The following is a 51,637-nucleotide window of genomic DNA, read 5'->3' as shown; positions in this document are numbered from 1 at the left end:
TTCCAAGCACAGCAGCAGATTTACAACAGAACGGCTGAAAAAGAAAACAATCAAGGTGTTGCAATGACCAAGTCAAAGTCCAGACCTCAACCTGACTAAACCTTCATGAACTGAAGCAATGTTGTAAAGACGAGTGGATGAAAATGGTTTTACAGAGAAGTACTGATGCTCCTATATACTGCAATAACTCTCAACACTGAGTCCATCTCAAAGAGCTGTCTACAAATGATTGTATCTCCCAATTCCAGTGTTTTCACTAGTTACAGTGCACTTTTATAGTACGGTTGTATTTACTACAAGTGGTTGACATAGTAATGTGGTAATGAATACATCGCGTAAAATAATTCATCATGGCTATCGCCATCAGGTTGTTTTAAAAACAACACAACAATGGGAATAAATTACTTAAATCACTTTTATTTTTCCTAGAAAACCAAAAAAAAACCCCCCAAAACAAAGAAACCGAACACAACAACATAACACCGGTGAATCAGATACATAATGAGACTTGTGTGAAGTTGTGGTGTTCACCTCTTAGGCTTATATGAATCAGACACTAGAGAGGGCTCTATCTGTAACCCATGTGTGACAGCGTGTGTGTGTGCGTCTTTTAATGGTGTAACAGTGTTCTAATGAGGGGAAAGACTTAACTACATGAGACAAAGATTACAACACTTCAACCCTGAGCCTTATTCAACATAAATACTCTACATCAGAACAGAAACAAATATGAGCAGACAAACACTGGAGTGGCCAACATACTGTAGAAAAGAGGTCTGTACTGCGTCTTGGAATGCAGGAAGTTTCCAACCCGTTGACTTGTCGCAGAGGCTTTCAAGGATTAAACGATGCAAGGGCATTATTTTCTATTTGAGTCAGTGTCCACAAGAGCAGTGGTTGTTCCTGTTGCCGGAAATTCACACTGACAGCAGCCTGCGTCTTTCACATGTGTATAGTAAGTCTCGGTGACAGCTATTCATACTGAGAAATTCCAGCAAGGAAAGAAAAGTGTTAGATCCTCCGTTACCCTGTAATGGCTTCAAATCTCATGTCACTCTTGGGAGAACCACGGCGCTGATTTCCGTCATGATCTTTCTGGAACTTGGTCAGACGAGTGGGTAGTGGCAGGAGGGCAAAAAGAAAAAAGTGCTAGTTTCAATACTCCTTCCTTCTCGGGCGTGCACATACATCAAAGAGTCCTCTGGGACACAGTCTATCCATAATGCTGGACAGTTTCTCATACTGGGACGTGTGGATTTGTGACAACCGGGTTATGTCATATCCTCCTCTTCTGAGCAGTAATCCCGGCCCTGGATACGACACACGCGCAGAGTATTCAGGTATTAGCCAGATACAACTAGTTTTACAGTTATAACATTTTGTGTAAACCGACATGTATCGTGGTGGGGCAAATGTAAAATGCACAAGGGAAGTAGAAAAAACACCCAAAATCTCACAAACTGTATTTGTGAGATTTTGGGGAGACAATAACATGATGGACCAGCTGTGGAAATGACAGAACCCCTCACTTATATATGGGAAAATACCAAGGTGCCCACAGCTGGTGGCTCAGAGCTGTAGTGGTAAACACATTCACCTTACATGCAAAGATCGAGAAACACGTCCAGCCTTAGTGGTCGCAAGCTAATGCACTCCTAGGCCGGTCCCAGGGGCATCTGGTAACGTCTGTTCCAAATTAATATGCACATTCATCCAGTGTGGCAACCCCTTGAAATACAAGGGGGGCAGCAGAAAGCACCTCTGTTAGGATGAAATCTGATTTTAAAAAATAAATAAAATCTAATAAAGTGCTTTAAAGTCACACTTTTTTTCTTTTCACCATAAAACATCCAATTACTCTTTAGACATCAAGATGCTTTGACACTACGGTATTTTCAAAATAAAACCACGTAGTTTACATCTTAAGAGTCACTGCTTTTCAAAATAAAAGCTCCCAGTTAGTTATGGGTATTTACCAGCATGCTTTAAGGCAGGGATGTCCAACTCCAAGCCTCAAGGGCCAGTGTCCTGCAGGTTTTAGATGTGTCCTTGATCCAACACAGCTGATTTAAATGGCTAAATTACCTCCTGAACATGTCTTGAAGTTCTCCAGAGGCCTGGTGATGAACTAATCATGTGATTTAGGTGTGTTGACCCAGGGAGAGATCTAAAACCTGCAGGACACTGGTACTTGAAGCCTGGAGGTGGACACCTCTGCTTTAAGGTATAAAAAATGTGAAAGCCAATGCCTTTTAATTAGTTTTCTTGTTCTAGCTTTCTAGTGTTATGAGTATGAGCTGCTGTCTCCTCTCAGCTTTTTCAGCCAATTAAGTGTTTAGCAACAAGCAACAAAGTTTTGGAGTAACAACAATGCCACTGCAAATTCCCTAGAGTCTGACTCAGTCACCACAAAGTTATGCTTTCAGTCTGCAAAAAAATGACTAATGCACACAACTAATCGGTTCATTTGTGCATGTGTTGACAAGGAGGAATGCTAAATTATTTTGCAGCCCCACCGTGCAAAGATAACGCAGCATTTTGTTGAAATATTTGCAGCAAGGTCTCAGTCAAACATGAATGAAAGGAAATGACTTTTTTCAGCTTAAATGGAGTCAAGCAGCGGAAATTCAGGCACGCACTTAAAGAGGCCTCTTTACATTTTGGAAAATCTTACTGAAGCAGGCGTTTATGACGACTTTCAGCTACACATTAACAGTTATTTTGGTCTCTATGAGTTTTTCCAGCAGCAGGACAGTGGGATAATCTCAAAATAAACCACAGTTCTTTTGCAAAAGAGTGACGTAAATGTTCTCGTATAGGTTTTTAAAGTATTTTTGAGCTCTGTGGCACACAGTGGTATAATATTTCAGGATCTGGCAGCACAGCCAATATCCCTTTAAATAACCACAGTGGGAGAATAGAGTGGACGTGACAGATTGAGATTGTTTTGCAGTATCATTATCTCGTCTGCTGTGTCCTCACTTGCTACAGATTTGCAGCACCAATAGGATTAACTTCCATTATGTTATTTAACCTGTTTTTTTCCTTACAAAGACACAAAAACATAAATAGATCTCCAGTAAAGGTTTGTCATTCTTTACCTTTTCAATTTTTTCATCTAACATCCGGAAGAATTCTTGCTGACTTTCCGAGGAGTGGATGCTCCTGCGAGGAGGGAAGGAGACCAGGTTAGAGGCTGACAGCATGATAGCACAAACAAAACCATTAGTCAGTCACTTACAGAATTTTTCCATTTCCATTTGATCCTGTTTCATCTCCGTGCGGAGCTTTATCAAGGAGAGCACTTACTTCCTGCAGTATCAAACACACAGATAAATGATTGAGGACAGTGAACAACACCATCAAATGCTCACCTCTGCTCTTTTATAAAGAAGCCTGAAAAACACAGAAATGCAAAACTAAATCATTTTTGAATTATGGAGATCCCAATGTGCTAAAATGTAAAAATGACTGACTCAACAATGAAATTATTATGCACTTAAAAGCAATAGAAGGAAACTGAAAATAAATGTTTGCTTTTGTTTTTGTTTGCATTTTTATTAATTTTATGCTATTGCTTTCAGATTTGTAACTTTCCTTTACCTACTATGGTAGCCCTGAAAGGTCAAACGCATTGACACTTAAGAAAACACCAGCAAACAGAATAAAGCGCCACCAATAACTAAATAAATATATTTCAATCCCCCAAAACATACCAGAAGTGTTCACCACTTCCACAGCTGGTCCATCTGTTCCCAGAAATACTTCCATTTTTTGTGATTTTTATCACTTGTTTAGCTTTTGCTGCAGTTTTGCTATTTCCATTGTGTTTTGTGTGCTTTGGAAGCATTTTTCTATTTGCAGATGTTTTCTTAAGTTGCTGTGCGCTTGACCTATAAGGGCCACTGTATTATACCTATTTATATATGCAGTTTTTCCTCTGTTGGCTAGATACAGTATCTCAGTTCTTGTGATCATCTGAGTGGTTAGTGTTGTGGGAACAAAGGATGACTGTAAAACTGGGTGAAAGGTTAACAAAGTGACACGTAGCCTTGTCATTTACATTATGGAGCAAAAATGCATAAAGAAAAACAGAAATAAATGTATTTTAGGAAAGCGAAAGAAAATGAAAAGGGCTACATAACTCAGAAATAAATGCATTTAAAATCATAAAAAGAATGGGAGTAATAAGGAAGTTAACATAAAAAGATAAATAGGGAGATTACTACAAAGGCAGAAGTAAATTTAAATTAAAATATCAGCTCATTCAGTTTAATGTTGATTTTCATTTATTTATTTTGTATTAAGAAATTTTCATAATGTCCATATCGCCTGTCAAATAATGAAAAAATGTAACAAAAAACACTTTCTATCCAAAAGTATCACTTTTATATAATCGGTGCCAAGTATATATGGAAGCTCCTCTGTCCTCCTGCATTATTGGGTTACAGTAGTTCCTCATTAACATGCAAATCGATGCTGCACGGTGCTCTAAAGCCTCAGCTGAGTTCGTGTGATCCTGAGGTTCGCGTCACAACTTACCCCGAACAAACTGACTGTGTTTTTACAAGCCGCCATTAAATACTCCACTAAAGACAAAATAAAAAACACAGAGGACAAAAGAAAAACCACGCACCGTGCTTTCCTGGCCGTCCTCTCCCGCCTCTTCTCCGCTGATGTACTTGACTTTCTCCACTCCTTTCATCTTGTACTCATCTGTGACAGAGTGGGAGACAGAGGAGCACATCTCTGATTAATACGCAACAGCAGCAGCAGACAGCAGGCACGCAGAGGATGACCCACTCATGGCCGCTCCGATCACCACAATCCTCCGAGGTTAATAGTTCTCACAGTTCAGTACTTGGTAAAGTAATTATGTGGTTGAATTCTCACACTCTAGACTAAATCCTCTTTTAACAATGGCTGGCAAGCTGCAAACACACGAGCTGTTAGCCTGATTCTCCTCTCCATTTTCTGCCTCACACATGAGCAGTCCCCCTCTTCTCAACCTCTCCCACGCTGCACATTTGGAAAAGAAGAAATGAAAATATAGATATGGCACATAGACTGTTACTGTTCATCTATAGAAGCAATCACATTAATTCAGATGTAAGACGATAACCTGCGTGTTACAGGTTTCATACAGCTACCTGACTACAGGTTTGACTAACTTCTTTATTTAAATTTTTTAATTTAGACTGTTACAAAAACAGATGTGACATGTTTTGCACCTTTACTTATATATATATACCTTAATATAACCAATACACCTTTTATTAGGAAAAGCTGTACACCTGCTTCTTGATGTAATTACCCAATCAGCCGGATCGTGTGGCTGCAGTGTAATACATTAGCTCGTGCTGATGCAGATCACTTCACTTATTTCACAAACGCTGTATTTTTGTAAGTGCCAGATGGACTGGCTTGTATTTCTGAAACGGCTGATCTTCGAGGATTTTCAACACAAGTCTTTGTTTACCCAGCATGCTTTGGAAAATTAAAAACCCATCCAATGAGCAGCTGTCCTGCACTGCGCATCCTCCATGCGCTCCAGCTTTTAATCACTCTCCATTGATGAGAGTGATTAAAGGACAATGGCCAGACTGTGATTGAATGGCTACAGAATCTCAGATAACCAATATTTACTGTGAAAACTGCAGCAGGCACAGACACCATTACAGCTCTGTTTAATCTTGATTTCTGCTGAGTCTTCAGATTGGAGGGTCACAATTTGGTGTCAACAGCATGAATCAGTGGACCAGGCCTGCCTTGTGTAAAGGCTGCTGCTGGTGGGGTAATGAAGTGGAGAATGTTTTCTTGGCGTATTTTGAGCTCCTTAAAAACCCACTCAGCCATAGTTTGGATGCCACAGCCTATCCGGGTATTGTTGCTGGCCACGTTTGCAGTGCTATAACTGGGGGGGGGGGATTCAGCAGGAGCGATGTGATGTAATCATGTCTACATGGACGAGGAGCTCAGACGAGACCTCCTGTGGAACCCAGGTCAACAAAAACTGTTATTGAGGCGCATTTACATGCAAGTGATGTAGATGCCTCTGTGACTGATTTTAACTGTGGCGTTCCTCAGGGCTCGGTCCTTAGCCCACGTCTTTTTTTAAAGGAACGCGCTTCCTCTCAGCCTGATCGTTCACAGTGACAGAGTCATTAACTCTGATATGCAAATGACACACAGGTCTATGTCTTCCTGCTGTACAATAACCCATCAGACTTAAAAATCTATTCATCTGCATTAATTATATCATATACTAGTTGTCTATGTTCTTTTTAAAGCTAACAATGGCAGCTTTGATGTGAAAAAAATCTGCTACCTACACATGCATTTGTTTTCTTGCATTAATTATTACAAGGCTCTTTACAGTGCCATCATTTAACGCTCACTTCACTGACTCCAGATGAGGCAGAACGGTGTTGCTCAGATCGTAACAGGAAGCAAGAAATGGGAACACATCACTCTGGAGCTGGGCTGCCTTTTCAAAGTCATACTGACTTTAAAATTTTACTTATAACTTTTAAAGCTTTAAATGGCTTTGCTCCAAAGTACATCAGAAACATATTAACCACTTATGTGCCTGAGTGTTTACTTAGATCGGTGAATGCGGCTCTGCTGGTTATTCCAAGGCCTCAACTAATAAATAAAGAACAGAGGGCTGCTGCCAAGTGTGGAACAGTCTGCTGTCTGAGATGAGAATGGAAATGTCTTAATTTGCTTTAAAACCTCTTAAAATGTTTTAATTGAAAATGTTTAATAAATGTTGTTAGCCCCCTCTAGTATGTTCATATTAGCCTTGCCTTTTTATTTCATGTTTTTAACTAGTTCTCTGATTTTGTTTTAAACTTTTTATTTGAAGCACCTTGTGACATTGTTATATAAATGTGTTGTTGTTGTTGTTGTTGTTAAGTTATTGTTACATTATTATTGTACCAAACTGCTGTTTGTCAGTGCCACATACTAAAGTTCAGAACACATTACAATACAAACACAAGACTCCCAGTCAGGTAAACATCCTGAATCTCAGAAAATGTGGCAAAGCTTCCTCATGCTTGCTGTGTCAATAAAGGATAAACTTAAAGGTAGTTCATCTTTATTTCTTTTAAGCATTTCATTAAAAAAATTGTTACTATAATAACCCTTAATAGCATGTATTTTTCACATTTTACAGATCTGTTAGTAAAATGTTGTGGCACATTCGCTGACAGTCTTATTATTATTCCTAACAGACCTAAAGTCATCTTAGAAATTACAGTATTTTCAGAAAGTACCTGAACAGGTATGTGAGAAATATGAATGTAAAGGTAATTTTTGCATAGACAGACTCACCAGACAGGAGGTCTCCGTTGCTGTAGGCTTTATTTTGCTCCTCCTCACCGTTGGGCACGGCAGACACCTGCTTGGCCGAAGTGCAGCCCATCTCCTTCTTCTCCTCAGCTGCTCTTTACCTCAGCCCCGAGCATGACAGGCACACCTGGGGTAGCGGAGGACAGTTATGAGGAAGTGACGACCCATACTTAGATAAGGCGAAGGGATCACACAGGAGGGGGGAAACTGAAGATTTTGTCTCTGGGGATCACGATCAGTGCACAGGAAAGAAATGCAAACTAGCCTTAATGTCCCCGAACTCCAGCCATGAGAATCACTGTTTCCATAATCAATTAGTCATGAAGCGCCCCACCCTAGAATTAAAACACGCGGGCATCTTCAACTATTCTACCAGAGACAGTATAATGGATGGTTTCTCCTGGTTATGAATCACGCACACGTCGCTCTGGCAGCCACAGCGTGCGCACGGCGGTGCCAGCTGCACCGCAACAATAAGGCCATTCAGGGTGTTGGGATGCCACTGTGCCAAGCCGCCGGGTCATTTTTATTAGCGAATGGGGGCTTTCTGTGGCGCTCAGAGGATTAAAGCGACTGCGCACAAATGTTCCCATCCTCACCGTTACACCGGGCTATAGGAGCCACAGAAATATGGCTAACAGTCTGTTACACCTAATCACTTGATCGCACGCTAAGTGCTTTGCATTAGGCTCTGGAAAATACAAAGTGCTTCATCCCCTTATGTTATGAATGATCCTGCGGGGTCCAGCTGTAGGGGACTCAGCTGTTCCCGCACCCTAAACAAGCCTTCTTACGACTGGCTTTAATTTGCACATTTACACAGATAAAAATAAATAAATAAATAAATAAATACAATAAAAAAAATTAAAAAGCGACATCTCCTCGCGACACATTTAGTTGTAGACAAGCAAATAGAGAAGAACTGCTTTTAAAGCCGCAGAATAGCCACAATCTTCTCATCCAGGGGACTTATACAAATAGGGGGGGGGGACCTACGATTCCACGGCCAACAGGAAAACGACCTCAGACAGATAAAATAAAAATAAAGCAAAAAATGAGATTGTAAGTGCTGCGCTCTCGGAGCTAGGTTACCTCTCTGGTGTGTCCATGCTTCTCTGTTTTTTTTTTTTTTAGTTCAGGGAGACTTCAGTCTAGACGGAGAAGCCAGCCAGACCGCATCTGCATGTCTGAGCCCAGCACACACGGGCATCAGCAGTGGAGGTGCAGGCGCTCCGTCTGCCAGCTGTCTACTGCACGCGCTGCTGGAGCTCGTGACCCCATACCCGCTCAGAGTGACCCAACAGCGCCTGCTCGGCAGGGGATACACCGGCGACTCAAAACACGGCTCATGCGGGCTTGTTTTTCAGGGGAAATACACACAAAGAAACCCAGTTAGCGTCCCAGGAACCACAGCATACCTCTACGCGACTGAAAAATGACGACTCCGGGTAGGGCGGTCTTGTGAATGTTGCCGGTTGCCAGTCGGACCTATTTCGCGGGCGCACCGTAAGCTTCCGTCCAACTCATTTAGCGTTTATCCTGCGTTATCGAACAGGCAAAAAAGACGTACAAAGTTATAAAGTTGACTCTCTCCAGTTGACAGCAGATCCCCGACCTCAAACACCATGATTTTACTGACAATGGTTGCTCGTGTGGCAGACGGACTTCCGCTCGCTGCGTCTGTACAGGAGGATGAACAGGTATGAATGAAAGCTGAGCCCCTCGTATGGAGATACCTGCACATCAAACTGTTCTTTAAACAATAATAGTGTGCTTTTTTTTACACGCTTGGTGCTCTAGAAGATAATGTCGCGATTTTATTTCAGCTTTAGCTAAAGTTGTAATTATTGAGGAACACTGAGTGTATCGTATTTTATACAAACAACTGAAAGTTGAGTTGAACATAAGAGCAGTTTGTTCTGGTCCCAGTCGACAGAAAAATGTCTACAAAGTGCTAATGTCATGTCTTTTTAAATTTAACTGTGAAACCTGTTAGTTTAGATTTTAATGTGGTGGACTATTCTGTATGCAACTGTGGGGATCTGAACTTTAAAGTGATACTTTATTTAATAGCTGTATTTAAAAACCGAACATCAAATGCAGGAGGAAAAAAAGTGATTTAAGTAACTTTTAACGTGGCGTGGGAGTGCCAGACGGGGTGGTCTGAGGATTTTAAAAACCTGCTGATCTACTGAGATTTCTCCACACAACTATCTCTAGGTTTTAAAACAAGAAATTAAAAGAGAAACATAAAATATCCAGTGACTGTTAGAATGTCCAGACTGGTTCAAGCTGACGGTAAGGCAACAGTATAATTAATACAATCATGTTATGCAGAAGAGCGTCCCTGAACGTGCAACACGTCAAACTTTGAAGCAAAAAGGTTACAGCAGCAGAAGACCCCACTGGGTACCACTCCTGTCAGCCAAAAACAGCAAACCAAAGCAACAATATAAGATGGCATGGATTACGCAGTATAAAGTGCACAAATGCAAACTCTTTCTGTCTTTAGCGTGCTTTACTTAAGGAGAAAACGAAATCTCCACTCTATGGCAATAGACAACTTATGAACATTGGTGAAGCTGCAATACTGTGAACAAACATTCAGCAAGTTGTTGAATGTTTGGACGTGAGCACGTGTGAACATTGACTACAGCGACAGAACAGGACAATAACTAAATTCCTACATTTTCATGGATCCACATAAGTAATAGGGAGGAAAGGGACAAGGTCCAAACAGTAATTGAATATCCCTGAACTGTGAACCTGAATTGAGTCCCCTGATTACTGCAGAGAGCAGGCCGCATCACCAGTGGTTGTTAGGTTTAATTCTCTGTATCCAGCTACAGGCTTTTCTGTGGATGTGATTCTGTAATGAAACTACAGATCAATGAATGACCTTTTGAACATATTGTTTACACTGTGTGGGTAATATGCAATGACCAAACGACTAAAGTAATTAAATATGAATAAGAATGAGCTTAAGTCTGTCTTTGTCAGTCAGAAAGAGATCTCCAGCAGTACCAGAGCCAGGCCAAGCAGCTGTGCCGTAAACTGGACGCTCAGAGTCCAGAACGCTGCACCCTCGAGGCTGGGGACATGAACTTTCAGTAAGATCACTCAGCATAGAACATTTTGTAGATAATTTTGGTGAGCTTTAACTTGAATCACAAAGGTCATAAAATCATTAATGGTTTGGCCTCATTTTCAGCCTTTTAATATCCCAGGGTGTATGCTACCTGTCCCTCTGCGAGGCTTCTTTTCCCAGAAAGATGGCTTTTGCATACCTCGAAGACCTCAGCAATGAGTTTTATGACCAGTATGGAAGGAGAATACCCACAGTAACCAGGCCCTACTCTTTCATAGAGTTTGGTGAGACTGGTGTTAAAAATCCTTTAATACAGTACATTTGAAAAGTATTCACAGCTCTTTACTTGTTCCACATTTTTTCATGTTACAGCCTTATTCCAGAATAGATTAACTTTCTTTTTCACCCCAGAATTCTTTACACAATACCCCACAATGGCAAAGTGAAAAAAGTCTGCAACAGAAATTTAAAGCAGCGACAATCTGTAGCGATGGTATTGGCCAGGTGATGCTTAGACATGATGCTTGGCATTCAGGCCAAAGAGTTCAATGTTTGTTTCACCAAACCAGAGAATTATGTTTCTCAAGGTTTGAAAGTCCTTCAGGTGCATTTTGGCAAACTCCAGGTGGGCTGTCATGTGCCTTTTACTGAGTGGCTTCCCTCTGGTCACTCTACCAATCTGTCCTGATTTCTGGAGTGCTGCAGAAATGGTTGTCCTTCTGGAAGATTCCCCCCTCCCCACAGAGCAATGCTGGAGCTTTGTCTATCTGTTTTTCTGCACCCTTCACAAGATCTGTACCTCGACACAATCCTGTCTTGGAGGTCTACAGACAACTCCTTGGAGTTGGGCATGGCTTGGTTTGTGTTCTTGCATGCACTGTCAAGTGTGGGACCTTATATAGAAAGATGTGTGCTTTTCCAAATCATATCCAATGACCTGACTTTACCACAGGTGAACTCCAATCAAGGTGTACAAACATCTAACAGATGGTCAGTGGAAACAGGATGCGCCTGAGCTCAAAATTGGGAGTCATTGCAAAGCCTGCAAATATTTATGTGTGTTATTTTTAGATTGTTTTATTTGTTACAAATTTTCAGGACTTTCAATCTTTTTTCACTTTGCTATTATGTCATTTTGAGGTGAAAATGAATTTAATCTATTTTGGAATAAGGCTGTAATGTGACAAAATTTAGAATAAGGGAAGTGCTGTGAATACTTTCTGGATGCATCGCAAACAAATAAGTGACACTACTCACTTTCTACAAAAAGAAAGAAAATTTTTATAGTATCCTACATGTTGTTCCAGACACCTACATCCAGAAAGTTAAGAAGTCATATGTGGACAGCAGAGCTCGGAGGACCTTGAGCAGTGTTAACACAGAGCTGCAGGACATCCAGAGAATTATGGTTGGAAATATTGAGGAGGTCCTGCAGAGAGGAGAAGCTCTTTCTGGTAAGTACTAAAAAAGAACTGGATGATATTCAGAAAATAATGGTGGCAAATATTGATGAAGTCCTGCAGACACTCTCTCTGTGGTAAGTGTAGCCAGTGTTGGTAACACATGCCATCAAATGGGAGATTCTGATCAAAATTACCAATCAGAACAAAATTAATGTTTCCTTCATCCTATTTGTTTCTCAGCTATCTGCACAAAAGCCAGCAATCTCTCCAACATGGCAGAAAAGTACCACAAGGATGCCAAATATCTCAACACTCGCTCCACCTATGCTAAGTTTGCGGCTGTGGCAGTGTTGTTTGTCACGCTCATCTTCTACGTGCGTTTCTGGTGGCTCTGATGTACGTCCAGACAAGGATTTCGACACGAAGCTGGAGTTTCTCCTCGAAGAGCACTTAAACTCATGTTACAGTCTGTTATTACCAGGGTGCCTTGAAACAGTCTTAAAGACTGTTTCAGTCTTACGGACCTGTGTTGAATGTAGACGTTCTTTCTGTGATTTACTCAGTCGTGGGTTATACAATAGAAGCTGAGCTGTAAGTCTTTATTGGGATGTTTAATGGGCTTTTGTGTGATAGAAAGGCTTTTATATATAGTAAATGTGCATACTGGAAACATTAAAGGGGACCCATCAGGCTCATTTATGGTTTCATATTTATAGCTTCAGAGCAGTTTTGCGTGAGTCAAAGATCAAATGAAGCTTCTTGATCTTACGCTGGGCCTCAATTAAATTTCATGCAAGCTTCACCTTTTTTAGCTGACTTTTTTCTCATTGGCTGCTGCTCATTAGCAGGTGGGTCTGTGCTCACAGGCAGAGCTGTGTGCCCGAGGTGACCAGATTAGAGATCTGCACTGTTATATATACAAGAGAAAACAAGCATGACAAGCATGACCTTTAAGAGCAGAAAGAGTTCGTGTTTCTACACACTGATGTTGGAGATTCTGTTAGCGTGTTAGCACTGATGAGAATCCATGTAAGCATGTGCAGGGGTTAGAGTCTTAAAACTGTGATCAAATGTGAATGTTTGTTTACAAAGTTTACACAAGCGTGAGAAAGTGTTATTAAAAATGTTAAATATTTATCAAGAAATCAATCTGCTTGACTTTTCTTTATATGACACAATTTATGTGAAAATCTTCAAGGCTTCAGTGCTGACGTGAAGTGAATAACACTGATTATCTCTTCATCGTGGCAGCTGTTAGTGGGTGGGGATATATTAGGGAGCTAGTGAACATTTTGTCCTCAAAGCTGGAAAAATGAGCAGGTGTGAGGTGTTCTCGGTCTGCAGTGGTTAGTATCTATCAAAAGTGATCCAAGGAAGGACCGGTGGTGAACCAGCGACAGGGTTACTGATGCACTTGTGGTCCAATCCAACAGATATGCTACTGTAGCTCAAATTACCCAAAAAGTTCATGCTGGTCCTGATAGAACCGTGTCTGAATACAAGGAGCATCACTTACCAGGGAACACCTGGCAGCATGATGCACAATGGGAGGAAGGCAAGCTGGTGGAGGCAGTGTGATGCTTTGGGCAATGCTCTGCTGGGAAACCTGTCATTCATGTGGATGTCACTTTGACACGTACTACCTTCTTAAGTAGAAGACCATGTGCACCCTTCATGTAAACAGCATTCCTTGATGGCTATGGCCTCTTTCAGCAGGATGATGCGCCCTGCCACAAAGCAGGAATTTGAGAAGCACAACAGTGAGTTTGACGTGTTGATTTGGCCTCCAAATTACCCAGATATCAATCCAACTGTGTCAGCCAGTGTGGTTGTGTTGGTCACTCTCATACGAACAACACGCCCGTGGTGATACTACGATCAGTTCGGGCAGGTTGTTCCATCTTCTTCACTCCCAATTCTGGAGGTAGTCTGATAAAATCCAGCTGTGCTTTTGTGATTAATTGTTGTGGTTGATTGATTTCTCTCTCCTCTGTTTAATTTTAAACAAGTTTTTGACAGATTCATAAACTGTACTTTCTTATTTTTAGGTCAGGTCATCTAATAAATTTCTTCAGAACTGTAAAGACTTTAACTGCTATTTCAATTGATCACATACAAGTTTGCAACTTGGTTTAAACAATTAACAAATTTCTAAAGTATTTGTGCTTTCTTGTTTTTAGTACAGAGCGTCTAATAAATTTGTTAATCCCTCTTTAGACAAACCAAGCAGCTCGTGTTTACACAAACTCAGAGCAAACAAGAAAAACAGAAAAAGCGAGTCGGACCAGCGAGGCTGAGCTGCTTTTTATGATTACTTTTATGAAAATCACTGAGCTCTGACTGTAAATGAAGAAAGACAACAAAGACTCTGTTCATTTTTAAACTGTATATAAAAGATATACAGCCAGCCACTGTGGCATCACCCTCTGGTTTCCTGTTCTTTAATTAGACTAATAAGTTGTAAGTTTGTGCCAACATAATATTAAGGCCTCGTTAATCGGTTGTAGAGACGTTTAAATATCCTCTTTTTATTGCAGAAAATGTTTTTGATTAATATGCTTCATTAATTTGTTTGAATTTATAAATAGTCTCATCTACTGTTTATTTGCCTGCTGTGATAGCAACGTTGGTCTTTCACCTTCTGAGTCTGTATGTGTGCCAAAGTACTTAAAACGTCCTGATATACTTCCTGTTGCAGTAGCAGGATGTCATTAGTTATGAGTACTTTGGTATGTGTTTACAGTACTGTGCAAAACTCTCGAGACATTCCTCATTTGTATTTATTTTGCTTCCAAGGAACCAACTTTAAATTATATCTTTAGGCACTTTGTTACAGCTTCCTGTTGCAAAGAAATATAATGAATAAATGAATCAGTGAAAAATATCAAAGATTGTCAAGACTGACAAACATAAAATAGTATTTTTGCACCAACAAGGTGATTCCTAAAGAGCAATTAGTTAGAAACTTGGCCTCAGCATGGTGTACTGTGTGTTCTTAAGAAATGTGAGGAAACTGTAGATAGAGAGATAGAATTTAAACAATAAAAACTAACAATAATAACTGGTGCACAGTGTAACTTTTTTCTCTTCTCCGCTGCTGGGTGATGGACCACCATCGGTACAGGTGATAAACCAGTTGTATCACATACTTTGCACACTGCCTCTGACTGACAGCAGAGCTCACTGCAGGCAGACGAGCCATCCCTCGATTTCCATCGGACAGTCAATACGCTCTCCCGGCTGGATAATAAACTCCCCTAGCTGACGGCAGATCCTCAACTTAAAACACCATGATTTTGCTGACAATGATCACTCGTGTGGCAGATGGACTTCCACTCGCTGCGTCTGTACAGGAGGATGAACAGGTATGAATGAAGGCTGAGGACCCCAGTATGAAGATACCTGCACACCAAACTCCTCTTAGAAAAGGATTTGTTTCTTACACTTGGTGCTCTAGGGGATGATCCATGAGTTTATTGCAGCTTCAGCTCAAGTTGTAATTTATTGAGCAGCACTAGGTGTAAGATGTTTTACAAATGAGAAGCGACTGAAAGTTGAGCTGAATATAAGATTTTCTGGTCCCAGAAAATCCTGCAAAAGTACTAATGTGATGGAATATGTGCTAATAACATGATGCGAAACTTAGGAGTCTATCTCTGCCTGTAACTGTGGGGATCATTTTATTACAAGAAATAATCAGATGCAATATTAACAAGGCTGGTTCAGATCACACCGTTACCTCTTTATAAAGTACCCCATTATCAGGTTTAATTATGCAAATAATCCAGATAGAGAGACTACCAGACTGTGATTTTCCAGTGAATGAGAGCAAATATTTTTGTAAATATTTTGTAATTTCACACAAAAAGCTTTAAAAGGAAAAGCATGAAAAAGAAATGTATCTCAGTTTTCCTCCACACAGACATTTTGCAGGTTCCACGTGTGAACGACTCTCTGATGAGAATAATGTATACATGCTCTCATCAGATAGTGTATTATGTACATGTGTTCAACTGCTCATTAATGTAAATATCTAATCACCCAAACACATGACAGCAACTCAATGCACTCTATGCATTTAGACATGGTTAAGATGACAACCGAGCATCAGAATGAGGAAGGAAGGTGATTTAAGGGACTTTGAATGTTGAATGATTGTTGTTGTCAGACAGGCTGCTCTGAATATTGTAGGAACTGATTATTTGTTGGGATTTCCCCACACGGGAGAGGATTATAAAGAATGACCAGAGAAAGAGAAAAATAGCCAGTGAGCAGTATAATGATCAGACTGGCTCAAGCTGACAGGGAAGGCGACAGAAACTCAAATAACAGTTTTTCAAATTCATAGTATGAAATAAAGCATCTCTGAATGCACAAAACATCATATCTTGAAGCAGACAGGCTACAGGAGCAGAAGACCGCATTGGGTGCTGCTTCTGCCAGCTAAGAACAGGAAACTGAGGCTACAATTTACACAAAACTTTCCCAAAGTCATGCAACAGAAGATGAAAAATGTTGTCTGGTCTCATAAATCTTTGTTTCTGCAGCAACATTCAGATGGTAGGCTCAGAATTTAGCATAAAAAACATGCAGGCATAGATCTATCCTGCTTCGTGTCAGTGGTTTATTCTACTGGTGGTGGTGTAATGTTGAGAATATTGGCACAGCTGAGCATCGCCTATCCCCTACCCAACCCTGTGGCTTGTCATGTCTGTCATAATGTTGTGCTGTGGCCATTCATGTGCTTTTTTTTGTGCAGAGGAGTTTTTTTGTTTCCTGTTCTCGTGCTGTCCTACCATGGAAGCACAGCATGAGTGGAGGTCTCTTTTTTTCCTCTTGTACCCTCCCGTTGTTGTGTACATTTCAGTGTTCTTTTCTGTAACGCTACCGATCTCCGACTTGTAACCCCATGTGATGTCTGTGTTATGTGTGTAAGGTCGGGGAGGGGAGGGGGTCCCATTTTCACTGCACGGCAACCTGCTTGTGACAAATAAAGCTTGATTGATTCTGATTCGTTTAAACACCACCTGAGCATTGTTGCTAACTGCATCCACCCTTTTATTGGCACATTTACTGATGGCTGCTTCCAGCAGGATAACACACCATGTCCCCCAGCTCATTTCATATCAAACTGGTTTCTTGAACATGACATCAGATATTAATCCAATAGAGCAGCTTTGGAATGTGATACAACAGAAGAGTCACATAATGGTTGAGCAACCAACTGAGTTGCTGTCATGTCAACTTGGACCAAAATCTCTGAGGACAGTTTCCGGCACCTTCTGACGTTGCACCATAACGAATTAAAACAGTTTGAAAGGTAAAAGGATCCAACATGGTACTAGCAAGGTGTATAATAAAGTTTCTGAGTTTGTAGGCATTGCTTCTTGAATTTTATACTGTTTACACTGTGTGGGTACTTGGTGATGAATGCATAAATGACTAATCATTTTAACTTTAAGTGAGATAAGAATGAGCTCAAATCTGTTTTTATCTGCCTTTGTCAGTCAGAAAGGGACCTCCTGCTGTACCAGAGCCAGGCCAAGCAGCTGTGCCGTAAACTGGACGCTCAGAGTCCAGAACGTTGTACCCTTGATACCGGGGACAAGAACTTTCAGTAAGATCACACATTTTGTTGATAATTTTGGTGAGGTTTAACTTGAGTCAAATATAACTAATGGTTAGGCCTCGTTTCAGTTTTTTAATATCCCAGGGTGTGTGTTACATTATCCTCTGCGAGGCTTCTTTTCCCAAAACGATGGCTTTTGAATACCTCGAAGACCTCAGCAAAGAGTTTTATGTCCAGTATGGAAAAAAAGTACCCACAGTATCCAGGCCCTACTCTTTCATAGAGTTTGGTAAGACTGAAGTCCAACATCTTTTATCACACAGAGACATGGCGCTAATCCCTGTAAACAAATAAAATGAACATTTTTATAGCATCTTACATCTTGTTCCAGACACATATATCCAAAAAGTGAATAAGCCACCTGTGTCGATCAAACTCCGGAAGACCTTGGCAAGTACTAAAAAAGAGCTGGAAGATATTCAGAAAATAATGGCGGAAAATATTGCTGAAGTCATGCAGAGAGACCCTCTCTGTGGTAAGTGTAGCAGGCGTTGGTAACACATCCCATCAAATGGGAGGTGCTGATTCTATTCAGAATTATGTAGACAATTTGTTATTATTCCAATTTACAAATTACAATGTACATGTATTCAGAGATGTTCAGTTCATCCCAATGTTTCGATTTTATCCCCTCAGATATTGCCAAAAAAGTCAGCAACCTGAGCAGCTTTTCAAAAAGTTGTCGCAGCAACGCCAAAGATGTCAACACCTCCCCCGGCTATGCTAAGGCTGTAGCTGTGGCTGTGTTCATCACACTCATCATCTACATGCGTTTCTGGTGGCTCTGATAGACGCTGGGACAAGGACGTCTCCTCGACCGGCACCTAAACTAATCATACATTGTGTGCCATATACAGCCCACTTTGATGTGAAGTGAGCCGGACCAGTGATAAACATATAAAGTTACAGAATAGTTTCCTTTTTAGCCAACTTGCTTCACATTGGCTTTCCCTCATAAACAGGTTGGTGGAGCTTCTGGCAGCATTTCAGCACTGATGGAGAGTCCATGTAAGCATGTCCAGATGTTAGAGTCTTAAAACTGTGATGTTTGTAATTAAAGTTTAAACAAGTGTGAGAAAGTGTTATTAAAAATGTTGAATATTTACCAAGAAATCAATCTGTTTGAGCTTTATATATGACAGTTTATGTGAACATCATGAAGGTTGCAGGCCCTTTCTATATACACACAAAGAGGGTAAAATAAGTATTGAACACCTCACTAATTTTCTAAGTAAATATATTTCTAGCGGATCTATTGCTATGAAATTCTCACCATGTGTTGTTCAGTTTCCCCACACAGGAAGCATCTTGAAGCTGTAATCACCAACGAAGGCTTTTGTACAAAGCATTCAATTATTTTCAGTATGTACAACACTTTTCCCCCTCTATCATTCCCATTACTACACATAATTTATGACCATCTGTGGTTTGATGTTCTTGTGTGGATTGGACAGGTTTTTACTGACATATGGTGGGAATTTCATGTCAGTAGCACCTTTAGAAATGTATTTACTTAGAAAATTGGTGACATGTTCAACACTTATTTTACACACTGTTTATACAGTGGTGTGGAAAAGTCTTTTATCCCATTCCTGGTTTTCTTTTTTGTATGTTTGTCATACTGAAATGTTTCAGATTGTCAAACAAATTTAAGTGTTAGACAAAGATAACACAAGCAAACACAAAATGCAGTTTCTAAATGAAGGTGGGGGGATTACCCTAAGAGCACAGCGACAACTCATACAAGAGATTACAAAAGACCACAAGAGACAGAACGACATCCAAAGAACTGCAGGCCTCACTTGTCTGAGTTCATAACTCAAGCATAAGAAAGAGACTGAGCAAAAATGGCATCCATGGCACAGTTGCAAGACGAAAATGAAGAACAGGAAACCAAACGAAAAGAAGCATCATGCCAACATTAAAATATGGCAGTAGTTGTGTGATGGTCTGCAGATTTTTTGCTGCCTCAGGACTGGAAGACTTGTGATAAATGGAACCATGACTTCCTTCTACCAAAACATCCTGAAGAAATATATCCAGCCATGTGTCCGTGACCTCAAGCTGAAGCACACTTGGGTTCTACAAGAGGACAATGATCCAAAACACACCAGTAAGTCCGCCTCTGAAAAACAAAATGAAGACTTTGGAGTGGCCCAGTCAGAGTCCTGACCTGAATCCGATTTTAAGATCATGAGTGGATGACCTTAAAAAGGCAGTTCATGGTGGAAAACCCTCCAGTGTGTCTGAGTTAGAACAATTCTGCAAGGATAAGTGGGCCAAAATTCCCCCACAGCGACGTGAAAGACTCATTGCAGTTGTTGCTTCTATGGCTGAGCCAACCAGTTATTAGGTTTAGGGGGCAATCACTTTTCACACAGGGCCATGTAGGTTTGGATTTTTTTCCACTTCACACTAAGCATTTAGGAACTGCACTTTGTGCTTACTTGTGTTATCTTTGTCTGATATTTACATTTGTTTGATACGAACCCCCCCCCAGAATATCAGGAAGAGTACTGGTGATTCCCAAAATCATCTTTGATATGTTTGTTGTAACTTTTTATCCACCAGTATGCATAGGTGCATAAATATAACTAAACACATTTTCCAGTTCAATTTTACAAATAAAAATCAGAAAAAAATAGACGAGCACTTTATTTTGTGATAAAGATGTCAAATTACAGTTAATTACTTGCATTCCTGAACAAAAAATTCTGTTTTGAATGTTTGAGTGCATTTGCCTAATAAATAAAAATGTTTTGTTTGTCGTACTAAAAAGGTTTTTGTCAAATTTCTAAAATATTTGTAATTTGTTTTAGTACAAAGGGTCTAATAAATTTGTTAATCCCTGTATAGACAAACCAAGGAGCTCGTGTTTACACAAACACAGAACAAATAAGAAAAACAAAAAAGTGAGTCAGACCAGAGGCTAACCTGCTCTTTATGATCCCCAAATGAACAAAGACGACAAAGGCTTACTGCTGTATTAAAGACGTACGTGTGTGTGTGTGTGTGTGTGTATATATGTGACATGATCTGCTAGTTCGAAAAGCTTTTTTATTTTTTAAAATTCGAGCTACGCTTTTTTCGCCATTGCCATTTGCCCTTCACACAATAAAACTGAGGGATGTTGGACACCAACAAGGACCATGACTTACAAAATAAACACGCTGTATTAACTAAGGCTGAGAACTGGTGATTGAGTCCATGAACGCATCAGGGAATCATTTATTGAGGTTACAAAAAGAGGGCGCTAAGAGGCATTTTCCTATAAACTTCTATAAAACTGGCAAACACCATAGTCGCCCCCTGCTGGTCATTAGAATAAATGTAGGTTTAGGGTATGCCCATCTTTTTAAAAAAAAGTTTACAAAATCTTGTGGTAGTGGCGTTTCTGCAGCTTTAGTGACAACAATACAGACTCACCTCAACTTTTACAATCAGTTATACTTGGACACTCACTGACACACATTTTACAGCTGCCGTTCAAATACAAGAGCTTCTGTCAAAGTGTGACAATAGTAAAATTCCTCTTTGTTCTCCGGACTGCTCGAGTAAGTCCTGGGTTCTGGGGACGCAGGAGCACTTTTCACTTTTTCCCCAGTTTACATAATAAAAGGAACCCACACTGTAGTTTTTCCTCAGCAAAGTAAAAAAAGCAGAGATCTTCTTTCCATCGCTCAGTGTGATGAATGACTTTGGGAGAACAGATTTATGCCATCATATCAAAGTCGTCCCGCTGCAAAAGAAACACAGTGATGAGCTTCAAGGCATCAGAATTCGGATTCAGTCCTGAAAACTGTCGATTTAAGTAACAGATAATCATTCGTAACTGAAATATGTACATACAAACTCTGACAAATCACTCACCTCTTCATTGTAATTCATCACGTGCTGCTTGATCTTCGAGGAGTCCACCCACGTGACGAAATCTTCCAAATTTCTTACATTTAAAAAAGTTACAGTAATAGTGTCAGCATTTTCACATGTGCAGTATAGTGAAGCATCTGTGTCAAAGGCCCTCTGTGTTGGTAAAGATATTGTGAGAAGACTAAATACCCGGAGACCAACCTTGTGACTAGAAACGCTGGGTCTGTAACAATATCCGGGCCAACACGCACATCTGTGACTGAGTCAAGGACAACACTGAATCTGTTTTAATCCTTGAATGAAGACAAATCTGAAGTGTTAAGCATAACAATTTACAGTAACACAGCAGTCAAGGATACGCCCTTGTTCGATGAAAGTAATTGCCGTCTTCAGGTTCTGAGCCATACGAAGATTCAACATGATGCTGGGCAGCCGCCTCCTGCAGGAATCACACAGACAAAGTATACATAGAGGCTTGCATTTATACACAGCACTGTATAAAAGCCTCAAGCCACCTCTCATTTCTTTATATTTTGCTAGGAAGATGAGAAATACATGCAGAGATTTAATGAAACATGTCCAAACATGCATTGAAATACAGTATATAATAAACAGTCTGTACAATTCTAACAAACTTGAAACTCAAAATTTGACCACCTTCATGCTTCAACATAGCTTGCTTGTCATTTCTTTGTGTTCAGGAATATTTCTCCTTGCTTCTGGAAGAACATTCAAAGCTCTTCCTTGGATGTTCGCTGACGTTTGTTCTGTTCTCTATCAAGATGATCACACACTGAGATCCAGACTCTGGGGAGGCCAATCAACGACTGATACTGTTGCATAGTGTGTTCTTCTATCCAGGTATGGATAGAAGCCTTGAATGGCAAATGAAGCCATTGCCAATCACCTGTTTTCCAAGTGGTACTGCATGGTGGATCAAAATCTGATGGTAGTTTTCTGTGTTCATAATTAAATGAAATTTGACAAGATCCCCAACACCACTGGCTGAAATGTAGCCTCAAAGCCAGGAGTGACAAAAGAGCCTTTATGCTTGAACAGTTCATAAGTCAGTTTTAAGTGGCTTAGCAAAACAAAATGATCAGGCACAAGCACTGGACTAAGAATGAGTGAAAAAGCAGCCAATCTCCAATAACGAACTTTCAGAAAGCCTGTAGAACTTTGCACAAGACCACTTTAAAAATTACATGAAATTCTGGCGCCTCAGAAGCAAAATATAAAAAATGAGGAGCACCTCCAGACTTTTCCACAGTACAGTACACTTTATGAGTTTAAGATATACACATAAATGTACCTGCAGAATGAAGAAGCTGTGACTTTCTCTGTGAGGGACAAATTCTGTCTGGTGGGGATGAGACCAATGCTGTATCTGAGGTGAAGGAAGAAAAAGATTCTCTGTGTAATATCAACAAAGGTTTAGAAAACAATAAACAACACAGCAATCAAAATCTGCTCAAAACCACACAGGAAACAAGCGCAGAGTTAAAAGATGTCAGCTTGAATTAACATTAAGAGGATTTTATCCATATTAAATAACTGTAATATCCAAAACCTTACAGTTTTTCCAGTAATTGATGTGTGCTCTGTGCTCTGAAGCCATCTTTCTCATCCAGGTCTCTGATTTTTCTGGCCAGGTCTCTGACATTCCGACTAAGCTTGTTGTACCTGAGACACAGGAGGAAAAAATGGTGTCTGTGTGATTTGTAAATATCAGCTGAAATATGGTATAAAAATGTGTTTATACGTCTATACAGTGTAAATAACCGATGCTAAAAGCTAGCTAGCGGCCACAGACTCACTTGGTGTAGTCCTCCCTTTTCTCGATGTGATACTTCCGCAACACCTTGACCTCGTGCAGGTTGTTGTCTACCTCCCAGTTGATGAAGTCGACCTTCTTCAACAACTTCTGTTCGTGATACTTTAATTTACGAACCATTTTCACAGCGTTTCACGCCACTTCTGGAGAAACAGGAAGCACGTGCTGTTATTTTTCTTCTTCGTCATCGAGAACTGAAGGTGGTGGCCCGCAACAGCGCCCCCACCCCGCAACCTAACAAAACACGGTAGCACAGATGATAAATCTGTGCTACCGTGTTTTATTGTAACAGAAACCTCGTGGTTTTTTAAAATAATAATTTTTAATACTAATGTAATCGTAATCGTTTGCTTACTCACAAATATCAAATGTGATTGGAAAGTCACTCTAGGTTGTTATTATTAGAGTTATAGATAAATACAGACCATTTACCATTTATTTACCATTTGTAGAAATAACAGTAATTAAAGAATAAATGTACTTATGTAGCAAATCTGTTTTAAAGCAAGTTCCTTCGATGTATGAATTTTTAAATTACTGATAATATCTGAATTCTTTTTTTTTTACAGCCCAGTAAATGTTAACAGATAGCTCTTGAATCAGAGGGGAATTGAAGTGCTTTAAATAACTATTCCAGCGAAATATGGTGTAAAGCTGTGCATGTGAATATCGTTTTAGTGATTAGCCTTTGTTAGGGGTATTTATTACATTTTATTATGTATATTTAAAAAATATGTTACATATGTTGAGGACAAAAGAGGGGCCTTTGGTGTGAAACTGTTCCCCCTTCGGTGTATTCTTGTTTACTTTGTCATATTTCGGCAGGTGTCACCAAACTTCTAAACTGAGTCCTTCTCAGCTACACGTGGGTTCATTCATTGAGTGTAGCCTCCAGAGGAGGAGGCACCGCGTCTGCTATATGCGTAAAAATCAAAAGCGTGCCGTGAATTACAGCTGAGACAGCTATGCTGACTGTTAGTTTAGCGCCATGAGAGTCAATCTTTAGTAAAGAGAAAGCGAGGACAGGACCATCAAGAGTGCGGGCGCCCACATCCTGTCATCTACACCCTAAGCTTAGCTCCAGACCCACAGGTAAGTTTCACCGAGATAAGAATTTGCTGTTTAAAAAAGCCTGTTAAACATCCGATTGTCTGCGGAGACATCTTTTGTGGCTAACTTTAACAGTGAACACCTTCTGCTTCCTTTTTAAATCTGCGAAGATGCCTTCAGAGACACCGTGTTTCACTATCAGCAACATTTGGGGGAACCATAACCAGCACATACGTCTTTAATTAAACAACGGGGCATTCACTCACTCTAACTTTCACACCTTCCCTTCACATGTGGGTTTGCCCTTCAACAGGTCCGCATCCTTACCAGTGTGATGTTTGCTCAGCTTAACTACCGCCAAACAAATACGTCAAAGTTTTCTGGTGATGGAGGTCAGCTCTGCTCCACGTCACTATATGTAATATTACTCCTTTTCTCAAGATATCAGCAGAGCAAAGCTCCACTTTAGACTTCATTTCTTCACACTGACTTGGAAGTTCTGCCAGTGCTGTGCTACCCTGTCCTGTTGTAGTGAATTCTCTGAAAATCTAAAAGCCCCCAAATGTGGCACAACGTCTCCAAACACTGTCCCTTTGAGTCCGGGTTTATGCGCTTGAGCGGGAGTAGTGCGTTGGCAGTTTCGGATTTCCCGTGAGCGTGCGGAGAGCGTTTGTTGTCTATCAGCTTCAGAATCAAATACGCGGAATAACCGGTTTGTGGGTCACTCTTCCTGGTGCTGTTGTCGGCCTGCCCGTCAGTCCCTGAAGTGGGAGCGAGTGCTGAAAGGAATTAAAAGTGTCCACCGTCTGTGCTTTTTCGTGTTTTATTTTTTATGATTCTTGCTTCTCCCGTTTCCGGTGAACTCCGCTGTCGCTCCTTTCCGGCCCACTCATCAACCAATCAGCACTCAGACAGGCAAGCAGACGCAAAGATCATTCGCATCCAGAACTGTGCGTTTGAGATATTCGCCCCCAAACGAAAAAGCGCACGCACGTCTTAAACTGATAATGTGTCTTGAAAAAGTTAAAAAGTGTAAACAGCTCAGTTTGTAACTTGATCTCAATGCTGAGCTGAACCTGACTGTTGAGTGACAGCTTGATACTCAGTGATACTCAATGAGATGCTCTCTATGGCAGAGAAGAGCTGTTTATAAACTCATTTCAAGGAGCTGGCAAAAGATTTCCTGTTCTCTAGTGTGAATCTGCGTGGGTTGTTGATAAGTCTGTGACAAATTAATGTTGATGTCTCATTATTCTGTTGCAGATAACTTTAAATATCAATTTTTTTTTACTGTAGGAAATGTGTTTCATTAATGAATTTGTATTTCTAAATAGTCTCATCTACTGTATATTTACCAGCTGTGATAGCAGTGTTGGTCTTTTCACATTCCCAATCTGCATGTGTGCTAAAGCACTTAAAACTTCCTGGTGTACTTCCTGTTACAGTAGCTGTCACCAGGGTATCATGAGTCACGGGTACTCTGACATGTGTTTACAGTACTGTACAAAAGTCTTGAGTCACTGCCCATTTCTATAATTTTTTTCTATATATTTGCAGAGTTCATTCTAACTTTTAAAGGGGCCTTGAACAGCAGACCTCCAGGCTTTCTAAGGTCTTTCAACATCCATCTTTTTATTTTCAGAGAAACTGGTTTGTTAAGTCATTTTACACTGACCTATGCATGATTCAAGCATAAAGAGGCACCTAAGTTTAAGGATGAACCAGTGTTGTATCTACACAAAACAGATAACGTAGAAAAGAACCAACTTTAAATTGTATCTTTAGGCATCCCCTTTTAAGAAAAGTCCACATTTTTAATTGAATCAGTGAAAAACACCACAAATAGCAGAGTTTGACAGAAATAAAATAATATTTTTGTACCAATAAGGTGATTCCCAAAGAACTATAAGCTGAAAACATGGGATATCTCAACATCGTGTACAGTGTGTTCTTAGAAAAATGTGAGACGATCAAACAAGTGGAGGACAAGGGAAAAAGCATCTGCCCTGAAAAACTATCTACTGCAGATCATCAGTATCTGAGATTCATGTCCTTAAGAACTAGGAAAATCCAGCAAAGACCTCAAACAGGACCTGCAAGATGCATCTGGCCCTTCAGCTGATCCTACTGTTCACTGAAGCCTCATCAGTAACATTTAAATATTTGATTTAAATGATCATCAAGGAGGAGAAGGTCTGAAGACACTGTAAGGCTCTGTTGGGAGTAAAGCTAGTTAGAAGTGTACATGCTCTCTTTTTGCCTTATATGTTGTATGTTCAGTTTGCATCTTTCAATAAATAGTTGGCCCTAGTTCCCATTTTCTATATAAAACACAAAAAATTAAGTGTGACTCGAGAATTTTGCACAGTACTGTAAGTATGTCTGTGGGCAGAATTTCCAACTCCTCCAAACTGCAAAGCAAAATGCAATCAGAAAGATTTACAGGTGTGTAGTATTGGTCAGAATAAAAGTGACGTCTGAAGGTTGGTAGGGTCTGAGTCACTCTTTGCCTCAGTCTCCAATTCTTTATCATTCCTTATGTATTTGTATTCATGTATTTATTGCCCTCCATATGAGATGTAGATACAACGTTACAAAGATAAACATGGTCCAGATCCATCGTAGGGGTAGCGCAGAGAGACAGGTAACAATTTAAGCTGATATTCATGAAGCACCTAGAAAACATGCAAATTTAATTCAAAGAGGCTTGAGCCAACCAGCTGTTTCACAACCAGAACCTTCCTGCTGCTGCGAGGCGACAGCGCTAACCACTGCACCACCAGCCAGCAGATCAATATTATTTGCACGTAGCAAAATGCCGGAAAGGTGAACTGTTCATGGTAATTACATTATAGTTTTGTCTAAGTCATTCAAATATTCGAATTAAAATTAATATGACTTAGTGGAGAATAGTTTTCTTTATCTAGGTAAAAGTTTGCCTTTAAATTGGTTTGCATATAGAAATATAACCTTTCTTTACATCTTTTAAACCTTGAGCTGTAACAGTGAGACATTTTTAAGGTTGTAATACTAATGATGTTACTAATTTGAACGTGACACGATCACATACTGTATACTGTCCATTTTCTTTTCATTCATATGTAGGTTAAGCGTGAGCATATTTACATCTGTAATATTCGGGCTGCAGTGGTTAGCATCGTCACCGCACAGCAACATGGTCCTGGGTTTGAATGCACCAGCTAGCTGGTGCTCTTTTGTGTAGAGTTTGCACACTCTCCCATGTCTGGGTGGGTTCTCTCCAGGTACTTCCTCCCACACTCTGACGACATGCATGTTAGCTTTAGTGATTCTAAAGTGGCCATAGATGTCATCGGGAGTGTGAAGAGGACCATCACTTAAGAAAATGGATGGATGGACGTGAATAAGCAAGAACACAGATGACACTACCTAAAAAAAAAAGTTTGAAATATAGTTGGAGAGAGTTGGCAGAGTGTGTTGGGTGTAGACACTGCAGGCTGTAAGGAGGGCACTCACGCACACACTGACACACACAGAAACAGAGAGGGACTGTGCAGCCGTGCCCCTCTGCTAAGCAGAGCTCCTACATAAAGAGGTCACTGTGCTGAAAACATAGCACCTCCTTCTCTGCCACCACTTCAAGGCGTTCATCTTGGCTAGTTGTACATCCCTTTTTGAAAAAACTAAATAGAATTTTTAAACTAAATCCCTGTTCAAATACAACACATATAAATGCTTCACAGCATAACAGAGTCACAAGTTTGCTCTGACATTACTTTTGCTCGAGGTCCGTTTGTTTGAGATGATGTCATGAATCAGTAAGAACAAGAAGGAACTGCAAACTGTGCGTGAGTCAGATTCGGTGTGCGTAATTGTCTGAAGACAGTGGAGAAACAGAGGCCTCGCTGTTAACAGGGATTAACTAATAATCGTGCTGTGCAAACAGTCCACCTGAGCCGATCCCACACTTTCACCTTGTGAGAAAATGAGCAGTTCCTCCTACTACTTGAAGGTGAGCTGACTCTGTGAGTCTTGTGATGAAGGCAAGTGGACGATGCCTCAATTTGGAAATAAAAGATAAAAGAATGAGGACTGTTTCTCTTCAGACGCCCCAGATGCCAGAGTCAGGAGACGGGTTAGTAATTGTCTCATCACTGTCAGCTAAAGGTTCACACTTGTTTAATTCACTCATGTATAAAATCCTTCCTAATTTTAAATTATTTATTTAAATTTTAGGACTTTACAATTTGCTGTGCTTTTTCATCTTTAAGCCACAAACCTCTGACAAGTTTAGACGAGAAATGATTTGTATTTTTTTATAAATGACACCTGTGACAGCTGCCATCGAATGTTATTAGAATTCTGGTGCGAGTGTGGATAAGTAGTGCACAGCTATGTCATTAGCCAGGGTAGATGGAGGCTATGGTTTTCCAGCTGGTCGTGTAACAGTTTCAGCAATGGTTGACCGACACGTTCCTCTCCTGCACTAAATCTGCACTTGTCTTGCTGGAGGACAGATTTCCAATAACAAGACAAAGGAAAGGTGACAGCTGTTTCCGACATGTTCCCCATTACTTTTTATTGTTAGACTGTGTCTGTGAAGGACCAGTCACAGCCTGTTAATCCTCAGTCTCTTCCACTGTTGTCTCGTGCATTTCTGCAACTTCTTAAGTGTTCGAGGCAGAAGTCAATTTCTAGCTCAAGGACACTGCAGCAGCCTTGCTCAGCGTGTCAGGACGCTCTCTGTGAGTCCTTATGTTTGTGTGAACAAGCTGAATGAACCTTTCAGTTCACTCTTCTTTTTTTCATTTTCTTCCTGTCCACCCTAAAAGGCTCCTTCACTGTCTCTCTGCAGAGTCGAACATTCCTCCACAATGGCGCTTTCCTCCAGGCTAAAATACGTGTCTCTGGGGGTTCTGGTGCTGCAAACCACCCTGCTGGTTCTCACCATGCGCTACTCCCGTACCCTGAAGGAGAACGGTCCTCGCTACCTCGCCTCCTCTGCCGTAGTGTCAGCTGAAGTGCTCAAGATTTTTATGTGCACTCTCCTCATCTTCAGTGAGAACAGTGAGTAAGGAGGAAAATCAGTTTTGGATCCTACTTGGGTAGAAAATCCCCAGTCTAGTTAATAAACTTCATAGGTTGAAAAGTACCCCACATGATTTAGCAGGTTGCAGAACCACCTTTAACAGCACGAACTTGTAGCACTCGTTTTCTAAATTACTGACAGCGCTCTCTCTGTTTCTCTTAGATTTTAGCTTGACGGCAATGTACGAGCTGCTGAACAAGGAGATTCTGAACAAGCCCGTGGAGCTCGTGAAGCTGGCCGTTCCTGCAGGGATCTACACTCTGCAGAACAATCTGCTCTATGTTGCCCTGTCCAACCTGGATGCAGCCACCTATCAGGTTACATACAAATGAATGAATGTGCTTGTTCAAGCTCACTGAGTTTGTGTGCGTGAACTGGTTTCTTTATGGTTTCACATGGCTGGTTTGTATTGTGTACATTTCTGCATTCACAGTGTACAGTGGATATCCTGGTAAATATTTACATAAATCTATCTCACAGATGTCATCTGTTCTAATCTCATAAGGCTTGTTTGATTAATTTAAGTGGTACTAAAGCTATACCCTCTGCTATATTCTGTAAATATTAAAGAGGAAAATGCTAGTTATTGAGTTTTGGAACACTGGAAAAAATCATAAAACATATAAAATATGTTTGTTTAAATTAAAGCTTCACATCCCTCATTTCTAAAATGATATTTTTTATAAATAACATTTATAATTGGATGTGAACAAACTCTATAGTGATCTAAAAAAAAACAATAAACCAAAAAAACATACTTTGGAAAACAATTCAAACTGACTGAAACTGTTTTGTGAACTTGGAAAATTAATTTAAAAAATAATTTAAAAAAAATACAGACGACTAGCTGGTAAAAAGGCCATGTTCACTTTTCTTCTTTGTCACAAAGTAACCATTTTCAAATGAACACCAAGATTTATACGTTCATGACATCCAGTTCCAGTTTCTGTCCTTTTTCGCATATACGCAGTTCTTTACATAAATGAATAACGCAATAACATTTTTAAGTAGAATTGTGAGACTATTATTACCCAATTAATAATACTACCCATTTGTCCTTGAGCGCTAAAAAACCTGAAGAAGAAAGTGAATAAGAGGCACTTGGGAACATTTCAGATCATCCTTTTAACAGCAACTCAGTGACAAAAACCTTGCAAATGAAACTGTCCCAATAGGAATGAAGCACAACAAGTTCAATGTTTATTTCCGGAGTGCAAACATGTGTCTTCTTATCTATCACAGAGAGGATTCTTAGAAATGGCGTGTCTCTTCCATTTTTAAACAGATCTGTCCTGACCCCTGCACAGTGGGCTGCTGAATGAAAGGCATCAAAGTACAGATGAAGAATTAGAATACAGTAGATCTTCCAAAAGAACGAGAAGTAGCTGGAAAGAAGATTTCTGGATATGAATGCATTTTCTGTAACTGTGGCATTTCTATACTACCCATTATTGTGTGCTAAATAATAAATAAATAAAGTTTGTGTTTGTAACACTCTGAAAAATGCGATATGCTTTGAAGAGCACAATAAAAGATAGGAAAATATGACTGTAGCATGAAATATAATTGTGGACACAGTCAAAATGAAAAAGTAAGAGTGTAAATAACAAGAAAAATTAAATATGGCAGAGAAGAAATCGAAAGCAACAGGATGTTATTTAAGAAAAAGAAGGAGCATAGGTAGCAACTTGATCAACTCTACTGTAACTCAGACTGTAGCCAGTACTGTATCAATTTTTATGTGCTGTAGTGAGGATGGGAGTAATCCATCATTTACTTAAAGCATCACTTGTGTTTTTGTGTCTAACAGGTCACGTACCAGTTGAAGATCCTCACCACAGCTTTGTTCTCTGTCTCCATGCTCGGGAAAAAGTTAGGCAGCTACCAGTGGCTCTCCCTGCTCTTCCTCATGGCCGGGGTCACTCTGGTGCAGGTAACAGCGCTCGCCGTCACCACAATTATTACTAATGTTTCATTTCTACCTTTCTAATGGTTTTTTTGGAGTCTCAGTGTATTCATGTGTTTTGATAAAAGCCTATGCCTTTGCACACGCTCATCAGTGTTTCAACCTTCACAGTTGCCCGTCGAGTCTCTGGGTGACTCTGAACAGAATGTAATGTCTGCAAGCTCCCAGTTTGTGGGCCTGATCGCTGTGCTGATGGCCTGTGTGTCCAGTGGTTTTGCTGGAGTTTACTTTGAGAAGATCCTCAAAGAGACAAGCCAGAGTCTGTGGCTTCGTAATATACAGCTGGGTGAGTGGCTATACCTCCATTTATATGACAGGCTGAGCGAGGAATGTATGGTTCGTTACAAACAAACGTTTTCTCAGAAAGTTATGCAGTTCCTGTGAAAGTACACCACATGATTTAGCAGCTTGCAAGAACTTGTAGCACTTGTTTTTAAAATGACTTTATCAGTCACTCACATTGTTGCAGAGTTACTTTTACTCTGTCTTACAGTGAGGTTTGCAGACAGTCATTTGTGCACAGCTCCCGCAGCACTTCAGGCAGGTTGAGGTCTGGACTTCTTTTATTTTTCAGCTGTTCTGCTGTAGATTCGCTGCTGCGCTAGGGATCATTTAGCTGTCAGACAGATGGGCTTGCATTTGACTCTAGAATACTGTGGTATGTAGAGGATTTCATGGTCGGCTTAATGACTACAATGTATCCAATAATAACATGACTCTAAGTAAAACTAAAGAGAGACTATTATAAGAAATTCAGTGCAAAATTAAATAAGAGCTGTAAGCATGAAAAATGGTGCAACATGCAAGACTTCTCTGTATCTAATTTAACATCATCTAACTGTTGACATTCAGTCAGGGAAAATCTCATTTTATACCAGGGGTTTCTGCAGAGTTTGGACAGCATTTCGTTTACAAGCCTCAGGCTCCATTTGTAAGTTAATGTGCTAACAGAAGGACATGTTATACCTACATACCTACAATACCTACAACCACGATTACCGACACTAACAAGCTGATCTACAGTACGGCAGCAGTGATCAGTGAGATGCTTGGCTACAAGTTGAACAGCCACAAGGGGCAGTACCCTCCATGGAGAAGGAGGCTAGAGGGCAAGATCAAAGTAGCACGGAGGGAGGTTAGCCAACTAACGGAGTTGCAGAAAGGTGCGACAAAGAAGGTGCATAAGAAATACAGCAAGCTGTCCATACCTGAGGCCTTGGAAACTGTCAAGCAAAGACTCACAGCCTTGGCCAGCCGCTTGAGGAGGTACACCAGAGAGATAGAAGGCAGGAGAATAAACCAGCTGTTTTCCACAGAACCAGCAAAGGTGTACTCTCAGTGGCAAGGGAACAATAAGAGAACAGCACCACCAAGGCTGGAGACGGAGCAATACTGGAAGAGCATATGGGAGAAGGATGCAACCCATAACGGCAATGCTCAGTGGCTAGTGGATCTGAGGGCAGACCACAGCGACCTCCCTGAACAGGGTCCAGTAACCATCACAGTGGCAGATATCCAAGAAAGGGTCTCCAGTATGAAGAGTTGGACAGCACCAGGGCCCGACATGGTTCACGCCTACTGGCTAAAGAAGCTGACTGCACTCCACGAGCGTCTGGCAGCACAAATGAACCAGCTGCTAGTTAACGAGAGACACTCGGAATGGCTAACTGAAGGTCGGACGGTCCTGATCCCCAAGGACCCCAAGAAGGGACCGGTCCCCTCCAACTACCGACCAATAACCTGCCTCAGTACTACATGGAAGCTCCTGTCAGGCATCATATCGGCTAAGATGAACAGGCACATGGGTCAATACATGAGCGGGACACAGAAAGGAATTGGCAAGAATACCAGAGGCGCAAAACACCAGCTACTGGTAGACAGAACAATCAGCCGAGACTGCAAGACCAGACTGACCAACCTGTGCACTGCCTGGATTGATTACAAGAAGGCCTATGACTCAATGCCCCACAGCTGGATACTGGAATGCCTAGAATTGTACAAGATCAATGGGACCCTAAGAGCCTTCATCAGGAACTCAACTCAAGTCACCATCAAGTGCGGGATCTACCAAGGAGATGCTCTGTCCCCACTGCTGTTCTGCATAGGCCTGAACCCCCTCAGTGAGATCATTAACAAGACTGGCCACGGATACCGACTACAGAACAGAGCAGTTGTCAGCCACCTCCTGTACATGGATGACATCAAGCTGTATGCCAAGAGTGAACGAGACATCGATTCACTGATCCACACTACCAGGCTATACAGCAATGACATTGGAATGTCGTTCGGACTGGAGAAGTGTAGTCGGATGGTAACAAAGAGAGGGAAGGTAGTCAGAACTGAGGGGATTGAACTACCAGAAGGCAACATTGCAGACATAGAGGACAGTTACAAGTACCTGGGGATCCCACAGGCAAATGGAAACCATGAAGAGGCTGCTAGGAAAGCTGCAACCACCAAGTACCTGCAGAGGGTCAGGCAAGTCCTGAGGAGTCAGCTGAATGGTAAGAACAAGATCCGGGCCATCAACACGTACGCCCTGCCCGTGATCAGGTACCCTGCTGGGGTAATAGGCTGGCCAAAGGAGGAGATAGAAGCCACTGACATAAAGACAAGAAAGCTCCTTACCATGCATGGAGGGTTTCACCCCAAGTCCAGCACCCTGAGGCTGTACGCTAAGCGGAAGGAAGGGGGCCGGGGACTGGTGAGTGTCAGCACCACAGTCCAGGATGAGACAACGAACATCCAAGAATACATTGGGAAGATGGCCCCAACTGACCGAGTGCTCAGTGAATACCTCAGGCAGCAGAAACCCAAGAAAGAGGAGGGAGACGAGGAACCATCATGGAAGGACAGGCCCCTGCACGGTACGTACCACCGGCAGATAGAGGAGGTGGCTGATATCCAGAAATCCTACCAGTGGCTGGACAAAGCTGGACTGAAAGACAGCACAGAGGCACTAATCATGGCAGCTCAAGAACAAGCTCTGAGCACAAGATCCATAGAGGCTGGGGTCTATCACACCAGGCAAGACCCCAGGTGCAGGCTGTGTAAAGATGCCCCAGAGACAATCCAGCACATAACAGCAGGGTGCAAGATGCTAGCAGGCAAGGCATACATGGAACGCCATAACCAAGTGGCCGGCATAGTGTACAGGAACATCTGTGCCGAGTATAACCTGGAAGTCCCGAGGTCAAAATGGGAGATGCCCCCAAGGGTGGTGGAGAATGACCGAGCTAAGATCCTGTGGGACTTCCAGATACAGACGGACAAAATGGTGGTGGCTAACCAACCGGACATAGTGGTGGTAGACAAACAGAAGAAGACGGCTGTAGTGATCGATGTAGCGGTTCCGAATGACAGCAATATCAGGAAGAAGGAACACGAGAAGCTGGAGAAATACCAAGGGCTCAGAGAAGAGCTCGAGAGGATGTGGAGGGTGAAGGTAACGGTGGTCCCCGTGGTAATCGGAGCACTAGGTGCGGTGACTCCCAAGCTAGGCGAGTGGCTCCAGCAGATCCCGGGAATAACATCGGAGATCTCTGTCCAGAAGAGCGCAGTCCTGGGAACAGCTAAGATACTGCGCAGGACCCTCAAGCTCCCAGGCCTCTGGTAGAGGACCCGAGCTTGAAGGATAAACCGCCCGCAGGGGCGTGCTGGGTGTTTATATATATATATATATACATATGTATGTGTGTGTGTGTGTGTGTGTGTGTGTGTGTGTGTGTGTGTGTGTGTGTGTGTGTACATATATGTATATATACATATATATACATATATGTATATATACATATATATACATATATGTATATATATACCTTTGTACAAGCACAACGTTAGACTGATTTGGTGATTTGGCAAGTAAAACTGTTCTTGGCATATGGATGTGAGTTTCTTGGGATATTTTGTTCTATGTGTATAACAATAAAGATTGAACTGAGGAGGTGCACATTCAAGGTGAGTTTATGGGCTGTATATTGATAAAACTTGATGGCATCTTAGGACTGCAGTCTGCTTTAAGACAGCATGGCTATGGCTCATTTCCTTTTGTTCTTCTTGCCTTATATTGCTCCTTAGTTAAAACACCACCTTTGTCTTACTTGTCCCAGCAAGGACCTGATCTTTATCACTTTCTCTTGTCTCTTTCAGGTTTGTTCAGCTTTGTGTTTGGCTTGACAGGCATGGTGGTGTATGATGGCGAAAGCTTGAAGCAGGAGGGGATTTTCCAGGGATACAACACTATTACCTGCATAGTTGTCGTCTTACAGGTTGCGCCATCGTGTTTCACTACAGTACATCATTTGACTTCCATGAGTTTTATGGCAGTCTTTGTGGAGTTGTTCATGTCTGCCTTTGTGTTGTTTGCATGTCTTCAGGCTCTCGGCGGGCTGATCGTGGCTGTAGTCATTAAATATGCTGACAACATCCTCAAAGGATTTGCCACCTCTCTATCAATCATGGTGTCTACACTCATGTCGTATTTCCTGTTGAAGGACTTTAATCCCACAAGGTAAACACAAGCGCGCTTATGCACAATAAAAAAAATATTAATTTGCTAACACTTTATCAGTGGAAAACATGATATTCTTGAGGGTTTTTTTTTTTTTTTTTAGATCTAGCAGCTTTACTACAGGCTGAAATACATTTAGGTCCTTAAGTTTCTGACAAAGAAACTTTGTTTGTAATTTTGCCTCTTGCCTCCACCACAGTCTATTTTACAGAAAACAATCATGATTTAAAATCCACTGTGGTGGTGTAACGAGGCGTGCTATTAAAAACTATCATTATCCAAAAACTTTTGGACCTACCTGTGTGTCAGCAATTGACACTGATTATCAGGAAACCAGTTAAAACAGAATCCAGATGTCTTTTAACAGTCACCTGACTGCGCTGACCACCTTCACATTTGTGGATTTTCATCAGGTTTTGTGTTGATTAAAAAATAGTTCTTCCATCACAAACTCCAGTTTAGCGTTTTTGGTTTTAACTAATAAAAATCTGCCTTATTTTAATACTAATCAGCAAGTCTTTGCTTCCAAACATGTTAAACTGTGCAGTGAAAAGTTTTTGCCACCTTCCTGATTTTGTAGTTTTTTGCATATTTGTTAAATTTAGATGTTTCAGATCATCAAACGAATTTTAGAATTAGAAAAGATAAGCCAAGTAAATAACTGGGTTAGTTATTAAAATGTAATAAGTGGCTGTGCCGCCTTCGGCAGAAGCAATCTGCAAGGACTGCAAGACATGGTGATGCCGCATAAGCCGAGAAACCTTGAGCTTCAGGGCATAAACTCATGGCCGGAGATTCTTCTTCAGGATTTTATGGTACAGAGCAGAATTCATGGTTCCATCAGGGAACAGCAAGTTGTCCAATTCCTGAAGCAGAAAAACAGCCCCCGAACATCACCACCACCATGTTTGACTGCTGGTATGAAATTCTTTTAGGAGATGCATGTAACAGGAATGAAAGCTTCCAAGAAGTTCACCTTTCGTCTCGTCACAGAATATTTTCTAAAAAGTCTTGGGAGTCATCAAGATATTTTTGGTAAATATAATATGAGTCTTTATGTTCTTTTGGCCAGCACTGGTTCTTGCCTTAGACTCTCACACTGATGCTATTTTTGCACAGTCTCTTTTATGTTGTTCACTTGTGGAGTGACTTTAAGTCAGACAAGTTAGGCCTGCAGTTCTTTTTGACCAGGGGTAGGCTACTCCGGGCCTCAAGTGTCGGTGTCCTGCACATTTTAGATGTGTCCTTCATCCAACACAGCTGATTTAAATGGCTAAATTACCCCCTCAACATGTCTTGAAGTTCTCCAGAGGCCTGGCACTAAACTAATCATTAAAACCTGCAGGACACCAGCACTTGAGGCCTGGAGTTGTTTAACTCTGCTTTAGATGGTCTTCTAGGTTCATTTGTGACCGTTGATCATCTTGGAGTAATTTTGGTAGGATAACTGCTGCTGAGAAGATTCACCACTGTTGTAAGTTTTCTGCATTTGTGGATAATGATTCTCACCGTGGTTCACTGAAGTTCTAAAGCCTTAGAAATGGCTTTGTAACCCCTTTCCAGACTAATAGATGACTTTTTGAGATCTTTTAGCCTACTTCACTTCACCATCCAGCTTCTGTTTAAGGGATTTCTCAATTCAGCTGGTCTGGCAGTAATCAGGCCTGCGTGTGATGAATATACTGAACATGTCAGCTTTCCAAAAACAATGTGGAAAATCAGAATTAAGTCACGTCATAACATAACAAGAAAGAAATCCTGAAGAGGGCAACTACTGTTTCGCTATCTTCTAATCAGCAGCAATGTTTTTGAAAGGCACTGTATTCAAAATCTTGGCAAAGCTCCACACAGAACTAGTAATAGTAACAGTGATAACTGTCATACACACAAGTTGCCTCACGTGTTGTGCTTCCAACTTAATGCATTTTCTTTTTCTCTGTGTCTCTCAGCGTATTTTTTCTAGGTGCAGTGCTGGTTATTGCTGCCACATTTCTTTACGGCTATGAGCAGAAACCTGCCAGCAGCAGCACCAACAAAGTGTAATCAGAGACTTGCGTGAATTGTGGCTCTACGAACTGTGACCAGGAATTTGCCACATGAACAATTTCATTACAGAAAAAGTAAAGACAAGTTACTGGGAAATACAGTCTTTTGGAAGTGGGCCTTCTCTGAAAAAGTGCAAAATGGATGTTAGCAGTGACTCATGTGAAAGCTATTGTTTTGAGCATGTCAGGTAAACTTAACACTACAGAAAAGCAAACGGCGTAAGGCGAACAGGAGGACATGATAAGCAAACCATATCCTTGCTGGCAAACTAATGTGAAACTAGTTCACGTGTGTCAGTATTAGAACTGTGACGTTCCACCTCAGGAGGTACAGATGCTACATTTAAGCTTTGGGTTGCTAAAGAATTGTAATTTTAAAATGATCACGTCTTTTGAAGAAGTGGCACATAATTTTAGTGCAAATGGAAAGTCCAGCCATCCATTCACTTCCGCTTATCCTTTTCAGGGTCGCGGGGGCAAATGGAAAGTGTTTCTTTAGATATCAGCAGAGAAGTTTTGAAAAAGCACAACAGCATATTGCACTTACTAGATCCCCACAAGCACGTGCTAAAATAATAATAACAAAGGAGCGCGTCGTATCAGATTTTTATAATCTGTCTGGATCCTCCACCACATTGCCAAGGTGCTCTACTGGAGGCTGTTTGAGTACAGCGAGCTCTCATGTTCAAACAAACAGTTTGACATGATTTGCGCTTCATGATAGGGTCGATTATCTTGTTGGAAGCATCAGAAGATGGGTCGTAAAGGGATAGACAGGTTTAGCAACAATACTCAGGGCTGTCATACATACAAGGGCTTGTGTTCTGCTTAAAGCGTGCCAGGAAAATACCTCTAAAACTATCATGTATTAACTGTAACCCCAGTTTCTTAGCTGACAGCAGGTTCGATGTGTTATGCATTCAGAGATGCTCTTCTCCCTACCTTGACTGTAACAAGTGTTTATTCGAGTCGCTGTTGTCTTCCTGTCATTTCAAAGCAGTCTGATCATTCTCCTCTGAACTCAACAAGGCATTTTCACTACTGTGCACAGTTTTCTTACCTGTTTGGATCATTCTTTATGAACTGTAGAGATAGTTGTGTGTAAAAATAAACCAGCAGTTTCTGAATTACTCAGACCAGCCTGTGCAAAGTCAATGAAATCACTGTACTTCCACATTCTCACACTCAGTTTTCAGCATCTCATCCTGAATATGTCTACATGTCCTAATGAGCAGAGTTGCTGCGATGTGATTGGATGATCGTAGATATCCAACGAGCAGTCTGACAGGTGTACCTAATGAAGCTGCCGCTGAGTGTACGCTTAAGATGGGTTACATTTAACATATTCCAGACACTGCCAAGCACGTAGAAAAATTAAAACATGTTGCGAAGCGGTCAGACTGACTTCATCTTTTTTTGTTGTTTTTTTTGTTTCATACAGAACAACATATATATGGCAAACAATAAAGAACCTCAGTCATAAACCAGATGTTACATGCTGGATAAGACAGATAACGTCTTCGTTCAGAAACAAACAAACAAACCAAAGCATATATTGTAAATCACAAAGAAAAAACATTTGGGCACTTTGGGACCTTTCGTAAACTTTCTATAAGTCAGTCATTTAGTCTGTTTAAATAACCAGTTCTTGTCGTCCATGTGGTGTTCAGTTTGTTTTGAAGGGGCAAAAACATTTTTATTTCCTATACTTGAACATTTTTTCTGAAAGGGCAAAAGAGCTGTTTGTATTATCAGTACGAGGAGCTCGTGTGGTTTTTGGTACTTTTCTTTCTTTCTTTGACATTAGTGGGAGGTTTTCTAAGTAATAATAAAAACATTGTTTGGGAACGAAAGAACTGCGATAAGAAATACTGTGTATTCATTTACAAAGCAAACGGGAGGCGAATCCTTGACAGCACTTCCATCTAGTGGTGGAAGGAGGAGTAAACGTGCTGCAAAGAGGAGGGGTTACCTCTGTCCAAAGATGCTGAATGTCCTTTTTTCCCTTTTTAAAAAAAAATAAGAGATGAAATTTCACATAAAACTGAAACGACTGCTTTGACCTTGCTACTCACAGTCTGAACATGTATATCAAAAGCGCTCGTTTTAGAGTTATTTAAATTCAGAAAAACAAAAAGAAAAGCTCTTTATGTAACAACAAATGAATAAATTAAACTCTTTTTTTATGCTGAAACAACCAGCGCTGCCTTGATCTCATCTTACATCAAAGTCTACCTGCGTCTGTGTGTGTGTGTGAGCGCCCCCACACATACACTCTCTCTAATCCTCGCACACAGATGTCGGCACACCCATGAATATTTCGAACAGTTCTTTTCGTTTTCTTTCTTTTTCTTTTTTTCAGTTCCAGTTGCAGTGCACTCAGGAAAACCAAACCGGTCTCTATAGCAACAGATGGCTGAATGAGCCGAGGTGCTGTGACCAATGAAGATACACTGAATTAATATGACCTATTTTAACCTCTGTGTACTTTTTAATTGGTAGCAACAATCATTTTTATTCAACATTGATCCCAGCAGATAAAAGCAGCATAAAATAAGATGGCAGGGCGTTGGTGGGAGAACTCATTTAGCCTATTTTCCTGTTAATTTTGCAGTGTTTCCAGCAGTTTTACTCCAGACACAGACAATGTTTGCATAGTTGTGGATCTCAGAAAGGATTTGTGACTTCGGTATGGCCCTAGCCTGCGTGTATGAGGTGTGCAGCCAGGGGAGAAAAGAGAGCGGGCATATGGGAAGGTGAGGCGTGAACCTGGAGAGAAGCACAGATGGAAGATGAGTCATGTGACTTGTGCAGAGTGGCAGGCAGGGACCTGGACGGAGGCCCAGGACGGGCCGTGGCCACGACGCAGTGAAAGTCTTCATCTGCGTGTTTATCTGCAGAAATCTGCCGGACAAATAATCAGTATGACGTCACAGAAGCAGCGCTGGCACGGATCCAAATAAAACCCATTTTTAAAATGGTGTCTGGCTTAGTTTCACACCGGCAAAACCATCACGGGTACATTTCTATTCCCTGGATTGTAGTGCAACATCAAATGTAGCCTCGGGACAGTTTGGCCTCGCTCCACCTGTGATATATGTGCCGACTGCTATCGCCTTCTTGTTTCAAATCTGTTGTCCGGCACTGCTCCAAGTCATTTACGCTGCACTTATTGAACGCATAGCTGACATTATTTATTTAAGGTAGCAACAGATCTGGCTCATCCCTCTGACAAATCTGACACCCATCCAAAACAAACAAAACAAAAAACAAAACAGCATCAGCTGCACAACTGAGGCAAGAAACTATGCTGGGTGCGTACGTTTGGTGTATTAGCAGAACTCAAGTGAAAACTACAGCAGGCTGTTTTTTTTTCTCTTCTCCCAGACTTTTATGCCAAGTGGGTGCTGTTGTTACAATCTGGTCGATGTACGAGTTTATTCTTCACCTAAAAAGATTTGTATAATACTTTGTCTCTTTTAAATGATCTGTATACATCCTTTAATACTGAGATTGCTGAAGGCCTTTGTTGGCACTGATGAGGTTTACCAGCCCTCTGTATTTTTTGTTTTCTTTTTGGCTGACTTTTCAATCAAAATGTCTTCAGGTAACAAGTTATACAAAACAAATGCTATTCGAAAGTTCTCCAAGGAGAGGTTTTTTTTGTGTGTTCCTCTCATTCTCATGCAATAGGGTCTACATAAGGATGCAGGATGCAGTTCTTGTTGTGGTCTAATACCTCTGCGATACATCTAAAAACAGCTTTTCCTTCTCAGCTAAAAGGCAGGCATAACTCTATATTCCAGTCCAAAGCATGTGAGGGGGTTCAAACAAGCTTTGATGCAGCTCCAGGTCCTTGACAAATAGTTTGCTGTGGACTTCTTGTGCTACGTCAGATCCCAGATGTAATATCCGTACCGGCTAATTGCGATAGTCCATTTGAATCATTCAGGAAGAAGAAGCCACGGAGGGGTGGAGGGGGGGGCCAACCATCGGGCTTACTTTCCTATCCATTTACACCCCCCTCCACTTATTTTTTTTCCAAAAGGGAACAATCATATTTTTGTGTGTGCAAACATTTCACTCTCTTATTTTGGCGGTATGACGACGAGCGGCGCCCCTCTCCGCGGCCTCCACATTAGCACTTGGGCATCGTTGGCGTTCGGCCTCCCCAGCGCGTTGGGAGGGATGGGTTCCTGGTAGTTGAGGATGTGCGGTTGCTCCTGGTAGGGGCGGCCCACCAGTGAGGCCCGAGAGCCCAGCGGCATGTCTGGATCCACGGCGATATCCACCCGCATCCGCCACCGCACCGTCTGCAACACTATACGCTCCTGGAAGAGGAGACAGAGCCACCGTGTTAATATGGTCGATGTGCTTGCTGATGATCTTTTAAGACCAAGCTGCTGACACAAAACTAAAACAGCCGTGCTTTCCTCGTGTTCTTTAATAAAATATCTCTTTCAAAAGACAACACATCCTGATTCACATGTTGTGCTGGACTGACTTCTGATGCCGCTGCTACATCAGGAGAGTTGAAGGTAATGATGAGATATTTTGTAACTTTACACCAGACTGGGAAAGTGCAGGAGAAAGTGATTACATCATAGCCAGTGTGAAATGGGAGAGTGGTTTCTGAAGATATACGGCTGTTTTTCTCCCCCCTCCCCCCATCTTATCGTGATGTGGGCCAAAGGCGGGATCGCTGTGTTTCGGGCCTACCTTCGTGACAGAGTTCATGGCCACCAACCAGGTGATGAAACTCTGGTCCCTGGTGATGTGGGTCAGCATGGGTGTGTTGCTGTTGCTGATGGGGACAGCCCAGGTCACACTGGGGTAGAAGTTGTCGTTCATGCTGACCGTCAGACGGGACGGTTTGGATGTAGGGCCGGTGAGGGTGACCGTCTCTGTGGTGTTGCCGTACCAGGGGTAGCTGACACCATCCGAGTCACTGATGGCCTTGACCCGACCCTCTCGCAGTTCTGGTAACTCCCAGCTGGACCTGCAGCAGCGGACAAAAGAGGACACAGAGAAGCAGAGGATGAGAGACTTTGTTTGTGTGTGTGTGTGTGTGTGTGTGTGTGTGTGTGTGTGTGTGTGTGTGTGTGTGTGTGTGTGTGGCAGTGCCAGGTACAGGGTTTTGGTCTAGATGTGTGTGTGTGAGAGAATCACATGCACACCTTAGAGGCCCACAGTAAGCAAGAGAGGTTTGATGGCGTCTTCTACACACTTACATGCCAATATCGCCATAGGTATTGTAGAACTCCATCTGGGTGCAAGCTTGGATCCAGCCCACCACCCAGGTTTCGTTGCGGGGCACTGGTGGCATCACGACTCCCGCTGAGGCCCTGAAGTAAGGTGTCTTGTAGCGGAGCACAATCGGTGAGTTCTCCTCAATGATGGTGGGACACTGGTCAATAGAGGCGGACACCTCATACACTACAATGTTCTCCCGTCTGATGCGGGGCTTGCATGCGATGCTCTGAATACAGCCCATAGTGCAGGCAACAAGCAGAATGAGCAAAGCCAGAGAAGACGGGAGCCGATGATACCTGGCCAGTATGCACATCAGTCCCCTCAGGGTTCCACCCTTGCCTCAAGAGCAGATCTAATCCTTTAATTGCACATAATCACTGATTGGATAAAGGAAGAAAGGGGCGAGAAGAAGAAGAAAAAAAGCTAGGGGAATAAGCAACAGTCACCATTGATGAAAAATGAAAACTTCCACCATAATATCTTTAGGATGATATGGAGGTGAGACAGCAGTGTTGACTTGGGGGGAAGTATCGCAGATCTTCGCAGCCTCCTCCCCCCGGTCTGCCTGCTGACTGCCGCACTGCCCTTGGCGCTCGTCCCCAGAAACTGCAATCCGGCCTCCCCTGGGCTGCTGCTGCTGCCTCTCCGCCGAGCGTCCGCAGGCTCCTGTGTTCCCCGTCGTGTCCGCACGTCCGGCCGCACGTCGGTGCCCCTTGATCCTGCTGCTCTGCTCCCGGCTCTGCGCTGTCATGTCAAGTGGCGACAGGGCAGCCAGGTGCGTCAGAGGAGGAGGGGGTCTGGATGCCTTTTGTTTGCTCGGCTTTTCCCGTACTAGCCCTACATTCGCGAGGCGCCCTCACAAGCCAGAATCGGGGGTCCTCATCACTTTAAGCCCGCCATGAAAAGGAAGCTTCAGTAAAAAACGAGCGAGGACGATGTCTTACGAAAGCGAGCCACCGGGGCCGCAGAGGGTTATTTTAATGTTTCTCTTTTTTTTCCCTTTCCTCGCAGCGAGTTTCCATTCTTGGGGATGCATGAATGGTGCAATATGAATGGAGGCAGCGAGGCGGCATAAACGTGCAGGCGGGGAAACAGCGACTATACCGTCAGGCTATCGATCTCGTTGTTGCCGCTCAGCCTCACGGGCCGGAGAGCATCCTCTTCCCGCGGAGGGTCGAGTTGTTCGGTTTCGAGGTGCTGATGCTGTGTGGAGGTAGAGGAGGGAGGGGCGTCACCCGACCTCTGCATTGAAAAAAAAAATAACAAGTGCACGCGGGCGTGTCTACGAGCATGCGTCACGCTAGAGTGGGACGCCATTGGTGGATTTGCTCGATAGCGGAAGTAGTGTCGTTTGACATCAACTCTCACTGACACGCATACACCGGCCAGCTCGGCTTATTAATACTATCATTATATATCCATACGTCGCCGGGTCGTACCCGCAGCCGGTGGCGCTAGTTTATGATCGGCCGTTTGTTCGGTAACTTGTCGCAGAAGGTCCCGAGTTTGCTGTACCGGGTGTCGCTGGTGATGAAGCCGCAGGTTGTATTCGTGCTGGGCGGGCCTGGCGCCGGCAAAGGAACTCAGTGCTCCAAAATCGTGGAGGTATGAGAGAAAGGGCAATGAAAACGGCCCTCTTCATCGAGCAGGGTTGTGAATGACGTGGTGCAAATGTGGTTCAGGGGGATATGCCTCTTTTTTTTTATTGTTGCGACTTCAGTAGGATCTTTTATTATAGGATAGTATCCCAGTTTTCTGTCACTTCCGGTTGTCCTCTAAAACGAACCTGTGCGTTAGCCAGGCAGCTAGCTTGTTCACCTCACAGGATATCCAGATTAAGTGCCGAAAGAGAAGCAGGAGCTATATTTTAATATATTTATTTCTTCAAGAAGACTCGATGACAATAATTCTTCACAATTGAGTGAGAGCAGCAAAGAATAAGGTATTTGTGGAGTCCTGCGACTGGATGAATGGGCTAAATAATACCTGTTTACGTAGAACAAACAGGAGATAGTGTATTGACTTTTCTTCAGTGCTGTCATCCTATCTGTGCAGATGGGGTTATGTAATGTCAGTGCGAGTCTGGAGTGCACTTGGCCACACTAGCCTTGACTTTGAACGATCAGAAACAAATAATGACATAGACATAGACAGGTATTGGACAAGGAACTAATCACCCCATCCTGCTGATAAGGCAAGGCACACGTCAACACATGTCAGTAATATCTGTTGTCAGGAATGTAGTAAGAAAACATTTTTTAAAAGAATCAAAGTATTGGGGGAAAGAGGCTGTTGTATATTACTGGAAGTTTTCTTTAACCCATAATTTATTTGTTCAGTCGGGCCAGAACAAAAAGTTATTTTATTTATTTCATCAGATCATCCTGAAAGTCAGCAAAGCAAAGCCAGGACTCGTAATGAGGCTGCTGCTTTGATGTTTGTCTGAAGCTCCTGAAGCTGCAGCTCTACTGGGGGCCGCCGTGGATTCTTTGATGTGTGTTTGGCAGACACAGCTTCTTTGAGAGAGAGACTTTATAGCTACCCTTGTTCACGGATGTTACTGGGTGTTGGCTGCCATGCTTCAAGTGCAGCGATCGGGCCTTGTGGCAGCTAGAGGAATAGAGGCTCCTTTCATTCAGGACTGACTCTTTTTTTCTGCTCAGCCTGCGAGTTAGAAAGATTTATGCTGTCTGTAAAGGCTGTCGCAGTGTTCACAGAAATGTACACACCTGGAAAATAGTTTTCGATTCTCATCACTGTTACTTGATTCAATTTAGAAATTTGTGTGTTTCTTAGAGTTATGGCTACACCCATTTGTCAGCTGGGGATTTACTCAGGGAAGAGCGAGCCAGAGAAGAGTCAGAGTTTGGACAGCTCATTGCCAACTACATCAAAGAGGGCAAAATCGTCCCAGTGGAGATCACCATCAACTTACTCAGGAAGGTGTGTATTCAATACAGGTTGTAAATCTGGTTCGCCTGGAAAGAGATCCTGCAGGTCAGACCTGTTTTCAACTACACTTTTACACTATTTGTTCAAACAAAAAAAATTCTACAAAACTGAGTTTTAACTTTTAATATTTAAATTTTTCTCCAAAACCCCGACTTTGATTCTGACATTTTAGTCATTTGAATGTAATGTGAATGATTTCTTTCTGTTTATCATTCAGGTTATACTGCTTTGTTTTTCTAAACTAAAGAGACAAAAATGTATTGTAGTTGTATGTTAGATACCTTCTGCTAGAGTTTACTGGTAGTGTTTCAGAATCACTTTCTTGGATGACTGTGGTCTGTTTGCTGCACTGAGAGACTAATTTTAATTTTAAGTATGTCAGCATCATGATATGAACTGTTACAGATGCAAAAAAAAAATCTCAAATGCAAAATATTTCCTGTTTGTTCTTCCCGTTTTGTTAGGCCATGGAAGCGACGATGAAGGAAAACGAGAATAAGTTCCGGTTTCTCATCGATGGTTTCCCCCGAAACGAGGACAACCTTCAGGGGTGGAATAGTGTCATGGATGGAAAAGCTGATGTTAAATTTGTGCTTTTCTTTGACTGCAGCAATGAGGTAAGTCATGGACCTTTTATTGTCCATTTCACAGCAGGGATTGCTGTTTAAATGAGGATACAGAGAAATCATTTAACATTTATTTGCTTCATTCTCATCTTCTGTATTGCTACCACCTGCTGAAGTAGAGTGATGTCAAATTGTTGTGTAGTCACCCACAAAACTAAAGTGTAAAAAGAGCATGTTCTTACATCTGGCAAATCATCTTAAGTTTTTAGATTTCAGTGGGGAAAAAACATCCTGGAATTAAAAGTTCTTAAAAGTACTTTTGGTGGAAATGTGGTTCTGCTGTGCTGAGCTGATGTTTTGCGAGTTATTTTGCACTGATTTTGACTCTTCTGTCTGCAGGTTTGCATCAACAGATGTCTAGAAAGAGGAAAGAGCAGTGGGCGAACAGATGACAACAGGGAGAGCCTGGAGAAAAGGTGCAGTTCTCTACTGAGGAACTAATATCTGGAGTCCGACCTTTAATCTGTTTTAATTTAATAATATACCACTGAGTCGTCCATTTCCTGTGTTCGTTTTTTCCCCTCTATAGGAAAAACATGCATGTCTGATCACTATAGATTTGTCTGCCCCATTTAACTTACTGGTGGATACCTGCACAAATGTTTTTGACCTAATTTATGTCTGCTTGGAGTCCCTTGTGTCATCTGACCCCGATAACATGCCATATTTTTCTTCATTGCAGAATCCAAACCTACCTGCAGTCTACACGACCAATCATTGATCTGTATGAGAAACAAGGCAAGGTGCACACTATAGATGCTTCTCGCTCAGTGGATGAGGTGAGTAAACAGCGTCGGCTGCAGGAAAACATTCAGGAATGCCTCCCATAGAGGCCAGTTAAGGCCAGTTAAGGCAAACAAGCCCTGATATATGAGAGAGATTATGTGAAGAATGCTACTTGTAGATTCAGTCCCCCATCATGCACCCAGGATGTTTTCAAGTTGTAATTTTTCACATTTTAGATCGAATGCTGTTGGGATTGTCGGGGGGAACTGGTAGTTTGGGCAAACAGGTATTTTGACAGGTTTTCGTGCCAAGGCTGCCATCATATGGTGGTTGTGATGTTCAGTAAATCCACCAATCTCCCTTTCAGGCTCATTTCCTTGTGCACCTCTGCATCACTATTTTTAGATAAGGCCTCTTCTGCAGTTTCACATTGGGCCCAAAGTTTCCCAGAGAAAATCATCGCTGGTGATGAGAGCTTATCTCATCACTTCTCACTCAACTTTTCAGAGGAGGAATCTTTCATCCCAGCGTTTTCTATTCTCCTGTCGTAAACATTTAACACCGTCTCACAGCAGTTCATGAAATAGTCATGACCTTTAGTCTACTAATTCATTTCCCTAGACACAAATCTTACACTTTTTTCACGCACGCACAAATTTCCAAACAGTGTTTTGGTGTACCCGTGTCCATGCGCACAAAATGACCTTTTTCCACTTTTAAAAGTGGAAGAAGAAAAAAGTGCTGGAGCAAGTTATTTGTTATTTCTCATGCTACAAACCCAAATCTGAGTCACACTAATCAGAGAGTTTAAGACATTTTAGGGTTTTTTTTTAATAACTAAATTTTTTTTAGAATTATTTGAATATACATTAGCCCTTTGACAGACTGGCCACCTGTCCTGGGTTTACCTGGCATGTCTGTCATTTACTGCATCCAAAGATTTGTTACCCATGTGACATCATCCACTTTTATCTGCCACTCGGACACACTTGACGGACATCCAGCACTCATCGCAGACACAAAAGTGCCCATAAAATGACTTGTGGTGTGCCCCAAGGGTCGGTTTTAGGCCCTGTACTTTTTAATTTGTATATGCTCCCTCTTGGCGGTGTCATCAGAAGGCATGGAGTGAACTTCCACAGTTACGCTGATGTTGTACATCTACGTGTCTCCTGATGACACCAGACCAATGGATGCCCTTTTTAACTGTATTCTAGATATAAAATCTTGGATGGCAGAAAACTTTTTACAGCTTAACCAGGACAAAACTGAAGTTTTAATCGTCGGTCCTGAGGCTCAGAGAGTCTAAATTACAGGCATTTTCACTATGTCCTTCACTACAAGTGAAAAACCTGGGTGTTATTTCCGACTCTGAGCTTGGTTTTATCCCACATATTAAACATGTAACTAAAATTGGATTTTATCATCTAAAAAATATAGCCAGAGTCCCGCCTATTCTCTCTCGGGCCAACATGGAGATGCTGATGCATGCTTTTATTACCAGTCGCATTGATTACTGTAATGCCCTGCTCTCTGGTCTCCCCAAAAAGAATATTCCACCTTTACAACTTTTACAAAACTCTGCAGCTCGTGTGCTGACGAAGACCAGAGGGCGGGCCCACATTACACCGGTTTTAGAATCGCTGCATTGGCTCCCTGTGTGTTTCAGGATCGATTTTAAAGTTCTTTTATTGGTTTTTAAATGTCTTAATGGTCTCGGGCCTTCTTATCTCTCAGATCTGCTTTTACCATATGAACCCTCGCGGACCCTGAGGTCCTCTGGTACTGGCCTTTTGATTGTTCCTAAAGTCAGGACACATACTCACGGAGAGGCAGCTTTTCAGTGGTATGGTCCTCGTCTGTGGAACAGCCTGCCGGAGGAGCTCAGGGCCGCAGAGAACGTACATGTTTTTAAGAACAGGCTCAAGACCCACCTTTTTAATTTAGCTTTTACTTAGCATTTATTTATTCTATGTTATCCTGTTAATCTATTTATATTATTAAATTAGGTTCTACATAATATTTATTGTATTTTATCTTTTTATTCTGTATATACTATTATTAGGTCATATCTCCAGTGTTTCCTCGGAGGGGGCTCTCTGCACCGGGGTTGTGATCGACCGTGGCTGCTGTGGCTCTTCTCAGCCTGGCTGGGGGGCTTCTTTGCCTCCCTCCTGCTGTGTGCCCAGCCTGGAGGCTGCGGTCTGTGACCAGCTCCCGGTGCAGACGGCTCCCTGTTATAGTGTTTCCTCACTTGGCTCATGTGTGCCCAGCCTAATTTTGCCCAATTTTACTTTTCGAGTGTAAATGTGTGTGTGTGTGTGGGGGGGGGGGCGTGTATCCATGACCGCTTATGTTAATGAGAGTGTGGGGAGTGAAATGGAGGGCGGGATGGGGTGGGCTGCTTTTAACCATGTAAAGCACTTTGTGCTGCATTTCTGTATGAAAAGTGCTTTATAAATAAAGATTGATTGATTGATTGAAGTATTCGGAACAGCCGCTCAGGCATGTCAAAGAGGCGACCTTTACTGGATTTCCAGTTTTTATTGAGTTTTTGTTGCACCTGTCATTTAAAAACAGTAATACATAGCCACGGACGGCGAGATAAGCTTCACCTGCAGCTCTTCCAGTAGTTCAGGCTTTCTAACACGTTGCTTTTTGTCTATTCCAGGTGTTCGCTGATGTGAAAGCCATCCTAGACAAAGAGGGTTGAGTTTCGCCAACTGCCAACATTCATTTATCTTTTATATTTCTTTTTATCAACTGCATTTACACTATAATAAGTTTATATGTTCATTCATATGACTTTTTACATTTGGTTAATTTTGACTTTGTAAACGCTGTACTGTTTATTTGTGAGGATGTAAAATGTGTATGAATGTGGAGGTAGCAATGGCAAGCGGCTACCTGTGATGAACTAGTTATTATTCAGAAGAGCTCACAGTGTAGTCTTTCCTCATAGTCTGAGGCCTCAGCTTAGAGACACACTTCTTTTGTCAAAGGCACTCGCAGCACTGAAAGTCTAAGAAAAACTGTACGTATGACAAATGTTTTCAGGGGCATTGATAGAAGCTATCTCGCTCTTGATAAAAAATGTTTGATCTGATGACAAGGAAGGAGTTAAGTCTGTACTGAACCACATATAGCCTCTCTGCCATCCAAATAAAATGAATACAACATCCATCTCATGTTTACTGGACAGCACTACAGCATGAACACTCGCTTTTGTGCCGTGTGTCAGTATCTGCTACATGTTCCTGTGATAAGCTTCAATTTGGCGATGAATGCCCACATTATTATTCCAGAATGCGCGTCATCACGCCTATGCGAGCTGGGATTAGTGATAGTGAAAATGAAGATTAGGTGAAGTTAAGTATGCGCTGTGTACGTTTGTAAGTTCTTTTAAAAGTGCCGTCTCTTTTGTGTTACCTCTGTCGACACCGCAGTGGATTTTAAAACCAATCAATATGTGACTGAAATGCCGGGTCCAAAGTAAAGCACATAGTTTTAAATACAAGAATTGTTTTTAGTACTTGGATGAAAATACTGTAGAACAAATGGATAAATATGTTTTCCCCTTGAGACCCTCTCCAAGGCCTTTGCTGCAGCTGCCTTCAGTTACTGCTTGATTGCGAGTTTGTCCTTAAACATCATCTGCTGGGTTGAAAATCAGGTGACTGACTTGACCATTGAAGAATATCTGATTTCTTTACCTTAAGAAACTCTTTGAGTTACTTTGGCAGAATGCTTCTGAGTCATCATCCATTTCAAACGCTGCCTGGTGAGTTTGAAAGAATTAACCAAAATGGTCCCTGGCAGCTCACACAATAGTGTTGTCTATACAATATTTGTCTGAATCTGCGCAGAGAGTATAGCCCTGAACACTTTGTTTTTCATCCTGCTGCTTCTATCAGCAGTCACATCATCATAAACACTAGTGAGCCGGTTCCACTGGCAGCCATTCATCCGCATGTCACAATACTGCCTCCACATATAATGAGGTGAGCTTCAGATCAGATGAGCCGTTTCTCCCCTTCTCCACACGTCTCTCTTCCCATCATTCTGGTACAAGTTCATCTTGGTTTCATCTGTCCAAAGATTCTCTGATGTTTTCTGGAAAAGTCTAATCTGGCTTTCTTGTTCTTGAGTGTAACCAGTAGTTTCAGCCTCACTGTAAACCCTCTGTATTTACATCCGTGAAGGTTCCTCATGATTGTAGACCTCGACACTGATACACTCATCTCCTCAAGAGTGTTCTTGA

General features: G+C 41.8%; 7 protein-coding genes across 10 annotated transcripts; 4 read left to right on the top strand and 3 right to left on the bottom strand.

The window, feature by feature from the left end:
* Positions 1–403: 403 nt before the first annotated feature.
* Positions 404–8,818, bottom strand: LOC146688029 (uncharacterized protein C1orf21 homolog). 2 transcript variants are annotated; one of them, XM_085438951.1, is made up of 6 exons: positions 8,775–8,818; positions 7,339–7,483; positions 4,637–4,716; positions 3,242–3,312; positions 3,102–3,165; positions 404–1,310 (listed from the first exon to the last, which is right to left on the bottom strand). In XM_085438951.1, exons 2-6 carry the CDS (start codon positions 7,427–7,429, stop codon positions 1,272–1,274), a joined length of 345 nt encoding a protein of 114 aa, XP_085295077.1. In that variant the 5' UTR covers positions 7,430–7,483; positions 8,775–8,818; the 3' UTR covers positions 404–1,271. The 2 variants fall into 2 exon arrangements, with proteins under 2 accessions (XP_085295077.1, XP_085295075.1); XM_085438949.1 differs by lacking the exon at positions 8,775–8,818 and adding an exon at positions 8,449–8,590.
* A 163-nt stretch (positions 8,819–8,981) lies between these two features.
* On the top strand, positions 8,982–12,982 carry LOC146688028 (vesicle-trafficking protein SEC22b-like). The gene is made up of 5 exons (XM_085438948.1): positions 8,982–9,056; positions 10,357–10,466; positions 10,568–10,728; positions 11,752–11,898; positions 12,088–12,982. Exons 1-5 carry the CDS (start codon positions 8,982–8,984, stop codon positions 12,240–12,242), a joined length of 648 nt encoding a protein of 215 aa, XP_085295074.1. The 3' UTR covers positions 12,243–12,982.
* Positions 12,983–15,056: 2,074 nt separating this feature from the next.
* Positions 15,057–18,686, top strand: LOC146688027 (vesicle-trafficking protein SEC22b-like). The gene is made up of 5 exons (XM_085438748.1): positions 15,057–15,212; positions 17,355–17,464; positions 17,545–17,705; positions 17,808–17,951; positions 18,113–18,686. Exons 1-5 carry the CDS (start codon positions 15,138–15,140, stop codon positions 18,262–18,264), a joined length of 642 nt encoding a protein of 213 aa, XP_085294874.1. The 5' UTR covers positions 15,057–15,137; the 3' UTR covers positions 18,265–18,686.
* A 1,429-nt stretch (positions 18,687–20,115) lies between these two features.
* On the bottom strand, positions 20,116–23,377 carry imp3 (IMP U3 small nucleolar ribonucleoprotein 3). Its single transcript, XM_085439634.1, has 7 exons — positions 23,164–23,377; positions 22,922–23,029; positions 22,659–22,733; positions 21,706–21,785; positions 21,548–21,599; positions 21,347–21,419; positions 20,116–21,215 (listed from the first exon to the last, which is right to left on the bottom strand). The coding sequence occupies exons 1-7, from the start codon at positions 23,298–23,300 to the stop codon at positions 21,189–21,191; spliced, it is 552 nt and encodes a 183-aa protein (XP_085295760.1). The 5' UTR covers positions 23,301–23,377; the 3' UTR covers positions 20,116–21,188.
* Positions 23,378–23,985: 608 nt separating this feature from the next.
* slc35a3b (solute carrier family 35 member A3b) lies at positions 23,986–38,955 on the top strand. 3 transcript variants are annotated; one of them, XM_085440516.1, is made up of 8 exons: positions 23,992–24,272; positions 29,065–29,276; positions 29,461–29,615; positions 31,109–31,231; positions 31,376–31,550; positions 35,414–35,532; positions 35,641–35,774; positions 37,724–38,955. In XM_085440516.1, the coding sequence occupies exons 2-8, from the start codon at positions 29,084–29,086 to the stop codon at positions 37,815–37,817; spliced, it is 993 nt and encodes a 330-aa protein (XP_085296642.1). In that variant the 5' UTR covers positions 23,992–24,272; positions 29,065–29,083; the 3' UTR covers positions 37,818–38,955. The 3 variants fall into 3 exon arrangements, with proteins under 3 accessions (XP_085296641.1, XP_085296642.1, XP_085296644.1); XM_085440518.1 differs by lacking the exon at positions 23,992–24,272 and adding an exon at positions 28,247–28,344; XM_085440515.1 differs by having other exon boundaries at positions 23,986–24,272; positions 35,414–35,774.
* A 15-nt stretch (positions 38,956–38,970) lies between these two features.
* On the bottom strand, positions 38,971–44,307 carry fam78ba (family with sequence similarity 78 member Ba). The gene is made up of 3 exons (XM_085440519.1): positions 43,051–44,307; positions 42,539–42,818; positions 38,971–42,150 (listed from the first exon to the last, which is right to left on the bottom strand). Exons 1-3 carry the CDS (start codon positions 43,383–43,385, stop codon positions 41,908–41,910), a joined length of 858 nt encoding a protein of 285 aa, XP_085296645.1. The 5' UTR covers positions 43,386–44,307; the 3' UTR covers positions 38,971–41,907.
* A 70-nt stretch (positions 44,308–44,377) lies between these two features.
* Positions 44,378–50,557, top strand: cmpk1 (cytidine/uridine monophosphate kinase 1). Its single transcript, XM_085440520.1, has 6 exons — positions 44,378–44,677; positions 45,869–46,015; positions 46,489–46,641; positions 46,990–47,066; positions 47,333–47,429; positions 50,048–50,557. Exons 1-6 carry the CDS (start codon positions 44,534–44,536, stop codon positions 50,087–50,089), a joined length of 660 nt encoding a protein of 219 aa, XP_085296646.1. The 5' UTR covers positions 44,378–44,533; the 3' UTR covers positions 50,090–50,557.
* The last annotated feature ends 1,080 nt before the right edge of the window (positions 50,558–51,637 follow it).

This window comes from Copadichromis virginalis, linkage group LG18 (assembly GCF_057382275.1).
Source record: "Copadichromis virginalis isolate Kocher_CV1m ecotype Utaka linkage group LG18, C_Virginalis_male_GT1.1, whole genome shotgun sequence".
NCBI lineage: Eukaryota > Metazoa > Chordata > Actinopteri > Cichliformes > Cichlidae > Copadichromis > Copadichromis virginalis.
Note: the sequence above shows the minus strand (reverse complement) of the source record. Positions and strands in the feature narration are given on the sequence as shown.

Coding starts and splice junctions, on each gene's coding strand:
- LOC146688029 (XM_085438951.1), bottom strand. CDS start 7,429: ATGGGCTGCACTTCGGCCAAGCAGGTGTCTGCCGTGCCCAACGGTGAG. Junction 4,717..7,338: donor CAACGGAGACCTCCTGTCTG/GTGAGTCTGTCT, acceptor ACTCTGTCACAG/ATGAGTACAAGATGAAAGGA. Junction 3,166..3,241: donor AATGGAAATGGAAAAATTCT/GTAAGTGACTGA, acceptor CCCTCCTCGCAG/GAGCATCCACTCCTCGGAAA.
- LOC146688028 (XM_085438948.1), top strand. CDS start 8,982: ATGATTTTACTGACAATGGTTGCTCGTGTGGCAGACGGACTTCCGCTC. Junction 9,057..10,356: donor CTGTACAGGAGGATGAACAG/GTATGAATGAAA, acceptor TGTCTTTGTCAG/TCAGAAAGAGATCTCCAGCA. Junction 10,467..10,567: donor GCTGGGGACATGAACTTTCA/GTAAGATCACTC, acceptor CCTCATTTTCAG/CCTTTTAATATCCCAGGGTG.
- LOC146688027 (XM_085438748.1), top strand. CDS start 15,138: ATGATTTTGCTGACAATGATCACTCGTGTGGCAGATGGACTTCCACTC. Junction 15,213..17,354: donor CTGTACAGGAGGATGAACAG/GTATGAATGAAG, acceptor TGCCTTTGTCAG/TCAGAAAGGGACCTCCTGCT. Junction 17,465..17,544: donor ACCGGGGACAAGAACTTTCA/GTAAGATCACAC, acceptor GCCTCGTTTCAG/TTTTTTAATATCCCAGGGTG.
- imp3 (XM_085439634.1), bottom strand. CDS start 23,300: ATGGTTCGTAAATTAAAGTATCACGAACAGAAGTTGTTGAAGAAGGTC. Junction 23,030..23,163: donor AAAAGGGAGGACTACACCAA/GTGAGTCTGTGG, acceptor CCTGTGTCTCAG/GTACAACAAGCTTAGTCGGA. Junction 22,734..22,921: donor CATCAATTACTGGAAAAACT/GTAAGGTTTTGG, acceptor CCTTCACCTCAG/ATACAGCATTGGTCTCATCC.
- slc35a3b (XM_085440518.1), top strand. CDS start 28,247: ATGAAGGCAAGTGGACGATGCCTCAATTTGGAAATAAAAGATAAAAGA. Junction 28,345..29,064: donor ATGCCAGAGTCAGGAGACGG/GTTAGTAATTGT, acceptor GTCTCTCTGCAG/AGTCGAACATTCCTCCACAA. Junction 29,277..29,460: donor CCTCATCTTCAGTGAGAACA/GTGAGTAAGGAG, acceptor TGTTTCTCTTAG/ATTTTAGCTTGACGGCAATG.
- fam78ba (XM_085440519.1), bottom strand. CDS start 43,385: ATGTGCATACTGGCCAGGTATCATCGGCTCCCGTCTTCTCTGGCTTTG. Junction 42,819..43,050: donor ACCTATGGCGATATTGGCAT/GTAAGTGTGTAG, acceptor CCGCTGCTGCAG/GTCCAGCTGGGAGTTACCAG. Junction 42,151..42,538: donor CCATGAACTCTGTCACGAAG/GTAGGCCCGAAA, acceptor CTCCTCTTCCAG/GAGCGTATAGTGTTGCAGAC.
- cmpk1 (XM_085440520.1), top strand. CDS start 44,534: ATGATCGGCCGTTTGTTCGGTAACTTGTCGCAGAAGGTCCCGAGTTTG. Junction 47,067..47,332: donor AGGGAGAGCCTGGAGAAAAG/GTGCAGTTCTCT, acceptor TCTTCATTGCAG/AATCCAAACCTACCTGCAGT. Junction 47,430..50,047: donor CTTCTCGCTCAGTGGATGAG/GTGAGTAAACAG, acceptor TGTCTATTCCAG/GTGTTCGCTGATGTGAAAGC.